Here is a 72,089-nt window from a genome sequence, read left to right on the forward strand (position 1 = left end):
TTTGATTTGACACAAAAAATTTATCATATAAGTAAGTAATTTTTGTCATCATCAAAAAATTTTTATTAAAAACACATTTAAAGTAAATTTAGAGGATCTTTTCAATGTTTTTATACTAATTAAATAGTTTCTTATTTAGAAGTTAGCTATAAGCTAAAAAAAGATTCAAAAATGTGTACTTTTAAAATCCCGGAGGAAATTAGGAAAACCTGGAAAAAAATTAATAAAAATAAATGGCAACCCTGAATTAAAAAAATCTCAATTAATTATTTTCAGATCTGTGAAAAAATTTATTTGAGCCAGTTTCATTTTAATTTTGATTTATTTTTACCAGTTTTAATATACTTAATAACTTATTCTATTTGAAATTATTATGGTAATAAAAAATACTTTGTTCTTAAAACACTTAATACCACAACTTAGTTTACTTATGATAGTTGTTATTAACACTGAAATAATACTTTATTATAAATTCCTAACACACTTTAATTTTTTTCAAAAACTTTAATGATAATTTAAAAGTCACTTTTTATCCATAACTACAAAAGTATGTCTAATTAATTGAACATTATACTGTTTATCAATAATAGCCTGGGTTTTTCAAAGAACCTCAAACTAATCAGATATTTTTTAATGATGTTTTTAAAAAGGACTTAAAACATTAACTTCATCATTCTACAACAACAACCTAAGTGTACTAATGCTAGTTAATGTTCTACCCTGAAAATATGTAAAGTTCCTGGTGATATGATAAAATATAAAAAGAAACTTAACAGTAGTTTAATACACATTCTTGAGCTATAAAATTAAATGAGTCTGAATAATTAGAACTAGTTTAAACTCAGCAATAGAAATTATACCATTTGAATATAGGCTAGTCTAGTTAAATTAATACTCTACTAACTGGTTGTATATTAATCTAAGCTATTGGTATTTATTATAATTTGATGTAAGTTATTCTACCAAGTATCTGAAATATAATTCAGTAAAATAGTAAAAATAGTTCAGTTTTAACCACCAAAATTTACCAGAATTTTAATAAAATAACTCAGCTAACCAAAATTTCAACCATCAATGTTTAAAAGCAGTCTAATAACAAAAAGTACTCAGTTATTTTTTACTAAAAATATTTAAACTTTTAATTTGACCTTTGTCACAATCCAAGTCTACTGATGCCGACAACTTTCTTACACTGAATATTCATTAAGATCATGATGAAATAATACATTTTCAAAGAAACTTTTGTAGTAATTTGATACTTAATTTTGAGCCAAAATGGTATAAATTAGTCTCAGTGGTAGAATTTGTCCTAATAAGATAAAACTTTGTTTAAGCAAATCAATAGAAACATATACAATAGAACATCTGAATATTGAAATTATGTCAACCTTATCCCATACAAAGTGTCAAAAATCTGTCTTGATACTATTCAAAAAACTGCAAGTTTTTCTGAGTTTTTCATTAAAAATTAACTGATATGTCAGCTTAAGTCTAAGATTAATTAGAAAATGTTATGAAGTACTCTAAGCTGTCCTTAGGTATCCTAAGACTTTAAAACTTGAAAATAATCTTATTTATTCTAAGTATCACGAGTTAGTGGTAACTCTGTCATGTGTTACATTATTATAAGAGTGGATAGTTTAAAATATATCTACAGAGTGGCAGTTTAACCTGGAATTGTGGTTGAACTTGAAGTTAAAAAACTTAAACCAAAAATAATCTTAAATTTTGGTTTATGAATGAAATGTAAAACAAGATATCTCAAGTACAACTTACATGAGAATTTAATTTTACACTAAAAAATGTGAAAATTTAAATAATAAGTAAAAGAAAAAAATATATACAGCTAATGGGAGCTTTGAAATTTACACTGGATATTCTTGGTTTTTACTAATGAATGGAATTTTTTTTTAAAGGATGTGACTATAAAAACAATTTGGGTAAGTCTGGTATAAATAAACTGTTTAAGTAATTTTTTAGGGATTAAAGGCTTAACAAACTTTAAAATTTCAGAAAGATATTTTGGCTTTAGAAGAAATGCAAAAAAATATCACATGTACAACTTACCGGAGAATTTAAATTTACACTTTAAAATGTGAAATTTATAGTTATAAAAAGAGAAAAAATATATGTATAACCAATTGGAGCTTTAACATTTCCACTAAATATTCTGGGTTTGTACCGACAAACTGCAATTTTTTTTTGTATTTTAGAAAGATTTGATTGTGAAAAATAATTTGGTATAAATAAATAAACTGTTTAAGCTTTAATATTTACACAAGCTATTTTAAGGTTTGTACTAATGAATTGATTTTTTTTTAAAGGATGTGACTATGAAATTAATTTTGGAATTTCTTATACAAATGAATAAACTTTTTAAGATTTTTTTTTAGGGATTAAAGGCTTTTAAAACTTTAAAACTTAAAAAAGATATTTGAGTAAAAACTTGCTAGAGAGGATAATTACACTAATATAAGTAAGACTAGCCTGACGATAACTCAAAAATCTATTTAACAAGAATTCTCCAAAACTATCAAAAATCAATCAATTCCCAGTTAGTTTTATTAATGTTAATTATGTTTCAACTTTTTAGGTATATGAACATGCATTACTATTACAACCTCATAAACCCTTAACTAAACTATTAATTATTTTTAAAATAACTTATATTATTTATAGTATATCTGAATGTACTGCAACAATGAACCTACAACAAAAACTAACATAAATAGAATGAAATGATGTGGTTTTTATAAAGTTTATGATATATGTTTTTATTTTTTAAATATCTTTTCACCTTCATTCAAATTCGTTTTATTAATGTTGTACTTGGTTAATATATACTAGTTTATTTTAAAACACTTTTATTTGAAAGTTAATAAAAAATGACACACAACTAAACAGGATTACTTAAAATATATATCTTTTTTTAGAATTTTAAAGTTAAAACTTTTTAATAATCCAATTTATTTTGTAATTTTGACAATAAGTTTTGAAAACAGATATTTTAAAAATAACAGTTGTATTTCATTTAGTATAAAACCTACAATTTTATTGCCATGGTATACCTAATTGTTTTTCATCAACCTAAAAAACATTTATTATATTAACTAACACTTTTTTATCTCCAAATTAGTATAATATATAAATATCATAGAATAAATAAGTGTGTTTACTATTAATTAAAAGGTTTTTAAAATTAGAATAAATATTAAGGTTTAACATAGTGTAAAGCAAAAAATGATTATGCAAAATAAATTGAATGCTTAGACATACTTAAATTATTATATTTAAATACAAAACTAAAAACTGAAAAGTGTATGGTTAATCAAGTGACCTATATCTAAATATATTTTTGTAAACGCTAAATTAATATACATTAAGAAAATCATATAGTTTTTTAATGTAAAATTTGAATAATAAAAATAATAGCCTGACAGACCTTTTAACCTGGAAATTTTAGAAGTAAAACTTAAAAAAACCTTAGTCAACCTTAGCATTTCAAATACTATCCTTAAGGTGGCAACACTGTATTAATTATTAAGCTCACTTTTTCCTAATTTTTCACATATGATAAACTTTAAATTAAAAAAGTCTAAGAAATTTAACGATTTTTTTTTTAATTTGTTAATTAAAATTTAAATAAGGGTTTCCTAAACTCATTTACTAAATCGCCCCCTTTTCAGTAACTTGAAAAAAAATCGCCCCCCACGATTTTACAACATAGTTTTTCTTTTGAGTACAAACTTTTGAGCTAAAAAAAGCAGTGTACGAAATGTAATTTAGTCTTGTACTTCTTATGCACGCACTTTTGTGTTCAAAGTAGTTTACAGGGCTTGAGAAAATAATTCACAGTTATTTTCTTAGAAGCCCAGTAAAATGTATCAAAATACTTAATTATTATAAGCCTTGAGTAATCTGTAATCAATTCTGTTTAAATATGATCTGTTTTGAAACTATTGAAACTTTTACGTCAGTGGTGGACAACTTTTGTAGTCAGCAATTCATATTTAATAAAAAATATTTTCTATTTTCAGCTCGATAGAAAATGTAATTGCGGGCTGCATGATTTAGAAAAATTACAAATAAGAAAATTAAAAAACTCGAGCAAAGTTGTAATAAAATGATTTAGTATTATTGTGATCTAGGAAATACTTTTGTGAACTGAAAACGAAATGAAAGCGTATATCAAAATATTAAATATAAAAAAACTAAATTTTATTTATTTTGCACAAGTAGTTTTCAATTTACTTACGGGGTCGAAATTTGACTGGATCTGCGACTGGATCTGAGCCGTACGTTACCCACCAGAAATTTTAACTTAAACCTGACATTTTAATAATATCTTATATAACAAATTTCGGACATTTAGAAGTTAATACTAAGCCGCACAAAATACTTAAATTATTTTATAAATAGGCTTTTTTAAAATATCTATACAAGAGATTAAAAAACTTTAAAAGAATTAACAGTTTATTAAACACATAATGTTATAAATATTAAAACATTATTTCTAATCTATTTAAAGGAAGTTTGACCGACTGGTTGATTATCTCACATGAAAAGTGGTTTCATAAACAGCTTAAGTTAATGCAGTAAATTTACTAATTTTAATGCTAAGATATATTGTAAGCAAGTTAGTTGTAAAGTTAAAAATTTAATTTTTAACTTTTTAAACTATTTTTTCGTAGTAGAATACCATGAAATAGCATTTGACTTGGAATAATCTTTAGGGAACTAAACCTTAATTCTAACAATTTTTTTTCTTTATTTAAATTAAAAAAAAATCCAATCTTTTACAGTTAATTCTGTGAACAGAAAGTGATCAATTAAAAAAAACTTTTAATTAGGTTTAAATTTTGTTTTGTAACTGTAGCAATCTTTTTGATGGCTTATTTAATTCTGTTTAAAAAGTTTTTTTTTCTAGCTATTAGCCTACAATAATTTAACAGAGGAAAATAGTGAAAAACTAAAAGCTAGTGTTGATGTATTAAAATAAACTAAGTATATTCTAATTGCTAATGTATATTGAATTCAGATAAAACAAAAAACAGTTGTATTAATAGTTTAAAACTCCTTTTATTATAATAAACTTTTAAACAATAATAAATCAAGTTAGAAAATAAAATTGTTTTTAAGAAACTTTTAAATGAAAAAGTAGAAGTCATTTCAAATAGAGACCTCAAATTTATACTCTTTTAAAACCAAAAAAATCTTTTTAGAAATAAAAACTTTAATGGTTGTCAAAATCAGATAATAGTTTTATAGTTATATAAGTTGTATACAGATTAAACTAGTAACAACAAAAACCTGTCAAAAAAGGTTTTTCAAACAAATATTTTAATCACTATGCTATAAAAGTTTTTAGCGTAATGTAAAACAACGAATATCAACTACAAAATTAACCAGGTCAAAATAATATTATTAAAATCTTTAAAACATAAACCATTTAATAAATATAGTAGACTTCCGCTTGAGTTCGCACTTTGAAAAAAAAACAAAAAGTGCAAACTCAAAAAACTATTATCATATTTTTTTTACAAAATGATAAATTTAAATGTTATATTTAATAATGTTATGAATAAACATGAAATCCACTAAAAAATAAAACAAACTTTCATCAAAAAAAAAAAGATCTATATAATCTATTAAATATTATATTTATTTTGTTTTATTAATATTTAGTTAGTAATAGACTTTACTTAGTTAAATTTAAGAAAATATAAATTTGCACTTTTTTTTGGGTAAAAAGTGCGAACTCAAGAGGAAGTCTACCGTAAATAATATTTATTAGGCATTATGCAAACCTGTTGTAGAATAAACAGCTTTATAAAGTTGTTATTATAAAAAGACTACTTAAATACAATACAAACCAGGTTAAATAAGAAATACTTCAAAAGATTAAATGAAATAAAAAAAACTTCCATAAAATAATGTCTGCTACTGAAGTCTAATATAATGTGAAGGATGAGGAATATGACTGCTTGCAACGTTTTCTAATCTTATTCTTAATTAGTAAAATAGAGCCTTAAGTCACCTCCTTTATAAATATCTAGATTAGACCTTTTGCTGAAGATGTTGATAACTGAACTTAAAGCTTTCTCAACAACATAGCTAGAAGGAAAAGCTATAAACAACAATCTAAATTCCTCTAAAACGATTAGATACTTTTGCCTTAGTTTTTGTTGAGTCCAAAAGCTTTCATATCGTTCTTTGGAAGAATTTACTTTAAGTTCAAGGTCATTTTGTAAGTCTGAGAAGGTTTCCTGTAAGTCGTTTACTTCAAAAGTATTTGCCTCGAAGGGATCCATACTTTTATCTATATGATAGCTTTTTTGTTTCAAATCTAAATTTTACTACTTAGAATGTTAAAATTGTTAAAAATTCCAGATTTTTTCCAGGAGTTTTTTTGCTTAAATTGTCAAATTCTAGGTTTTTCCAGGTTTCTAGGTAAATTGGCAACCCTGTATAGTTTTATTTCTTAGTCTAACTTAGTGACTTTTCAAAAAGCAACTGGAAATATCATGAGGTGATAGTTAGTAAAAAATAACATAGATTTTTACGAACCATTTATAACCCCAAATATCATATTATCAGGTTATAAAATAGTGAGAGGGATTCCAATCGTCTATGATATATGTAATTGTTAAGTATGGAAATATATAATTGAAAATATAGTATTTACTTGAAATTAGGAATCATAAGCACTAGATATTTTTCTTTTTTTTTCATAAAAAAATAAACTTTTTTGTTTAAGTTTTACCTCAGGGTCAAATAATTAATAGCAATCTAAAAATAGTAAAATAGCAAGAAAAAAAGAAAAATCTTATGACAACCCAAAATTTTAAAATCGCCCCCTTTTCGCCCCCTTACTAGATATCGCCCACCCTTTCGCCCCCTTACTAATTATCGCCCCCCAAAATACTAAAATCGCCCCGAGGGGGGCGATATCGCCCACTTTTGGAAACCCTGATTTAAATAAACACTGCATTAATAAAATTTTAAATTTTTCTAGTTGAAATTAGTTACTTTAAACTGAATAAAACTACAGGGGTTGCAACTCTTGGAGGAAAAAACACTAGCCTGGGTTTTAAACTAAATATTAATCAAAATAATAAAATAGATTTATTTAAATATTTTGGTTAACCTGAAAAAAAATTGATATTTTTTTGAAATACCATTTGTATAAAAATAAATAAATTTTTGACAAAAACTATTATTAAAGAAAAAATTTAGCAATTTTCATTAATCAAGGTAGCCACACACTTAGGATAGCCCTGACTAGTGTAATTTTTTTCTTATTTAGGTTGACTAAGGTTAGCTCGGGTATTGTATTAAAAACTCTAAATAGCTTTAAATTTAAAAAATCTCAGCTCATTTTGTTAAATTAATACTTTACTAATTGGTTTTATATTAATCTAAGCAATTGACATTTATGATAATTGGATGTGAGTTATTCTAACAAGTATCAGAAATATAATTAGAGTAAACATAGTTCAGTCTTAACCAACAAAATTTACCAGAATTTTAATAAAATAAGTCAGCTAACCAAAATTTCAACCATCAAAGTTTGAAAGCAGTCTAATATCAAAAAGTACTCAGTTATTTTTTTACTAAAAATCTTAAAACTTTTAACTTGACTCTTCTTTTTTCACAATCTAAGTCTACTGAAGCCGACAATTTTCTTACACTAAATATTTATTAAAATCATAAAGTAATAGCATATATTTTCAAAGGAATTTTAGTAGTAATTTGATACTTAATTTTGAGCCAAAATGGTATAAGTTAGTCTCAGTGGTAGAATTTATCCCGATAAGATTAAACTTTGTTAAAGCAAAGCAACAGAAACATATACAATAGAACATCTAAATATTGAAACTATGTCAACCTTTTCCCATACAAAGTGTCAAACATCTGTCTTGAGACTATTCAAAAAACTGCAAGTTTTCCTGAGTTTATCATTAAAATATATTTTTTATAAAAATAATATGAATTACTCTAAGCTATCCTAAGGCATCCTGAGACTTTAAAACTTGAAAATAATCTTATTTATTCTAAGTATCATTAGTTAGTGGTAACCCTGTCATGTGTTAAGTTTATTATAAGAGTGGATAATCTGAAATATATCTACAGAGTCGCAGTTTAACCTGGAATTGTGGTTGAACTTGAAGTTAAAAAACTTAAACCTAAAATAATCTTGAAAAACCTTAAATTTTGGCTTAGGAATGAAATGTAAAAATAATATCTCAAGTACAACTTACTGTAGAATTTAAATCTACACTATAAAATGTGAGATTTAAAATAATAAGTAAGGGAAAAAATTAAAAACAACTAATGAGAGCTTTGAAATTTACACTAGAAATATGGGGTTTGTTTTAACGAATGGCAATTTTTTTTAAAAGATATGATTATAAAACTAATTTTGGGAAGTCTGGTATAAGTTAACTATTTAAGTAATTTTTTAGGGAATAAAGGCTTAACAAACTTTAAAATTTCAGAAAGATGTATGAGTAAACACTTGGGAGAGAGGATAACTAAACTACTATAAGTAAGACTAGCCTGACAATAACTAAAGAATCTATCTAACAAGAATTCTCCAAAACTATCAAAAATCAATCAATTCCCAGTTAGTTTTATTAATGTTAATTATATTTTAACTTTAATAGAATATATATGAACAAGCATTACTAATACAACCTCATATACCCTTAACTAAACTTTTAATTATTTTTTAATTATCTTAGATTATTTATAGTATATCTAAATGTAGTGTTACTATAAACCTTCAAAAGAACTAAGACATATATAATGAAATTGTGTGGTTTGTGCAATGCTTATAATGTATGTTTTAATTTTTTTTTAATAAATTTTAACCTTTATTCAAATTCTTTTATTAATACATACTATTTTATTTTAAAAAACTTAAAAATGATACACAACTAATCAGGATAACTGATAATATATCTTTTTTATAATTTTAAAGATAAAACTTTTAAAGTATCCAAATTATTTTTGTATTTTTGACAATAAATTTTGAAAACAAAAGTTGAAAAATAAGAGTTGTATTTCTTTTAGTAAAAAACCTACAATGTCATTGCATGGTGTACTTAACTGTTTTTATTCAACCTAAAAAACATTTATTTTGTTAAGTAACACTTTTTTATCTCCAAATTAGTACAATATATACATATTGTAGAAGAAATAAGTAAGTTTACAATTAATTATAAAGTTTTTAAAATTAAAAAAAAAACATTAAGGCTTAACATACTGTAAAGCAAAAAATGCTTACTCACGATGAATTGAATTCTTAGTCATACTTTAATCATTATAATTAAATACAAAACTACAAACTTGAAAGTGTACGGTTAAACAAGTGACCTATATCTAAATATATTTTGTAAACGCCAAATTAACAAATATTAAGAAAAAAAAAAATTTTTAATACAAAATTTGAAAGATAAAGTTACTAGCCTGACACACCTTTTAACCTGGATATTTTGTAAGTAAAACTTAAAAAAAACCTCGATCAACTTAAAATACTATCCTTAAAGTGGAAAAACTGTATTAATTATTAAAACTCACTTTTTCCTTAATTTTTCACGTATAATAAATTATATATCAAGAAAAATCTAATAAAGTTGAAAAAAAAAAATTTAACTGTTATCTCTTAAAGCAAAACAGAAATTTAGACTTCAATTTAGACTTGTTTTAAATTTTACTATGTTATAGATAAAAGTTGAAGAAGTTGGTTTAAAATAAATTTAAAAAATATCAACAACTACTTAAATTTACATTTAAAATTATATTCAAGGATTTTACAATAGTTCATAATGAATTACATTATTAAAAACATTTTTTTTAATTCTCATATTAAAAATAGTATTTATGCACTATATGTAATATGTTTTTTTTTCAATACTTAAAAAGTATATTATTATGTTAAACAATGAAATTTCAATTTAAATTAGTTACTTTAAACTAAATAAAACTACATGGGTTGCCACTTTTGGAGAAGAAAAATCTAGCCTGGGTTTTAAAATTAAATTTTAATCAAAAAAAATTATTAAGAATTTTACTTAACTGTTTTGTTTAACCTGAATAAAGTTGAACTTATTTACTTGAAAACCACTTAAACCAAAATAAAATAATTTTTAGCAAATAATATTATAAAAGAATCAAAGTACCAATTTTCATTAATCAAGGTTGTCACACACTTATGACAGCCCTGGCTAGTGTAACCTTTTCTTATTTAAGTTGTGTTATGTAAAACATCAGAATTTTGAAACTACGTAAACCTAAAATCGTACAAACATTCCAAAATCTGTCCTGAGATAATTAAAAAACGGGAAGATTTCTTGAGTTTTTCATTAATAACACAATAATGAGTTAGCTTGTGTTTAATATTAGATAAAAAATATTAAGAGCTTCTCTAATCTGTCCTAAGTCAACCTGAGATTTTCAAAAACTTAAAAATATCCTGATTCACCTTTAATATCTTGATAGTGTGGCAACCCTGTTATGTTTGTGTAGACTGGTTTTTAAAATTTTTTATAATCTCAAAAAATATTTGTAGGGTCGCAGTTTAATCTGGAATTGTAGTGGATTTCGGAGTTCAAACCTTAAAGCAAAAAATAACATTGAAAAACCTTAAATATTGGATTTAAAATGAATTGTAAAAAAAACCTTAAGTACAATTTAGCAGGGAATTTAAGTTTACACTATGAAAATTCCTGTAATTTTATTTATACTAGTTTGTTATAAGTTAGTCTAAAAAGTATCTAAAATTTAAACAGAGAAGACATAACTCAGTCTAAATCACTTTAATTTACCAGAACTTAAAAATAAAATATGGCATATGTTATAAAAGAGTACTTTAGAGTAATTTAATACTCAATTTTCAGCCAAAATGGTATAAGTTAGTCTCAATAATAGAATTTATCGTGATAAGATAAAACTTTGTTTAAGCTAAGTAATAGAAGTATTTATTTATTGGTAATAAGATAGTGTTATATCATAAAAATAATAACACTGCCTGAAATACTTGTGTTCTACTTGGCTGATTTTGTGAAGTTTAGTATTCAAACAGCCAACATTTAAACAATGAAGAGCATATGCAAGTTTCACTGCATTACAATTATTTAAAAAATCAATTAGAATAAAATTTACAAATCTATAAAAAGACCAAAAAAAAAGAGCAATAAAACTTATCTATAAAAGTTAGCCAAAAAGAATATACTTAATTTTATCTCAATTAAACTGAAAAATTTTAAATGACTTCCTAAAAATGTAGTTAAAGAAGCATTGCATAAAAAACCTAAAAAGCTTTCAAACTTAAATTGCATATCTCTGAAAAGGTACTTAAACTTAGTTATTAAGCTGCCAGTATTATTTAAAGTTTATTAAAACTTGAATTAAGTTTTGACATAGGTGATCAAAGTATCACAGTTTACAGCAAATTCTTATGGGAAGAGCAAACTATAAAGAGAAAAAAAAAGTTAAACAACAAAAATATGTCTTTTTGTACATTGTTGAGTAATATTTTAAACTAAAATTTAGTCTTAACTTGTATTTTTTTTTGTGACAGAAGGAAAGTTTGAAGTATAACACAAAAACTAAAAAAAAACTTTTTGAAGTATTAAAAAAAAAATGTGGTGGTTAGGTCAGGGTTACAAACTCTTTGAGTAAAAAAAAACTCTTAGAGTAAACAAAAACTGTCATGACTCATTAGTGTCTTCAAATATTCTGAAACATCCTAATTTTATTAATCTATAAAGAAAGTTTTTTAAAACTTTTAACATCAATAAAGACCAAATTTTTTAACAAGATTGGTTATAAAATACTAACATATTTAAACATTGTCAAGTTAATCTCATACAAAGTCTCAAAAATCTGTCCTCAGATCTTTGATGAGCTTTTTATTAAGAACTAAAAAATGAGTCAGCTAGAGTTTAAGATTAAATTAAAATACTATGAGTTACTTTAAGCTGTCCTAAATCATCTTGATATTTTCCAAAACTGATTTACCCTAAATATCCTGGTAGTGGAAACCCTGATATGTTTGTGTAGAAGGTTTTTTTTTAAATGAATAAATCTCAAAAAATATCTGCAGAGTTGCAGTTAAACCTGGAGTCATGGTAGAACTCCAAACTGAAACTTTAGTAAAAAATAATCTTGAAAACCAACATTTTTTGATTTAAAATGATTGTTAAAATAGGGTTGGTGTCACTTTTGCACTAGGGGAGACTTTTACACGAGTGTCAATTTTGCACAAGGGTACACTTTCGCACGTAGTGTCACTATTGCACAAAGGTCGCTTTTGCAAGAAGGGTCACTTTACACGAGGGGACACTTAAGCACTTTGACTAGAAAAGAAAGGTCACTTTTGCACAAAGACACTTTTGCACAAGTTGAAAAGTATTTAAATTTATTTTTACATTAACTTTAAAAAAAAAATTTTCCTGCAAAATACCAACAGTGAATTCTTCTAAAAATGTTCAAACATTGGTGAGATGGGGACCTTCCATTAATCAGCCACAAACAAAAGGGGAATTATAAAACTAATAGGATATCTAAATTGTTAGTTCGTTTTCTTAAATAACTATTCTTGTTCAACTTTTTTATAAATCTTAAATATCGTTACTAATTAACTCTACAACTAATTTTAAACGTATTAAGATATATATAAATAGAAAATATTTAGTGTCTAGTAACACAGGGTTGCAACACACTCATATTATTTAATATGCTGAGGAAAACTCTGTGCAGTATAAAATTTTTCAAATTCTCAGGACAACCCAAAATTTTAAAATTTTGTTTTAATACAGGCCAGCTTGGTTTTTTTACTAAAAACTAAGGTTATTTTTAAGAAATTTTTGAAAATATCGAGCTAGTTTCTTCTTAAATCTTGAATGAGATTTAGTTGTCCCAGTTTCAATATTTTGATATATTATAACCAACTTTGTTCAAAAACTTGGTTTCTGTTGTTTTAAAAAGTTAGTTTATATATTTTCTCTAATCATTGTATAATTTTTTAAAGACTTTAAATAAACTATTGATGGCTTTAGATATTTTAAGGTCATTCAGTCACTTAAAATATTTTTTATTTCTATTAAAAAGTGGCAACCTTGTAACAATTGTATAAAAACAATTTATTGCTATTATGGTAAAGATCAATATCTTAAAACAAAAATAACCAACACTAAACATATCTTTTTGGTATCAAAGCTGAAAACAAATAGTATATTGATATAAATTTTAAGTTATAATTTATAATAAAAATCACTATCTTTATAAGTAAAATAAGTTGTTTAAGAGAGCTTTAAGTTTAATTAGAGCATAGTAAGACTACTTGTAAATATTTACAAAAAAATATTCTTAAGGTTTAAATAATTTTACAATTAGTGTATTTTTCTGATGATTTAAATTTCATCTTTTTAAAAAAATATTAGTAAAAACTATTTTGTTTATATTAGTTTGTCTATTCTTATGTCAACTAGTAAATGAAAAAATTAGAAAAATAGCTTTTCAAATTTATACAAAATTGCCACAACTATAAGCTAATCTTAAGTTTTAAGATTTTTATGAATAATTCAGGTTGGCTAAAATTGTTTTATTTCTTGCCAATCTTTTGCTGGTTTTGTATTTTTTCTCTAATTTAAGGCTTATTTTGGCTTCGCAATGTGTTTTTCTTAAATTTTATTAATAATATCTAGTTTTAAGTATTTTATTTAAACGAATAACATATATTTTTCAAAAACTTGATTGTTTTTATTTTGAAATAAAAATTAACTTATTTGTTAATTTTGAAATTGCCAAAATCCTGGAATCTTAGAAATTGTCAATTTAGGCTTAAAAAATCTGGAATTTAAAATTTAACAAAAAGTCCTAAGATGTGAACAGAATCACTAAAACAACCTGGAACTTTAAAGAATTTTTCCATGTTAAGTAACAAAATTCCAAGTAGACACAAAAAAAAATGTATATTCATTTTTTGTGATCTAATTTTGTTGTATTTAAAGACACTTTTAGAATAACTTTACAGTAATCTTTCAATGCTGTTATACTGATGAAGACAGTTTTTTACCTCAAACTTTATTTTATAGTAAAAATATACAAAAAACATCTCTTGAAAACCTGAATGAAGTTCAAATAAGCTTAAAATTAATTTAAAAGACCTTTGGCAACCTTGTAATTTAAATTATTATTTTTGAATCTTAGGATGACTTAGGATAGTTCAAACTCACTTAAAATAGTTTTTCTGACTCAAAACAAAAACCTGATTTTTCAAAAACTCAGGGAAGTTTTATAAAATTAAGAAATATTTTTTTCTTAACTAGACAATTTAACACATATATTTTAAATGTTTGGCTATTTTTACTTTAATAGCTATTAAAATATTAAAATTATATAATCTTGCAAATTAGTTTAAAAAAGATTCAGTTTGTTACCAAACAGGTCGCCAAACACTCAGTATAATTAATACTAGACTAGCTAGAAAATTTATAAAATCGTACGCTTGTTTTTTATGTAAAACGAAGGATAGTTTTGATAATTATCCTAAATATCCTAAACAGTTTTTAACTGACTATTCTTTGAACTGTTCTGTATCAAGTCCTGTTATATTGTATTAGAAAGCAAAATATATCAGAAAAGACGAAGTTTATATACTTATTGAAATACCTGGATAAAAAATCTAAAATTTTATAATTTATTGATTTTACAAATATATTTTTCCTTTAAAGTACTTAAGTTGTTAAATTAGTTTTATCTTAAAACTTTCACATTAATTAGTAATAACTTGACATTTTTTTAAAAGCAAAAACTAAAACATGTTACGTTTAGGAAACGGAATGAGAAGTATCATACCAGCGCAGCATCGGATATACAAACTAGGACAATGGGCACATAAAAGATGACCAGAAAATACACTTTCAAGACTCAAATTTTTTAATTGCTTTTTTTGTCCATTTTTTCGCTTTTTAGTTTATTAGAAATAAGAATCAACAAAAAAAATTATTAAAGTAAATTAAATGCCAAGTAGTTAGTTAATTATGCATACAAAAATGACCAAGTACCAGTTGAACTGTAGAAATGCTTTTACTAGTTTAATATTTAAGTTAAGAATGTGAAAAGTTTTTATTCAGCGGACCAAATTTAGAGAAATTAAGTTATTGGCCGGCAAGAACATGTAAGATATATTTGATGCACAAAAATAGGAAAATAATTTTTGCTTAAATGCTAATTATGTATGATCTTTTTTAAATATCAATTTTTATTTCCCGTAAGTAAAAATTAAGATATTTTTGTAATAATTTAGTTCCTAGAATATATAATGTAAGTTTTACCTCTCGCTGGCCGAATTCAAATTATACAGTAAGTTTTTTCAGAATGGTCATTTTCTCTGTGGTTTCATAAGTAAAAATTTAGCGATTCAAATAAGCATATTGTTGTGAATTTATGAAATAACAAATAGTATTGGAACCATAAAGCCATGCTTAAATTTTTGGGAATTTTCCATAAATATATAGATAGGTTCTAAAAACAAAGCGCTGAAATTGCTGCAGTAACCTTATATAAAATATTAAAGTCATTTACGTGTTTTTACCACTAGCGGCGTAAATAAAGAATATCAGAAATAATTTACACAGTTTAGTTTGCACAGAGTTTTATCAGCTTGAAGACCACTGTTCTTGTATAACGTGATTTTAATACTGTTAAGATTGATTTTGAACGTTTTATATAAAAAACCAGACTTAATAAACTGATTGCGGTGTGTATTTGAAAAAAAAACTATTTTAAGTTTAAGAACTAAATATCATCTAAAATCATTTTTAAAAGTTGTTTTGTTTTTTTCCGATAAAAATCTTAGTATTTTTTAATTTACTACTTTACTAGTTAGGCACCAAAGCACCGAAGTGCTCTTAAATATGTTAATTAAACGAATATCCAAAGTTTCATCTTAATCGTTTGTTTGTTTTAAAACGGGTCAGCAAGTATTTCAGTTGTTAAGTGAAGGATTATTTAGCAAGCTTTGGCGAAAAGCTTTGTAAAACAAGTCAAGTGTTAACTGCCTTTTAAATCATATAGTTTAAGGGTGGGCAACGTTTTTCAATCAACGGACCGGATCCGGAAAAACTAAGTCTTTAGCGGCCGAAGTATTTCAAATTAATAATTAATTGGATCAAGCATCTGAATCCAGCCGAAGCTTTTTAGATCCGAGTCCGACTGGATACTAATTTTAAGTCAAGATCCGGATTCGGTCGGATTTTAATTCAAAAAAAGTTTTGGATCTGGCCGGATTCTAATTTTATGGATAAAGTTGATCACTTGTTTGAATCCTTCAAACTCATAAAACTATCTCCAGTCTGACAAATTAAGATGTAGATTAAGACGTGTCAGTTGTTTAAATAATGTATATAAATAGAATTGACGTTGTAATTGACAAATATCGTACTTAAAAAACACTTTGCTTCGGGTAATTTGGTATAAGATATTCAAACTAAACTAGAACAACACAAAATATTAGGACAAAATGGTGCATTTATTAGTACACATACATCTAACACAAGTTTTTTTGTAAAACAAAGTCATTTTTTATCATGTTTTTAAAGTCAAATTCTTACAGTTTTGTTTTTTAAATTATTATAATAAAAATTATGAAAATTTTGCAATATTGACCTTTCGCGGGCCTGCAACTCGCGGGCCGGTAATTTTAATTTGCAGGCCGGATCCCATTAAAGTTTAAAAAAAGGTCGGGGGCCGGTCATTTACACTCTGCGGGCCGTACGTTGCCCACCCTTAATATAGTTGCTGAAGTTAAACATATTGAACTATTTATATAATTTTTATCAAACTGTTAAAAATATTTTTCAGTTATAAATTTTTATTGTACAAAGTAAAAAAAATTAAAAAAACAAATAACGTTTTGATTTCTTTTTTCTCTTTTAAGTTTCCATATTTATAGTTCATATGATATTTTCAGTATAACCACACTCTGTACCATAAAACTTAGCCTTAATCACAACAAACCAGGGTTGTAGTTGTTTAAAACCTAAGCTTATAATACTCATAACTCAACATAACGAGTTGTTTTGTTTTCAAATATTCATGCTGAAGTAATTTTGTTGCGATATACTCAAAATTATTTGACAACTTCGTACTTTACTAGCCTAAGTAAGCCTAAGTTTATGATGAAACTGAAAAAAAAATGTTCAAAAGTAAGAAACAAAACTGAAAAAGCATTTATTTTTAATTTCAAAATAACATTAATTACTTATCCTAGACAATACGTTAAAAGATATACATGGTTTGCGACTCAATAACAGATTATTTTGTGTGCTAGACCCTATGACCTAACATTTTGAGCGTTTTTTTTTTGTTTAAAAAATATAATTATCAGTGTAAAATATATAGTATAAAACCTACTAAAAACTCATAGAAAAGTAATTAAACTCTCTTAAAAGACTTAATATGTTTAATAAACTTCATAGGAGAAATTATTAATTTTAGCTTGCATATTTTATTATTAAAACAACATGAAAAAAATTTCTAGTTAAGTTAAAATTGTTTAAATTCTTGTAACCAGTTTCAGTACAAAATATAAATTTAACACCGAGTGTTGCAATTTTAACATAAATACTACAACATTTTAAAATATTAACATCTGTAAGTTTTATATTAAAAATAAAGTTAAGTGCATGTAATAAAAAACAGATGCAATTTTAAAAACTCATAGCTCAAATAACCAGTGATATTAGTATCATCGCGTATTTTTACAATTATCAAGTTTTAGTTTAGGGCGTTACTAGGTAAAAAAAATATTTAAGTTTAACGGTTAGTTGATTGCAAATTGTATTATTAAACTACTTAAAAATGGATGAACTAGCTATTATATAAAACTTCTACAAAGGTTTCCCATTACCATTAATCAAAATTTGTTTTTAAAGTTGATTTTTTTTCAGTTAATTTAATTTATTTTTAAACAATCTGAGCGTTTTATTTAACCTAGTTAATTAACTCTTTTATAATACTTATAAAGTAACACTACTTACACATAGTATTTTAGATAATTAGTAAAGAGTACAAACTAAAATCATCAAAATTTTTTTTGATAATTTAAATTAGATAAACACCTAGATAAGTACCACAACATAGTATGTATAACAATCTGATACTTATTTAAAATGTTTTAATGATTTAGTGAGTAAACTATCTCTAACTGATTTTTAAACTAACTATGTTTATTTGGAACTGAATTTTCAAATTACGCAAAAATATTGAGAGTGAAAAATATAAATAATAATTTTAATAATCGTTTAAACTACCAAACGATATAAGAGTTACCAAATATTAATGTAAATGTTTCAACTCTGGTTTAAAAAGAATTACATAGAAAAAATCAAAGTTTTATTGTAATTTTAAATTTAGTGTTAAATAATAAACTCGTTTTTTTTTATTAAAATTTAGATTATTTTTTTATTTCCATAAAGCTTCAAGTGAAACTCTTTAATTTTTTTTTTACAAAAATAAACAGTTGAAAAATTCAAGTTAAAGTAATTAAATATAGTACAGTTTGTAAAAATCAAATTATAGTTATAAATTAAATAACTAGTTTGTATGTAGCTTAAAAAAGCTTATAATAGTAACAGCTTTTAGTTGTTTTAAACTGGTTGTTTCTAATTTATAGATTGAAAACAAAAAACATACTATTTTAACAAATTGAATAATATTTCACTTTTAATTAGTAATAATATATTCGTTAGTGTAAGTTGTATGTTATAAGTTTTTGCGCTGATTTTTTAGTACTTATTTACACTGATCCTTGAAATAAAAATTAAACTGTATTCACCATTATGTTGCTTAGAAAACTTTAAGCTTCCTTTTATTCCTTTTAAACTATAATGCTTGATATTTAAAAAGTAAAGATTAGCTACGATTTTGCTCACTAAGCACGTTTCTAGTTTTTCTGATACATTTTAAATTTGTTTTAAGTAAAAAACAATACTTGTAATATTATTTACTATATCAGTTTGTGATGAAAACTAAAAGATTTTTTTACAAACTGTATTAAAATATTACTAAAAATATTTTTTAAGAACTTTAAGAAGTCAATAAATTTTTTTCAAATTTTCTAAGGAACACAATGGTGAATATAGTTTAATCTTTATTTCAAGAATCAGTGTAAATAAGTACTAAAAAATCAGCGCAAAAAGTTATAACATACAACTTACACTAACGAATATATTATTACTAATTAAAAGTGAAATATTATTCAATTTGTTAAAATAGTATGTTTTTTGTTTTTGATCTATAAATTACAAACAACTCTTAAAACAACTAAAAGCTGTTACTATTATAAGCTTTTTTAAGCTACATACAAACTAGTTATTTAACTTACAACTATAATTTGATTTTTACGAACCGTTACTATATTTAATAATATTACTTTGAATTTTTCAACTGTTTTATTTTGTAAATAGAAATTTAACAAATTTTATTTGAAGCTTTGATAAAAATAAAAATTTAATTCAAAGCTATGATAAAAAAAAACGAGTTTAAAATTTAACACTAAAATAAAACTGTACAATATTTTTGTTACTTTTACTATGTAACTCTTTTGTACCAGAGGTCAAACGTAATAATTTGTTAACCATTACATCGCTTGGTAGTTTAAACGTTAGAAATTAGTTAGAATTATTATTTACTATTTTTACTCTCAATGTTTTTGCGTAATTTAATAATTCAGTTTCAAATAAACATAGTTAATACTGTATAATCCTTCTTAAAAACAGACTCACTATTAAATTAATTTCAAAGGTAAGTTTTTTAAACAAATTGTTTTAATAAATAATGCAGTTTATTGAAACTAATTATCTGTTTTCTTTTTTAAAATAAAATTTTTCAACAACTAGTAACATCGAAATTAATTAGCTCGTCGAACTTTTGGTTTTGTAAAACTGGAAAATAGTTAAATTATCATACTGAACTTATTAAACTTTTTTAGTTAGCAGTTATAATTTTTATTGATGACAATATTTACTATTTTGATTTATTTTTGAGTTTTTGAAATTTTGATTCAGACCTTGAATAAATTGTGTTTATCAACACGCAGTTGTTTAATGTTTAAATTTCAAAATTAAGTTACTTTTAGCTTTGATTATAAACACAAGTGTTACTGTTAAACAAAAAATAAATTTTTGGTGGAATATTAAATACACATTTAAACTTTGTGCTAACATATACATAGTTTATTAAATAAATAAGAAATACGAAATCAACAAATATTTTAAAACTGTAAAAAGTATTAAGTGAATAACAAGTATAAGGTTAGATTAAAGCTATAATTGAAGGTTTTTAGTATAAAATTAAACTTCACTTTTAGACAGACTAAAGAAGTATACAAATTTAACTTAAAATATGGCATGGTTATTAACTTTTAAAACAGTTATTATAAGTATTTTTAATATAAATAGATTCGTACACTGATATATCTTAAATATTTATGATTAAAAAAACTTTTAGGTAGCAAAATGAAAATATACACTAATTAAACTTATATCTAGCTAAATTATAAATAAGCATACACAACAAAAAAAAAAGAGATTAAAGACTTGATACGTAAAGCACTGTAAGTGCACACTTATTTGAATAACTTAATTTTTCAAGAAACTAACAATGAAAATAAACTGAACAAAATACAAATTTCATCTATTAAAAACTCAATTTTCGTAAATAAACATTTAAATAAACTTAACAAAAATAATAGAAATAAATTATTTTCAACTATCAAAAAGTAGTAACTTGATCATATTGTTGCAAGCTTCCTGTAAATAAATAAAAGATTATTATATTTAAATTTTAAAACATTCATATATCTTTAACACTGTAAGAATCGTAAAATGTTACAAGTTTTTTCTGTGAATTAAACTATTTATATGTTTTATTTAGTTAATATTACAACAAGAAAATTTACAATCTGTAACAATTACCAACGAAAACTTATTAAACATCTAAAAGAAAAAGCCTAAGTTTAAAGCGCTTATACTTTTGATAGTTGTTTTGATAATTTGCTATATTAACTGTTACTCAAAACAAAATATCAAAAACTTAAGCGTTTTAAAAATATAAAGTAAAATGTTATATTACGAGTTATAAACTAGACTGCGTTTTGATAATCTGTAATTTTCATGTTTTGTTATTTTTTTCTTAAATAAAGCTTTTAAAATCAACCAGACTAAAAAATTTTACTTACCTATCAATTTTACTATTTTCACTAAATTCTGCAATGCCCCTTTCCATACCAAAGTCGTTTCAAGTGATACTACAATTAATTCAGCGTTTAAAAATTTAAAGTTTAACGTTAAGTTACGAATTATAAACTAGACTGCATTAAAATTACTTGTGGTTATTTTTTTTACTAAAAGGATTTTGAAATCATAATACTAAAATGTTCTTTACCTATCTAATTGATTATATTTAGCAACTTCTTCAATTTCTTTAATCAGATCAATATCGGCCACAGCGTAGAATTCCTTCTTTTTTCTTATTTTCGATTTTATTTTATTTCCAAACCTGATTAAAAATAAACTACAGCTATGAAATGATTTTTTTAGAATTTAGTTTTTGTAATTCAGTAATACTATTGAAGTAAAAATTACAATACTAACACAAACAAATTATCAAAAAACACAACGTATCAAAATAATAAAAACTTAGTTTTCTTTTAGGTAATTAATTATTTGTGCACTTTTTAAGGTAGCTTTTATTGTTAAGTTTGTTTTTAAAACTATTTAACCATGTATAGCAAAACTAACTTGAAATATGTAAGCAACAAAATACCAATCACTAAGACGGCAGATGAAATTCCAATTATTATTTTATGAGTTTTGGTTAAATTTGGGGTATATGTAAGCATTTAGAGTTACTGTATATTTTCAAATTCAAAAATTATCATTTGAACATATTAACCTACATTACTTTATTTACTGTACATAATCTAACGAACATTTTCTTTATAATTGCAAAAAAACTACAATAAAAGAAAAGAAATAAAAATGTTTTACAATATCAAAAAGTCAAGGTTTTTGAATATAAATGTAAAAAACTATAACATTTAAACAAGCTTTGATGAATTTTATGTTGTAAACGTATACAGCGTGTTTATAATTATATGCATACTCTTAAGTACTTAGTATCTAAAATTATAAACTAAGATAAATGATAAGTATAACTCACCTTTTTGATTGGCCTTTCCAGAGTTTTTACTTTTATCGGACTTCTTTTTATTCATAATAGTCTGAAGTATGCTTGTTGTTGTTCGTTTGTCTAAATTGTAATCAAAGAAAAATATCTTTAAAAAAAATTTAAAGACTTAAACTAAAAATTACAAAAATAATTTATTAACACAAAAAATGTTTTTACTATTTCAAATTTAGGTTACAATTTTAATTTAAACAGAAATAAAACATTTAAATAATTAAAATGACAAAAAATTAACCTTTTACATAGTACGACCTAACTTTATAGTCTTTTACTCTTTAGAAAGCAAAAGAAAAATTACAATTAGCTTCTTAGTTAAAAACTACACTTATAATAAAACATGATAAGAGCAAACAAAGTGAATAACTAAATGTTTGCTGTTTTTATCATAGTTTTGACAGTAGTATCATTCTTATTACTTGTTGAGACAAAATTAGTAGAAACACTAGTTGATTCAGTAGTTTTGTTTATACCAGTTGAAATATGTTGAGTATTTGGTGATAATGTTGTAGTTGGAATGTGTTTAACTTCGGTAGTTTTGTTTATACTAGCTGTAACATGTTGAATAGTTGTTGAAAATACTGTAGTAAGCATAGGAATAATTTTATTAGATTTGGTTGATGGTGACGTTTGTGCCTTAGTGTTTTCATTTAGAAAATTTGTCGAAATATAAGTAGTTCGTAAACTTTCGGCTGTTTAAGTTTCAGGGGGTTGTGTTTCAGTTTCGTTATTTTTATCTGAAGTTGTTTTACTTTATTTTCAAAACATAGTATAACTACTATAAATAATAACTTATTAAAAATTAAATAATAAGTGGTATTTTTAAAGTTTTTTTGATTTTCGTTTTCAATTTACTCAAGTTCTAGTTTAAAACGTTTATAGTTTAGTAAAGTCATTTAATAAGAAGAATTGTTTAAATTTCAACTAAAGTTTAGAAAATATTAAAAAATTTAAATATTGCTTTTTAAGGTTATCAATCCTGCTTGTACTATATTTTGTTTCTTAACTATACTTTGAGTGCGTTTAGCAGAGAAGTGGTATTTATCTAAATTACATGAAAATTCAATTTATTTTTATTAGCTAGTCTAGCAATTAACTTTTAAGTACGGAGTTAGTAGAAAAAATGGTCTTTAAAACTAGATTTATACATTTTGTTGGTCTGTTTCTAAAGAAAAAATAATAATAGCTGTTGATTTTGGTTGTAGCTTATTTTTTGATCAAGATAGTTGTCAAAAATATAAAATTGTTGTTTTAAAGTAATTCTAAGAGATTAGGTATAATTAATCAAGAACAAAATATATTTGCTTCAAAAGCTTAACAATAAAGTAACTATTATATTAGATATTAGTAATCAGTACTTACCAAAATTTATATAAAAGTATAGTACACATAAAAAAATTTCAAATACTCACTTTTTATTGTTTGACTAGTTGTTGTTGTTGCAGTTTTATTTGCATTAAAATTTTGATGTGAAGTTTTCGGTTGCAAAGTAGAATAGCTGCTACTTTCAGATGCATCAAATGAGCTGTTAGCTTTGTTGTCAAATTTAGTTTCGTTTTTAGTAGTAGAGGAAGGAGTGGTTACGTTCATATAAGCCTTAGTTAACACGCCACTAGTTGTAGTAATTGCACCATCGGTATTAGTAGTTAGGTTATCATAACTATGTGTAGTAGTCTTTACGTCATCAACAGTGTATTTAAAGGTTACGTCATCAGCATTATCAAGGTGGCTCGTAGTTTTTGTTTGGTGGACATCTTCCACTTTACTTACCGTTGGGCCAACATCATTTGTTACTACGTCATCAGTGATAGCGGTATCAGAAGTTGTTACGTCATCAATGATGTAAGAAGTTGTTAAATCACCAGCAAAAGTATCGGAAGTTGTTGTATCACTAGCATAAGCAAGAGAACTTGTTATGTCACTAGCAAAAGTATCAGAAGTTGTTTTGTAACTAGCATAAGTATCTGAAGTTTTTACGTCATCAATATCATGAGAAGTTGTTTCGCCATCGACAGTATCAGAAGGTGTTACGTCATCAAAAGTATGAAAAGTCTTTTGAGTAGTTTTTGCTGTTTGTATATCAACAACTGTTTTGTTTCTTTTGTTTAAAGCCACAATGCTACTCAGACCATCAGTAGTTTGAACATCAATTAAATCAGTTGCCATCTTTGGAAGAATAGTTCTATTTGATGGTTGGATAAATTTATTTACTATAAAACCGATAATAGTTGTTACTTCAGAAGTTGTATCAACAAAATTTGGAGTTTGTGAATTAATATTTGCGGAGTGCGTTGTAATTGATGCATTTGTTTTTGCTTGGATAGCTTTTGTAGATACGGTGTTACTTTTCGTATTTTCGTTTTGATTTTTGCCGTTGAAACCCGATGCTTCAGTAAAAGAAAGCTTTGAAGTAATTATGTTATCTTTATTTAAGGAATTAAGCGTTCGAACAATTAATTTTTCATCATATACTTCAGTCGTTTGTAGTAGACTTGAACTAGCTGTCTTATAGTTTTTGTTAGCGTCAGTTTTGTAACTTTCAGGTCTTTCTACATTTTCTGTCGATATCTTTTTACTTCTCGAACTTTTAATTTTACTACTTTGGTTTGAAGTTTTTATTTTTGTCGTGGTTTTTGTAGCTTTAGGAACTTTTAATGTAGTACTTTTCAAAGTATTTTTAGTACTGTTCTGTGTTCCTATTTTCAAGCTTTTTGTTTTACTCTTTTCTGTTGTTGTTCTCATGTTTTTTGTTGTACTTTTCAACGTTTTATATTTAAAAACGTTTGTAGTACTATCTGGTGCTCTTTGACCTATAGCTTCATTCGGAAATTCAGTAGAATTTCCTTTAAAATTACTAGCAACCAAACTTAATTCTTTATTATTTACGTCATTATAACTAGCAGTGTCAGAAGTTGTTATGTCATAAGTAGTTGTATTAGTTACCACGTCACCATCTCTAGTAGTTATTGAGTCATCTTTAGATTTAGCAGTTGTTACATCAGCAGTAAAACTTGTTACATCATCATTATAAGACATAGTAGTTATTAGGTCAAGAGTAGTTTTAGAACTAGAAATCTCATCAATATCAGAAATCTTAGGACGACTTGTAGATATAACTTGTTCACCAACATTAAGTACAGTTGTTGCAAATTCATCGGTTGTAATTACGTCATAAGGATTACTTGTTACGTCATCGTCGCAGTCGTCATCACTCAAAATGACGTCATCAATTCCTACAGCTGATCCTTCTTCATCAGCTTGTGTTTTTGTAGTGATGTCATCGTTTACGTCACCTTGCAAAGTAAATTTTGAAGTCGTGACGTCAGAATTGTCCCCTGTATCTTTAACACATTTACCACAGTAGCTCCAGTCCCCGTTAAGTCCGGTTTGTCCAGGCAACAAGCACCAATATTTTTGATAAAAATAAGACCATTTACAGTCGTTATATTCAACATTGTCGTATGTGAATGGAGTGCAAATTTTGTTTGTTCCTTTAGTGCATTCTGTAAAATTAATTTAATAGTTAGAAACGTACAAAGTGCAGTTGATAAAAAATCAAAAGCGTACGTTAAAGCGCAAGTTAATTGTAAGTTTGCATCTATTATCCATCATTGGTTAAATGTAACTTACAAACAGATTTATAAGTTTACAAGTTTTGGCTGGTTTTATAAAAATTATTTAATTATTTTATTTACTCAGTATGACCTAATTTTTAATAGTAGCTAAAATTTGTTTATTTAAAATTTAAAAAACTTAAATTGATGTGTTGCCCATTACTCTTGTTGAAAGTTTTAAGATTTAAACACGCTTTTTTCAAATACACGTAAAAATGTTCGAATAACTTTAACAGAAAAAATAAGTAAACTCTTTTATTAATATGCTCTAACTAAATCACTTTAAAAACAAAAGAATTACAATATAAAAAACTTACTTTTGACTGTTTGGCTACTTGATTCAATTTTACCAGTTGTAAAACTTTGATGTGTAGTTTTAGTTTGAACAGTGGAAAAATTAATATTTGCAAGCACTTCAAACAAGTTAAATTTCTCGGACCCTTTCTTTACATCACTGACAGAAGCATTGATTGTTAGTTTATCTTTAGCTAAGTCATCATAATCTTCAGTAGTAGTGTTAGTAGTTGCGTCAACAGAAAATGTACTATTTATTACGTCAGAATTAACAGTTGTTCTTACACCAACGACCTTATTGTCAGTGCTGACGTCACTGTAGATAGTAGAAGTTTTCACGTCATCAGTATTAGCATTTTTTGCTACATCATTGTCTTCAATGCTAGTATTTACATCATCATATATCGTTGAAGTTTTTAAGCCATCAATACTAGTAGTTGCTGTTATTTCTTTACTTTTAGCAACAGTTTTTACGTCATCATATACAGTAGAGGTTTTAACTTCATTCTGTAAAGTATTATTCGATCTTACTACATCACCTTTAGTGCTAGCGCTAAATTCGTCTAAGTCAGCTTTAGTTATTACACCATACGTGACAGTTGTTCTTACATTACCATCGTCATCATGGCTATTATTAGCAGTACTAACTTTAGTATTAGGTATTACGTCATCATAAAGTGTAGTAGCAACAGGTGTTATGTTATCAGTAGTAAAAATTATTTTGTCTTTTCTAGAACTAGTTGATGAATCACCAGCGATGTTACTAGATATGTCACTACCACGTGTACTTGTGCTAGTATTAGTAGTAAAAGTTGTTTTGTCATCTTTTGTATTTCTTGATAAGTCTTCATAAGACGTAGTGATCAAAGTTGTTTGGTCTTCAGTAATATAAGTCATTTTGTTGTTTTTTGCACCAGATGTTAAGTCATTTGCAATAGTGTTAGATGTTACATTACCAGCAGTACTGTGATGTGTATTACTATTATTTTTAGTTATAGTATATAGTGCATTAAAACTAGAACCACTCATTGCATCATATGCACCAGTTGTTTTAACGTCATTAGGAGAAGAACTATTAAGCTCTTTATCATGAGTAGTAGTAATGTGTACGTCGTTATATACTGTGGTTTCTTCATATCTTTCAGTGTTACTGATTACGTCTTTATCTGAAGTTTTACTTTTTGTAGATTGTGGGACAACAGTTGAGTGCACTGTATTAGTAGCTGCACTAGGTATATTTTTGGTAGTTGTAGTATGGCTTGTTGTTAGAACTGGTTCTTTCATTTCAGGATTTGAATCGTTAGATTTAGTGGGAAGCTCATGTTCTTTATTAGTTGCTTTTAAAAATTCAGAGTCAAAAACATCTATACTCTTAGTTGCGTTTGTTTCTTTCTTTTTGAGACTTGTTAATAGAGAAGAATCTGTAAATAAAGATATTGTGGTATTTTTAGTAGAGTTTGATGCATTTTCAGAAGATGTTATAATTTTCGAATAGTTTGGTTTCGTAATAACGTTAGAGTTAGTAATTTTATAAGGAAAAACAGTCATAGTTTTTTCTACACTTGTTGTGGTTTGGTTGTAGGTTTTACTTTTGCCTAACTTGTTTGTTTTACTACTTAATAATAAACTTGAACTTTTTATAGTACTTGTTGCATTATTTGAAATTGTACCTTTCTCAGGTTTTGCCAAAGCATTAGTAGTTGTAAACGTATAAGTTAGAAACGAATGAGTTTTGTAATTGTTTTGATATAACGAACTTTGAGACGTAGCACCACTGAAATTCTGTGAGGTACTTGAGTGTATTGTGGAACTAATACCAGTGTAACTTTCTTTTGATTTATCAAGTTTTGACAACTTTTCCTCTTCTTTAACTATTTTTTCAAGCTTAATTATCTGTTTTTCTGCCGCACTTAACGCAGTCGTCTCTAAATATTTTTCATTAACAAGTAGACTTTGACTAAAACCAGAACCTGAATATTCAATGAAATCCGTTTCTGGACTTTTATTTATTCCTGAACGTAATCCTTCATTGATTCCTGATACTTTATTGGTATTCAAACCTGAACGTTTTTTAACATAATTAGCTTTTTGAGTTTCATTAAATCCGAACCCTGATGTTTTATCAACATCATATCCTGATTGTTCAACGGTACCAGAGCCTTCATCGACTCTTGGTAGCTTATTGACTGAGGTTTTACTATTACCAAATTCTAACAATTCATTACCAGATCTTGACTCTTTATTCATACCAAGTCCTGATGAATCATTTATACCAGAAATTTTATTAGCACCATACCATGATTTATCATCCATACCTGATCCTGAACCATAATCATCAGTACTTGAACCTGACTCTTCATTGTAACCAGATCCTTCATCAACATTCAAACCTTGTTCCACGCAATCCCCGCATTCAACGGACTGACTTGTCCCCGGCTCGAAGCACCATTTGTACTCACCGAAGCTCGCGCACGTATCTTTATACTCCACACCTTCGTATTTGAACGGGGTGCATATTCTGTTTGTTCCAATCAGACATTTCGGTGAATCTGTTTCGCAAATTTGATATTTAGGTAAAGCTTTTAACTTGTTTTTGATTATGTAATTTATAACTTAAATGTGTTTAGGTTATAAAACAAAACTAAAATTTCGTGTTTTCTTAAACTTTAAACAAAATATATGTTATTTGAATGTTGAGTAAGTCTAGTTTGTACCAGTGGAGATGCGTGATAACGTCATAGGGAAAAAAACTACTTTGAATACAGTTACCTGTCATATTTAATCGGTTTATTTTTACTTTTTTAGAGTTTTATTAACACAACTGTTGTTTCAACATAAAATGCATCCAGGGAATGTTTTATGTTTTCCTGCACCCCTTATGAAATTATCACGCGTCGCTTTATGACGTCATCACCTTATGACATCATCACGCGTCGCCACTAGTATGTTTAGAAATTGTTTAAAATGATATTCGTTAATTTTCTTGTGAAAAAATAACTTACTTGATTAAAGCTTATAGAGTTATTTTACTCAAAGTGATAACCTTAATTTAACATTTTTTAACCTATTGTTTTTTTATTTTTGAAGCTTTAATGTCTTTACTTCTATGTAATACCTAAGAGCTTAAACTTTACTTAAAAAATAAAAACAGCAGACTTACTATCTTATTACATTACCAAGTTAGACTCGAATATTATCATTTTTTATACCAAAATAAAAACAATTTAAAATACTTACTTTCAACAGCACTGCTTTTGACAATTGCACTAAAGAACAAAAGATTTGTTAGAATTACGAAATAATCTTTCATGATTACAAAATAACAGTCTGTATTTTTGTTATATTGAATTAACTTATAGTCAAAATGGATTAAAAGCTTTATTCAATAAAAAACTTAAAAACTTACACATAACGACTAGTTTTTAAAATAAGTAATTACATATAAATTAGAACTTTAAAAATACTTCGGACATTACTTTTATGTTCATTATAAGGTTTAACTTATTATTACAATATGCTTGTTTTTACTTAATATTAAATTCAATCGTCTTTGTACATTTTTTTATACAATTTTTTCAAACAAAGTTTCTTAAACAATTTTGAGTTACAATACGAGTCGATAGTAGGGTATACTACAGTCAAAAACAAGACCAATTTTAACAAATTTGTTAAGAAATGATTAAAATACTTTTGCTGCTTAACTTATTTAGCTAGCTTGGTTACATTTTAGTTTTTATTGTTATTAATTTAAACTTAATTAGCAAACATGGTTTAAAAGTTTCCTTTTTCCTCTTAAGTTAATTCTGTTTAGTAGTGTCTGTTAGTTTCTAAGCTTTACCGATTCTGTTATAAATATTTAAAGAAAGAATAAACTTTAAAAATGATGTAATTCTAGCATTTATGTATATATACATTAAGCAGAATCTTTTTATAGCATTTTAATAAAATTTAATTTGTCTGTAATATTTTTCTCGAGTGTTTTTGTATACTTTTTTAATCAAATACAGTCTATTGTGTACTAAGATTAAAACATATTTGACAACAACTAATGTTTAATTTGAATTTTGATAGTCTTAAGTTTAATAAGCAGTTTTATACAACTAATTTGTTTTAATGTTGGTAAACTTTTTATTCTACTTATCAATATACTACGAGTCTTTTAAGTATTTTATAATATTTAATAATCAAACAGATTAAACTATTAACAAACTTAATAGTTTATAAAACAAAAGTTTTGTTAAAGCAACTTTGCTCACTTAAGTTTCAAATTTTGTTCTAAATTAGATATACTGATCACTTAAATTTATTTTTACTTTATATCGTACTACATCAAAAGTTTACAACAAATATACTTAAAATACAGCCTTATGTTTCTAAAATATATTTTTTTAAACTAGCTTTAAATAGTTTAAAAACAAATGTTTATATTAAACAAATACAGACTTTTATGATGAAGCTAACATTTTTATAGGCAATTTTTTTCTTAAAATCTAATACTTTTTCTAAACAAAAAATCAAAATCAAATCCTAAATTTAACAAAACGAAACTATCAGTGTAAAGCAACGCCCAAAAAGACATGTTCATAACTATTATAAAAAAACTTAATAATTTTATTTTACAAATAAATACTTAAACACTTTTGTGTTAAAGTTTTTTCCTTATGTTTCAATAGAAAGTTATTGTTTAATTAAAATCTTATCTACGTAATTAAGCGCGAACTTTAGAACAGTAAACTGATTAATTTAATTGAACAATTAGATTTCTGTTTTTTCTAAATTATAAACAACGCACATATGCTGTTATAAAGCTAACATAATGAAGTTTAAATAACATAAAATCACTGTTTCCGCTTAGAAGTAAATTTAAGAGATCTATTTTGTGTTTAATTAAGTTTTATTTTCTTAACCAATTGAAACGGATTATCTTTTAAACATTAAACTATTATTTTGGAGATTTATGCTGTATATGCTTTTTAGATATAAAAAAATTGTACAAAAATTTTCAATTTACTTTTTAAATAATTTTTTTGAACTTATCTTTATTTTTTTAATGAGACTTTTTACAAAATATATAATAGAATAAACTTATTTTTTAGTTTAGCTCATTAACTTATAGTAAAAATCGTTTTTTTATAATTATAAATCTTAGTAAAGCATCCTTAATTAAAATAATTAAAAAACAGCAGTTTACTAAAAAATACCTGGTTTTTAAAAATAATACAATTTCAAGTGATGAAATTTTAATACTATTTCGATTGAATAATTCAAAAAAAAACACTATTAGAGCTTAAGTCATGAATTCTTAATAACTTTATTATTTTAACTTAGAAGTACGATTAAATACTGAGTTTAATAAATTTCAGTTTGTAGTTCAAAAACAATTATTAAACAAAAAAATTGTAAATTACTTTAGGATTAACTGTAAACTCATAAATGTTTAATATTTATAAACTATTTTTATTTTTCGTTTTAATAAGAAAAACTATGCTTCTGTTTTCATAAACTTTATTTTTCAGTTGTATGTAGCTATTATAACTTATTGAAGTAAACAGTGTTTATAATTTTGTAACACTATTATTTATTGGTATTAGTTTTTGAACAGATTAAAGTTCAAGGATTACATGAACTTACATTTTAAAACAATTGCTTTGTCATTTTAAACTGAAAATAAGCAGCAACTTTTAGATATAAACTAAATACAGAAAAACTAATAGATGCTTCTGTACTTTATGTAATTTTTTCATAAAGTGTTATTCTTATTTATTCATAAATTTGAAATAACTTAACTTAGCAAAAGTAAGTATTAAAGAATTAATTTTCGAACATTTATTTTTAAACATTTTTTGTATAAAGACCTTCAAATTTTTTGATATTTTAATTGACTTTTTCTTCGTCCAAAATTTGAACTTATATATTTTACACGTACTGTTTTTTAATTCGATGTTTGCAATAAACTATATTAAAGCCATTCAAGTTAGCTCTACTGAAAAGTTTTAGTTTTAACTTTAAATAATAACAATTAAAAGTTATTCATTAAAGTAGCATTTGCTTAAAAACCAATTTTAGTTGTAACAGTTTAAAACATGAAATTTAAACTTTAATTACTTAAATATAATAACAACTTTTATTTAAAGTATGTCGTTGAAATATAAACATTAAAATATTTTAAAATTAAAATAATTATATTTTTAGAATATTGTATTTGCCACATATATAATACATTTTTGTTGACTTATTCACTATATTAAATAACACTTTTTAATACACAGCTATAAGATAGTTTACTTGTAACATTATACTAAAAACTAGTTAGAAAATAATAAAGTTGATAGAAATTACTATTAATTAGTGCACAAATAAAAAAACCATCATACTTATAAAACATCACGTAAAAAAAAGTGACACCAATGCTACAAGGTTTAATAGTTAAAATTTTTCTTGTAAAAATAGGTTTATATAAGCAAAAATCAACCTATCTCACAAGTCTTCGTGGCGCAATCGGTTAGCGCGTTCGACTGTTAATCGAAAGGTTGGTGATTCGAGCCCACCCGAGGACGTTTTTTAAGAATATATTAACATTGTAGTTAGAGGTCATTTAGTTATTAAAGAAGTAAAAGCTTTTTTTAAATATTACATTAGTATTCTCATGATCTCTTAATATTTTGAGTTCATGTAATATTTTATTTATAATTGAGTAAAATGTAAAAACTTCAAATGTTACTTTTGTTTTTCAACATATTTGAACTAAAAATTAAATTTAACATGTTCAAACTTTTTAGAACTCAAAAAAGTTAATAATTAGAATCGTTTAAACGGTGTACGACATTAAACATTAGTTTTGTAGAATAATAAAACTTTGTCACTTGGAAAACTTGTGGTGTACGACTCAATAACCGAAAAATTCCTTTGTACACCAGGTCCTTAGACCAAACTTTTTGAGTGCTATTTTTATCGTTACATAAACAATATGTAAATATAGTTAAGTGTTTGAAACGCATTTTAACGAGACTTAATACACAAAATCGAATACTAAGGCTTATCATTTTTATGTGTGATTTTTAAATTTGTTTAGAGATCCTTTTATATTTTTGTGTAAATATACATATAACTGTATTTATTCAAACGTATTTAGAGCTTAAAAACGTTCTCAGCTGTTTGTGTTTTTTATAAAATACTAAATTCAAAAATGTACACATGTACAAAAACTTTACAATTAGTTCAGTCAATACGTAATAATGTTTTAGTATTTATACAACGTTTAACAATAGGTTCAAACAAGTTTGTTATATTAGTGTGAATATTCACTCTGAAATCAGTTATTGTTTAATTATTTTCATTTCTACTGTTTAAAAGTTTAAACTTTTTTTGTTGCATAGTTTAAGTCTCCTTTTGAAGTTGTGTATAATTTTTATTTCAGTTTTTAAATGACAATCCTGTTGAACGCAAATATGTTTTATATACTGATCTGTTGTATTTTCAGAATCATCTATTAGTTCATCACTTCGTATTACCCTCGCTTTTTACAGTCAAATATCAAATCAATTAAGTCTTTTATTTATTTCATTGTATATGTGTGTGTGTTAAATTTTTGATTTTATGTATTTTACATATACTATTTTTTTGGATTCAAATGTTCGCATTTAACTACAGTACACTACCGCTTAAGTACGCAAATTGAACCCGACCAAAAATTACGTACTTAGCACGATAGTGCGTACTTTTTGATGACATAGTATAATATGAAATTAAGTTGTTTGTTTTCTTTTTTACAACTAGCCACCAAATAATTAAGCCAAATAAACAAGTCTTTTTATTTTAAATAACATTTAATACATAATTCTAATTTGCAAAATGATTTATTTTAACTATAAAAAGCTTCTACATAATTAATACATACATTTAATATAGAAAGTCAATGTCAGTCAAAGATTAAAAAAAAAATATTAAGCTACATTTTGTTTTGTTAGAGGGAAAGTACCAAACTACATTGTGTTTACCAAACATTTTCAAAACATCAATGTATGTACATTTAAATTAAATTATGACTTAACTATTTTATATTTGTAGGTTTTTTTAACTTTGTCATCTATTTTTATTTATTTTATAGCATTACAACTCAAATGTAATTTTTTTTTTTAATTTTCTGCAACCACTACATCAGTATTTAGTTTTTTAACATTTAATAACAGGACTGTCACAATCTCAGGCCACTTAGACTGCTCAGGATTACTCACCCTAGTTTAAAAGTTGTGAAAATCGCAGGCTAACTCAGCAGGTTGGCCATTCTACCTGGAAACATAAAATAATCCGGAAAAACTTGATGATTGAAAATTTAGGCAAAAAAAACAGGAATTTTTTAGAAGTTCTAGTATAACATCATTTACTTTGTCTTTCTGGATAAGTGCGTACTTAAGGCGTGATGCGTACCAAAAAAAGTGCGTACTTAAGCGGTAGTATACTGTATATAAAAGCCCTTCATGTGGGCTCTACTGAAAGGCTGTTTAGTTTGTCTAACCATATTATTTTCTACACATATATTTTTAACTAAGTTAAAAATAAAATTTGACATGAATTCAAAGTATTAATAAATCCTGAAAATAAAAGCTTTGTTTAAAATTAAATTTTGCCTGTTTTGATAGTTCGATGACGTATTACTAACGCAGACAGAAACAAAGTATTTGTACACTACAACCAGTAAATGTTTCTTATTAAATTAATTACTAATGTTAAAAAAAAATCTAAAAGACTCTAATAAAAATAAGGACAAAGAAGTTAAGCTTTTTAAACATGTATTTATAATATAAGTAACTATGTAAAACTGTACCAATAAACATTAATTGCATTTATTTAAAATTATAAATAATAAATATCAGTACTATTTCATAAAATTCTACATAAAAATACATAAGAGTATGAGGTACAATTTTATGAAAATATACTTTAAAAAAGGTGCTGTAACCAGGATTCGAACCTGGGTTGTCACGGCCACAACGTGAAGTACTAACCACTATACGATTACAGCGAGAAAGTAGCAGAGGATGGTTTCGATCCATCGACCTCTGGGTTATGGGCCCAGCACGCTTCCGCTGCGCCACTCTGCTGTTTGTAAATCTTGCTAATTGCGTTTATATACTCAAAATAGATATGCGTTTAAAATGTGGGCATAAATTTAAGAGTTTTGTATTCTTATTAAAAAAAAAATAAATATAAAAATTAAAGCTTTGATAAAACTTACAATTACTCATAAATATGTATAAATAAACAAATAAGTATATATATGTAAATTTAAAACAAAAAGTGTTAATTCTAAAAGAAGTGTAAATAATTATATGAGATATTAAATAAATACAAATTTACAAATGTTACAATTGTAAATATACTTAAAATATAAGTTAAAAATAATTTACGTAAACTCATATATAACTTAGTTTTTAAGTAAAGTTACTTGTAAAAATTTGATACATAATGTAAAAAGATAATATTCATTTGTAAACTTAAAACCTTAACACATAAAAAAGGAGCAAGTTTAACTAGTTTCTGAAAACAGTGTAGCTAATTTGGTATTAATGTATTTAATTTCAACTTCTATAGAAATTGTGGTTAAAAAACAAACGTGTTTGTTAAAAACTAATAAATCAAAAAATTAAGCTTAGTTTTTTGTTGTACTTCGAAAAAAAAATTTCAACATTGAACTTAACTAAGGTAGAAAAAAGTTTAACTATATTTAATTAAAAGGTTTAAAAAACAAGCTTAGAAATGTATGAATGTTTAAAGTATATTTGCATAATAATTTGTAACATAAACTATGTTTTTTTTAGCTGATTATCAAAATTTTGTATAAAAACAGCTTTTAATAAAACTATAAATAGTTCAAATTATATTAAGTAGAAAATAATAAATTAGCAACAGATTTATTAAAAAGACTTATAAAATTAAAAGCTGAGAATGCTTATGTATGTACATGTATTTGTCAAGTAGATGAATCAAATAATTTATAACAAATTATTGAAAAAATTTCTTTTTATGCTTATGATTTATAACTATTAAAAATATATTTAAATATTAGGAAATATTTAATATTAAGTGAATCAAATTCACTGATCAACTTAAAGGTCTTTTAAATAATCTATTGCAAACTTTAAAAGTGAATGAAACAGTACAGTTGTTTCATATATGCTTTTGCGTATAATCATCAAGGGGTTAAAATAAAAGTAATGTAAATATTACATTCAATTTATTTCGAACTCAAATCGATGGATCAAATAATTTATTACAAACTATTAAAAGAAAAACAGTACAATTGTTTCATATGTGCTTTAGCGTGTAATTATCAGTTTTTTGAATTCGAAATAAATTGAATGTACAATTTACATTACTTTTACATTTAAACACTTGAAGATTAGGTGCAAAAGCATATATGAAACAATTGTACTGTTTCATTCACTTTTAAAGTTTGTAATAGATTGTTTAACAGACCTTTAAGTGGATCAGTGAAGTTGACTTACTTAATATTAAATATTTGCTAATATGTGAATATATTTGTAACAGTTATAAATCAAAAACAAAAAATATTTTTTTTTAAAGTGACAACCTTAAAAAAGTGGTAATTTATTTAAATAAAAACAAGTAAGTAATGCTTTCATGACAGCTGTAAAATTTGAAGCTAAAAAAACACGATAAAATGTTACAAAACTTTAATTTTTAGTCTTGTTACTTAAATATGTTTACTTTTATTAAACACGAAGCTTTAACAAAAATGTACACATTTTTAAAATCTTTGTGATTTAGTTTTGGAATTTAAATTTGGTTTACAGTTCTTGATTAAAAACCAAACATATTTTAATTGAAGATGGTTTAATTGTTAGTAACTAAAATTTAAAATGTTGGTAGAACAGTGTTTTAATTATTTAAACTACATAATAATAGAAATATTATTATATATATATAAATAGGTTCTAAAAGTTCGTTAGGTCTAACAAGTATCAAAAAGAAAGGGCCCGTCCGGGATTTGAACCTGGGACCTCCCGCACCCTAAGCGGAAATCATACCCCTAGACCAACGGGCCACTTGTTGCTAAGCAACTTGTTACGTTTATAAACTTCCATTTCTATGTGACGTAATAATAAGATTTTCGAAATGCATCAGAGATCAAAGCATCTTGCTATGAAATTATTTTCAGTAAACTAGAATATGTTTAAGAATTAAATATTCACTGTGTACCTTAAAAAATTGTAGATTGTAACAGATTAACGCTTCTATTTTAAAAATAAAATTCTTTTGAAAACTTTGAAAAAGGGTTACATTTGTAACTTTGAATAACTTAATAGTTAACACTTTAAGTAATTATGGATACTTTATGAACAGAAAACAAACAATAACAACCAAAAAAACTCAAGTTAAACATAAATTTATTTTCTTTATTTTTATTATAACTTTTAGCTGATTTTCGTTCTAGCATATATTTCAAATAAATACAAGTTAACGTTATATATGTTTTACTTATTATTTATTTTTATATTAACCTTACAATAAAATAAACATCTAGAGCACATTCTACATTACAAGTTTATTATCTTTTATTAATTATTTCTTATAACTTGTTCAAAGTATCAGAAGATGGCTATAAAAGAAAAAAACATTAATATTTGTGTTTTGTACAAATACAATAAATACAAACTGAAATTAAAACTAATTTAAACAAAAAAGTACAACCTAAACTTTAATTACTAACTGCTTTAGTACATAATATTACAGTTTACACTAGTCTTTTAATAAATCGTTTTTGACAGTTATTGTTTTACAATAACTTTTATAGACATACTAGTTTACAAATTGTTTAATTAAATTAAAAACTTATAAAAACACCACAATTTTTAACTAATTTAACTCTATTTGCTATAAGTAGTTTTTAATGTTTAAACTACAAGATTGCTAAAGAGATTAAATGAATTGAATGACTTCAATAATTAGTATATACTATACAATAAAATTTAAATTAGTTTAAACAATAAAAAAAAAAATTAAAGGTAGATTTGCTTTAACTACTTTAATTAAATTTAACTATGTTTCAAAGACAAAACTAGCCATTTGAAACTAAATATTTTTGTATTTTAAACAAAGTTTAAGTTTAGAAAATTGTTTTATTTAAATTTTTGAAGTAATTTTAATTTTACTGTATATTACTAATTATTGAAGTTATTCAATTTATTTTATCTCTTTAGCAATCTTGTAGTTTAAATATTTAAAAACTACTTACAATTTTTACTAAACTTAAATGTTATAACACTTGAAAGAACTTTAGTAGAAGACACCAACATTTTTACATTTACTTAAAATTAAGATATGTTTTTAATTAAGTTGATTACACTTATTTGTGTTTTGTGTTTTTTAACAGCAAATAGAGTTAAATTAGTTATAAATTGTGGTGTTTTTATAAGTTTTTAATTTAATTAAACAATTTGTAAACTAGTATGTCTATAAAAGTTTAAAAGTACTTTTTAAAACAATAACTGTCAAAAACGATTTATTAAAAGACTAGTGTAAACTATAATATTATGTACTAAGGCAGTTAGTAATTAAAGTTTAGGTTGTACTTTTTTGTTTAAACTAGTTTTAATTTCAGTTTGTATTTATTGTATTTGTACAAAACACAAATATTAATGTTTTTTTCTTTTATAGCCATCTTCTGATACTTTGAACAAGTTATAAGAAATAATTAATAAAAGATAATAAACTTGTAATGTAGAATGTGCTCTAGATGTTTATTTTATTGTAAGGTTAATATAAAAATAAATAATAAGTAAAACATATATAACGTTAACTTGTATTTATTTGAAATATATGCTAGAACGAAAATCAGCTAAAAGTTATAATAAAAATAAAGAAAATAAATTTATGTTTAACTTGAGTTTTTTTGGTTGTTATTGTTTGTTTTCTGTTCATAAAGTATCCATAATTACTTAAAGTGTTAACTATTAAGTTATTCAAAGTTACAAATGTAACCCTTTTTCAAAGTTTTCAAAAGAATTTTATTTTTAAAATAGAAGCGTTAATCTGTTACAATCTACAATTTTTTAAGGTACACAGTGAATATTTAATTCTTAAACATATTCTGGTTTACTGAAAATAATTTCATAGCAAGATGCTTTGATCTCTGATGCATTTCGAAAATCTTATTATTACGTCACATAGAAATGGAAGTTTATAAACGTAACAAGTTGCTTAGCAACAAGTGGCCCGTTGGTCTAGGGGTATGATTTCCGCTTAGGGTGCGGGAGGTCCCGGGTTCAAATCCCGGACGGGCCCTTTCTTTTTGATACTTGTTAGACCTAACAAACTTTTAGAACCTATTTATATATATATAATAATATTTCTATTATTATGGAGTTTAAATAATTAAAACACTGTTCTACCAACATTTTAAATTTTAGTTACTAACAATTAAACCATCTTCAATTAAAATATGTTTGGTTTTTAATCAAGAACTGTAAACCAAATTTAAATTCCAAAACTAAATCACAAAGATTTTAAAAATGTGTACATTTTTGTTAAAGCTTCGTGTTTAATAAAAGTAAACATATTTAAGTAACAAGACTAAAAAATTAAAGTTTTGTAACATTTTATCGTGTTTTTTTAGCTTCAAATTTTACAGCTGTCATGAAAGCATTACTTACTTGTTTTTATTTAAATAAATTACCACTTTTTTAAGGTTGTCACTTTAAAAAAAAATATTTTTTGTTTTTGATTTATAACTGTTACAAATATATTCACATATTAGCAAATATTTAATATTAAGTAAGTCAACTTCACTGATCCACTTAAAGGTCTGTTAAACAATCTATTACAAGCTTTAAAAGTGAATGAAACAGTACAATTGTTTCATATATGCTTTTGCACCTAATCTTCAAGTGTTTAAATGTAAAAGTAATGTAAATTGTACATTCAATTTATTTCGAATTCAAAAAACTGATAATTACACGCTAAAGCACATATGAAACAATTGTACTGTTTTTCTTTTAATAGTTTGTTATAAATTTTTTCTATCTATTTGAGTTCGAAATAAATTGAATGTAATATTTACATTACTTTTAATTTAAACACTTGATGATTATACGCAAAAGCATATATGAAACAATTGTACTGTTTCATTCACTTTTAAAGTTTGTAATAGATTATTTAAAAGACCTTTAAGTGGATTAGTGATTTTGATTTACTTAATATTAAATATTTCCTAATATGTAAATATATTTGTAATAGTTTTAAATCAAAAGCATAAAAAGAAATTTTTTCAATAACTTGTTATAAATTATTTGATTCATCTACTTGACAATTACATGTACATATATAAGCATTTTCAGCTTTAAATTTTATAAGTCTTTTAATAAACCTGTTGCTAATTTATTATTTTCTACTTAATATAATTTGAACTATTTATAGTTTTATTAAAAGCTGTTTTTATACAAAATTTTGGTAATCAGCTAAAAAAAACATAGTTTATGTTACAAATTATTATGCAAATATACTTTTAACATTCATACAATTCTAAGCTTGTTTTTTAAACTTTTTAATTAAATATAGTTAAAATTTTTTCTACCTTAGTTAAGTTCAAAGTTGAAATTTTTTTTTCGAAGTACAATAAAAAACTAAGCTTAATTTTTTATTTATTAGTTTTTAACAAACACGTTTGTTTTTTAACCACAATTTCTATAGAAGTTGAAATTAAATACATTAATACCAAATTAGCTACACTGTTTTCAGAAACTAGTTAAATTTGCTCCTTTTTTATGTGTTAAGGTTTTAAGTTTACAAATGAATATTATCTTTTTACATTATGTATCAAATTTTTACAAGTAACTTTACTTAAAAATTAAGTTATATATGAGTTTACGTAAATTATTTTTAACTTATATTTTAAGTATATTTACAATTGTAACATTTGTAAATTTGTGTTTATTTAATATCTCAAATAATTATTTACACTTCTTTTAGAATGAACACTTTTTTTTTTAAATTTACACATATATACTTATTTGTTTATTTATACATATTTATGAGTAATTGTAAGTTTTATCAAAGCTTTAATTTATATATATATTTTTTTTAATAAGAATACAAAACTCTTAAATTTATGCCCACATTTTAAACGTATATCACTTTTGAGTATATAAACGCAATTAGCAAGATTTACAAACAGCAGAGTGGCGCAGCGGAAGCGTGCTGGGCCCATAACCCAGAGGTCGATGGATCGAAACCATCCTCTGCTACTTTCTCGCTGTAATCGTATAGTGGTTAGTACTTCACGTTGTGGCCGTGACAACCCAGGTTCGAATCCTGGTTACAGCACCTTTTTTAAAGTATATTTTCATACAATTGTACCTCATACTCTTATGTATTTTTATGTAGAATTTTATGAAATAGTACTGATATTTATTATTTATAATTTTAAATAAATGCAATTAATGTTTATAGGTACAGTTTTACATAGTTACTTATGTTATAAATACATGTTTAAAAAGCTTAACTTCTTTGTCCTTATTTTTATTAGAGTATTTTAGATTTTTTTAAACATTAGTAATTAATTTAATAAGAAACATTTACTGGTTGTAGTGTGCAAATACTTTGTTTCTGTCTGCGTTAGTAATACGTCATCGAACTATCAAAACAGGGAAAATCTAATTTTAACAAAGCCTTTATTTTCAATATTTATTAATACTTTGAATTCATGTCAAATTTTATTTATAACTTAGTTAAAAATATATGTGTAGAAAATAATATGGTTAGACAAACTAAACAACCTTTCAGTAGAGCCCACATGAAGGGCTTTTATATAGTTAAATGCGAACATCGACCTAAAAAAATAGTATACGTAAAATACATAAAATCAAATATTTAACACACACACATATACAATGAAATAAATAAAAGACTTAATTGATTTGATATTTGACTGTAAAAAGCGAGGGTAATACGAAGTTATGAACTAATAGATGATTCTGAAAATACAACAGATCAGTATATAAAACATATTTGCGTTCAACAGGATTGTCATTTAAAAACTGAAATAAAAATTATACACAACTTCAAAAGGAGACTTAAACTATGCAACAAAAAAAAATTTAAACTTTTAAACAGTAGAAATGAAAATAATTAAACAATAACTGATTTTAGAGTGAATATTCACACTAATATAACAAACTTGTTTGAACCTATTGTTAAACGTTGTATAAATACTAAAACATTATTACGTATTGACTGAACTAATTGTAAAGTTTTTGTACATGTGTACATTTTTGAATTTAGTATTTTATAAAAAACACAAACAGCTGAGAAAGTTTTTAAGCTCTAAACACGTTTAAATAAATAAAAGTTATATGTATATATACACAAAAATATAAAGGGATCTCTAAACAAACTTTAAAACCACACATAAAAATGATAAGCCTCAATATTCAATTTTGTGTAATAAGTTTTGTTAAAATGTGTTTCAAAAACTTAACTATATTCATATATTGTTTATGTAACGATAAAAAAAGCAGTCAAAAAGTTTGGTCTAAGGACCTGGTGTACAAAGGAATCTTTCGGTTATCGAGTCGTACACCACAAGTTTTCCAAGTGACAAAGTTTTACCATTAAACAAAACTAATGTTTAATGTCGTACACAGTTTAAAAGGTTGTAGTTAATAATTTTTTAGAGTTCTAATAAGTTTGAACATGTTAAATTTAATTTTTAGTTCAAATACGTTGAAAAACAAAAGTAACATTTGAAGTTTCTACATTTTACTAAATTATAAATAAAATATTACATGAACTCAAAATATTAAGAGATCATGAGAAAATTAATGTAATATTCAAAAAAAAGCTTATGTTTATTTTAATAACTAAATGACATTTAACTACCTAGATTATATACTTAAAAACGTCCTCGGGTGGGCTCGAACCACCAACCTTTCGATTAACAGTCGAACGCGCTAACCGATTGCGCCACGAAGACTTGTGAGATAAGTTGATTTTTGCTTATATAAACCTATTTTTACAAGTAAAAACTTTAACTATTAAACCTTGTAGCATTGGTGTCACGTTTTTTTTCATGATATTTTATAAGTATGATGGTTTTTTAATTTGTGCACTAATTAATAGTAATTTCTATAATTTTTTATTTTTAAACTATTTTTTAGTATAATGTTACAAGTAAACTATCTTATAGCTGTGTAATAAAAAATGTTATTCAATATAGTGAATAAGTCAACAAAAATGTATTATATATGTGGCAAATACAATATTATAAAAATATAATTATTTTAATTTTAAAAAATTTTAATTTTTTTCGCTCAAATACATACTTTGAATTTAAAGTTATCAATTTTTTTTTAATAATTAAAGTTTCAACCATATGTTTGAAAGTTTTACAACTAAAATTGTTTTTTAAACAATCGCTTCTTGTTTACCAGTCTTAGTTTCATTATTCAAAATTATTTTTTGCTGTAAATATTCTAAAACTGTATAAACTAAAGCAGTTACAAGTTAATTTGTATAGATTTTTTAAGGTTTATAGAAATCTAATTATAAATCCTAAAGATTTTGTTAAGCAAAAAAACATTAGAACAAGTTTTTACTGCTAACTTAAAATTAAATTAAAGTTTTTAATTTTTTAAGTTATGTATAAGTTATGTATAAAGTTTTTTTGACGAAAAAAAGACTGATTTAAATATCTTAATATTTAAAGGTTTCTTAATAGAAAAAATTATTATAAAACGTTTTAAAGTTATTCTTTACATCCTACTTTTGCTAAACAAAGCTATTTTATATATTTATGATAATGAGAATAATACCTGATAGATAAAAATAAACAACAATTTTTTTTTTAAAATATCAGCATCTAACAATTACTGTTTATTAGAATTTTAAGTTATAACTACTATTTATTTTAAGATTAAAATGGCAAAGCAATTGTTTCAAAATGTTAGTTTAGGTAAACTTTCATTCAAAAACTATTAAATTACAATACAAATAAAAAAGCTTTACAAAATTTTTTACACTACTTAAAAACTATTATAATATTTACATAGAACTGAAAAGCAAGTTTTAGGAAAAAGAAATATATTTTTTCTTGTTAAAACAAAAAGTAAAAATAATTTTTAAAACCATAAAAATAAATGTAGGTTTTTAAGTATTAAACATTTATGAGATTATAGTTATGCTTATAGAATTTTTTACAAGTTATTTGTGTAAAGTCTACTTTTGTACTATTAACTGAATTTAATAAAACTCAATATTTATTTACACTTTTAAATTAACACAATTAAGTTGCTATATGTTTAAATTTTTATAAAAAAAAGACCTCAACTATTGGAGAAAAAATAATAGTTTTTATTCTTTTAATACTTTCTTATGCAAACTAAGTTACGAACTGAACTTAGCTTGACAGTGTTTTTTAAGAATTTTATAAAATGTCCAAACTTTAGACCCAGTTATTTTAATTTTATAGCTTATATAGCTTATATATTATAGCTTATATCCTTATCTTAATAGCTAATTTAAACATTTTTTTTCTAGAGAACAGTCCTTTGTCTTTAATTAAATAAATCAATTGGATTGGGGTTTGACTTTTTAAGTGGGGCCCCTTTAAAAATTTTGAGTTGTTTTCAATTTTTTATTTATACAAGCTTTTCTCCAAAACTAACATTAAAAAAAATGTTTTTTTTAAACTTACTGATTAAAATAAGTTTAATAACGTTTTATTTTTTTTTTTCTTTTATGCCATAAGCCTGAATAAATTTTCAGAAAAATTCCAATTTTCGTTTTTTAGATATACAGCTTTTTATGCAAAAATAAAATACTTTTTTAATAACTTTTGTTTTTAACAGACTTGTGTAGTTATTTTTTATGATGTTGTGATATTTTTTCCAGTTTGTTACTGTTTTAAAACATATGACAAATAGAAGTTTTACCTAAACTCTTAGCACTTGATAAATAAATCCCTCATATACCGTTACTAAGAATTTAGGTTGTGGCCGTGACAACCAAGGTTCAAATCCTGGTTACAGCATCTTTTTCGCATACTTTGTCAAGTATTTTTAATAGCTGAATCTAATGGGTTCTATTTTTGTTGTTAACAAAGTTTCAAACACCTTACTTAAACTGTACTAATCTAAATAATAACCAATACCTTTAAAGTTTTGAAATATCTTAAATGCCTAACACTGTGTATCAAATCTAATATGAAAATAGTACTAAGTTTATGAAATATTAAATACTTTGAATGACAACTTTCAGTTCACAATACAACACTATGAACTTTTTTAACTTTAAACTAATTTTTAAAGATATCTAAACTTGTTTTTTTTTACTTAATATAAAAAGACAACAGCTAAAAGTTTTATACAAGTAAAGCCAAGACTTTTTAAAAGTCTTTCAGCTAACTAATTTCTTTCAAATATTTAAGATCGGATCTGTTAATTTATAAACAAAGTAAACTATTCAAAATTATATTAATTTACATTATACGCAATTTCAAATAATATATTTTCACAACTTTTTTAGGGGAGCCGATCATTTCTAACCCGCTATCATTTCTAATCCGATCACTTCTAATCCGATCATTTCCAACCCGATCACTTCTAACCCGATCACTTCTAACCCGATTACTTCTAACACGATAATTTCTAACACGATAATTTCTAACCCAGTTTAGTCCGATCATTTCTAACCCGATCATTTCTAATCCGAGCATTTCTAACCCGATCACTTCTAATCCGATCACTTCTAACTTGATCACTTCTAGCCTGAACGTTTCTAGCTCGATCATTTCTAAGCTATTCTACTTTTTTATTTACGTTTATTTTTTTTTTAGGAATGAATGCAAAATAAACAAATCTTAATAAAGTAATTAGAATAATAGAAAGAATTAAACTTTTAGTTACTTTAAAACATAATAATTTAATGTATTACGTAAAAATTATTTTTTGTATAGTTTTTTATTCAAGTACTTACTTAACATAATATTAATTTACTTGTTTTACTTTATTTTTCGAGTTGTATAAATTAATCTAATAACTTATATTTATAATTCATATATAATGATCGCTAAGTAATCTAAAGTTTTTGTGTTTTTTGAAATCTGCGAAATAATAACTTTTAAAATATATCAAGAAAAATATTAAATAAGTTTTTACTATTAATCGTGTAAAATTGTTTATGTAACTTTACATTTTCAAAACTTTTAAATATTTATTAAAAATGTAAATTTATTTTGCTCTATATACAACATATTTTAAAAGAAATATGAAAAAATCAAAATAATAAGTTTTCCACATTTAACTTTTATATTTAAGCTTATTATGTAATATTTCTTATTTAACCTTTAGGTTTAATTTACCATTGGCTAAAAGAAAGAAAATCTAATATAAATACTAGTAAATAACAGGGTCTATTTATAAAAATAATAAACATTTACCTCTACTTTTTACTTTGTAATAAACAGTATACACTTTCGTTTTAAGAACTAACAATTTAATGATGATAATTTTAAATGAAACCACCATACTAATTACGATTACTTAATTTTATTGACTGTATTATTCTAAGTTTCATATATACTCATACTAATACTCTTAAAAAATGGTATTTCGTATAAATTTGCCCTAAATTTGAATGCTATTCGCCAATCTGGTCTCCATACTTAAAATTTATACTAACCATATAGAACCTCTTCAATAAAAAGTAAAGAAAAGTCTTTAACCGCTGCAATGCTCATTATATTTCTTACATTGACGACTATCAAAACTTAATATTTAATTTTTAAAATACAGAAGACTTATACTCTTCCTAATGCTTTTAAAACTAAAAAGTACAGTTAATTTATAATAAATTTTTGAATCGTATTAAAATAACTAATTACCACGAAAATAAATCAAAAAATGCATGCAGTCATAAGTATCTTTCAGTTTAAATGTGGAGTTAGCTTTAAAGCAAAACTAATCGTTGCATAAAGTTGAACAAACTTGATTAAAGCTTACTTGATTAAAATAAGATACCTTATATTAGAAACTACCAGTAATTTAACAAATTTTAAACTTATGAACCATTGATTTAATATGTAGGATATTGTTCATTCTATATTTTGATTTTATTCGAACTGCCTTTCCTATGTAAACAATGAACCATTTTTCAATGTGTCCGATAAATGTTTATTTAACCTGTATTCTAATAGTTCTTTGGACTTTAGATTTTAAATTTAGTGGTTAGTCAATGCACTTAAATTATTGATTTTTTTGTCTGTACCTTTATTTCAATAACGTTTATTTTGACTGTTTCGATAATGCTTTTGCAAAGCGACAAAAATAATTGTTAAAAAAAACAATGAAATACCAAACGGTTGCACAAATGTAGAACCTAACTCTAAAAGTTAGGATGTGTATATCTGGTAGATGTTTAAACAAGAAGAAGTTTTATTCATAAATTTTTGTAGTTTGTTTAAATTCTGACAATTTAGTATATTCTAAATGAATTTTATAAAAGTAATCCTGAACCTTATTTTAATGTAGAAGTGCGTAATTCAGACTATTTTGTTGATTGCTGAACTAAAATCATAAAAAAAATTTACTAAATTGTCTCAAAATGCATTGCTGAATTTTGCAGAAAAGGTTGTTTGTAAAAAAGAAATTGGAAGTTAATTCTAAAATGAAAGATTTTGCAGCTGTGTTAATTTATTGGAACTCACTGATCGTTGAAAGAGTTGATATTTAAGTTGCTTAGTATAAAATTAAAATCAAGTTTGTTAAAATACTTCTCCTTCGAATCATAAATAAGTTAATTAGTCTTATACTAAGGGATTTTTTTGCTGTTAATCTATAAAAATTAGATAAAACTGTAGTTTTTGATTTTAAGATGTATAAATTATGTCTCTTCGTTATGTGCTATTTATTTTTAGCGGCCAAGATTTTTATGTGTGGGTCTAGCATAGGAAAAAAACTTCCAATAGCAATAAACATCAAAAATTAATTTTTGTTAAAGCTATTTAAACGTTATGGTTTATTTTAAACAAAATAAACTAAATTTCGATAAAAAAAGCAACTATGTTGAGATTATTTTGTTTTTAAAACAAATCCTTACTTTAATACAATAATACATAAACATATTAATACTGATCGGATTAATAATAGTCGAGTTAGAAACGATCGATCTATAAATGATCGGGTTAAAAATGATCGGGTTAGATATGATCGGGTTAGAAATGATCGGGCTAAACTGGGTAAGAAATGATCGGGTTAGAAGTGATCTTGTAAGAAATTATCGGGTTAGAAGTGATCGGGTTAGAAATGATCGTGTTAGAAGTGATCGGGTTAGAAATGATCGTGTTAGAATAAATCGGGTTAGAAGTGATCGGGTTAGAAGTAAACGGGTTGGAAGTGATCGGGTAAGAAATGATCGGGTTAGAAGTGATCGGGTTAGAAGTGATCGGGTTAGAAATGATCGGGTTAGAAATGATCGGGTTAGATGTGATCGGGTTAGAAATAATCGGGTTAGAAATGATCGAGTTAGAAGTGATCGAGTTAGAAATGATCGGGTTAGAAGTGATCGGGTTAGAAATAATCAGATTAGAAATGATAGTAAACCCTCTTTTAGTGCTTGAATTTTATTCAATTATATATATTATAAAACCTACAGTACAAAACATTTAGTTTAAAAGTTAGTAGTCGTATTTAAAAAACTTTATACTTAAAAAAAAATCTTAAAACACATTTCTGAAAAATTTTTTTTATTTAATTTAACTGTATTATAAAGCGATTAACTACAAAAACAAACTTAAAACAAAATAAAAACAGATTTTTACTTAAACAAAAAAAATTACATACGTGTTACTATAAAAAGTTAAATGATTAAATTTATTTTCTGCAAAATAAAATTGTAACGAAACAAAAAAAAGTTTTAAATAAATCATTTTTATCTATCTAACTGACTTGTCTTCTACCTCCAAATGATTGTCCTGACTGTGATGCTAAATGGTTTGATCCTGTTTGAAAATTAAAAAAGCTTTAAAAGTTAAATAATTTTTAAAACTATTGTATTAAAAATTACTTCTTTTTCTTAGTTGATCAATTATTAAGTGGTTTTTAATCTAGCCTTAAATGCTTGACAATAATAAAAAATAGCTTTTTTAACTTAAATCAAATTAAAATAATGAATAATGCAATTATTAGTTGTAAGTTATTCAAATACAGTAATGTGTTGTTTACTTGTTATAAAGGTTTTGAATTCTATTACAACAACTGTTATTGATATTTTTTTTTCTGCAAAAAAATCTGAGTAATCAAGTAAAAAATCCCCTATAATGATACCTTCTTGTTTTCTAATAACTTTCTTTATTTCAGACAGGGTCTTCTCAAAACCAATGATGGGCATGAATAGTGTTTTTGAAGAACATACGTTTTGTAATCAAACATATTAACAAAAAATTTTTTGTATTCAAACTGTTAAAAAGCAAAATTCCCCTAAAATAAAACCTGCTTGTTTTCCGATAACTTTCCTTCCTTCTGCCAGGGTTTCCTCATCAAAAGTCCTCTTGTTTTCGTGAGCTTGCTTCACTCCTAGTCGCGGCCACCCTTTGTACTCCGGACTCGATTCGTCCCATTGTGGTTTGTCAAGGCACTAGAGAAGACTTAAATTATCCTATGTAAAATCCCTTACAATTAATTTAGCATTTTTTATTTTGAAGTAGCATAAAGTTACTTTGTATTTTACTTTAAAAGATAGCAGTTTTTACTTTATTTAAGTTTAATAGTCAAAACAAAACTTTAGTTATTAGTTTAAAAAACTTGCCTTTTTGAATTATTTAAAAAAAAACAATAATTACCCTATCTCAAACTTAGAGTATAACTACAGCAAAAACATGACTGCATAACTTCGTATAGCTTCGTATATAGATTGTATTATAAGAAACAAACTTAGAGCCAATGCAAAACAAAAAAAAAAGGAAATTGTTCTAGTAAAAGCTTTTTAATTTCAACCACTAATCGAACTAACAAGACTAGCAAGTGCCATAATTCCTTGTGTGACAGCCGGTATGTTTGAAGCTTGAAACAAGTCAACTGTTTGAAACAAATCTGTCACTACTACACCATATTTTGTAGCCGACGTCAAAAAATTTGTTATGTTTTCCATCTTTATAAAACAGTTATCCGAATTTGATTTATACTTACTCAGTATTTAGATATAGAAAGGAAAATAAAAGCATAAGTTATAAATTGAGAGTTCACCACCTTACACAATTTATTTTTAATTATGATAAGACTAACTAGGTTTATACTACGAGCGTAAGCATAATGCAAAATGATAGCTAATGCAAACTTTACATTTAAAAGGTAATGTAAAAAGCAGGAGATAAAATTTGATTTATTTTAAGGGTACAGTTATAAAATTTAAAGTTGGAAATATAAAGCTAGTAGTAGACTGATAGTTTAAACTAAGTATAGGCTTTAAGTATTATTAGTTTAAGATGAGAAATTAGGGGGTTTGAGGTTATATAGGCGAAAAGTAAGGTTTGAAATTAATGATACAGCTAAGGGTAAGTTGAAAAAGTTAATATTTGCAAAACTTATAAAAACTGTGCAGCTTGTGCTTATTTTAGCTATTATTTTTTTTATAAGAACAATACATACATAATGTATGTAAAATAAAAATACAGCTTTAATTAATAAGATTTTATATATTTATAATTAAATTGCTACGTAAAAATTTAAAGACTAGAATTGTTTTAATTTAATAATATTTTTAGTGTTTAAACCTTAAATTATATTTAAGTATGTACTATAAAAAAGACTAATAAACAAAACTAACTTGTTTAAAAGGCATGTTGCTTGTAGAAATATTTTTAATAGATTTTGGCTTAATTGCGTTCATTAATCTGCAAAAAAAAGTGTTCTTAAAAAAGTTAAATTACTTTTTAAAATCTTTAAACCAATCTCTACGTTTATAACTACAAAAATTTAAATTAGCTTTTAAAGCTTTAAAAGTCAATAACATTTTAGACTAAGTCATGCTTATACCTATAGATTAGTACTCAATAGAAAAACTACTTGTTAAAACAAAAGTATTTACAATACAATAGTGGTATTAACAATACAATACACCAATTAACAATCAAGCAGTTATACTTACTACAATAGTTTATTGTCAGCTTAGTATCTACGAAGTTACACTAAAATAGCTTTTTATACAAACTTGCATAGAATTACACCATTCTTTAGGTTTTCTTCATAACTTTTTGATGCATCGAACTTTTCATCAATTATTGTTTCAATCCAGTTTACTATTTTTGCTTCTAAGTCTCTATCGCGTTTAGATTCGATCTAATAAAATGATGTATTTTATTATTATGTTTAAATGATTCAATAATATTTAAGTAACTCAAAAGTGATAATTTTAACAGCCTAAAGGTAAATTTAAAAAATTATAATTTAGAAATTTAAGAAAGTACAGTTTGTATTTATAATTATAGTGTTTGTTTTTAATACGTATTTTAATTTTTGTTAGCATTGTAAAAATAAAGATTTTAGAAGGTTTTAAGTTTTATGAAAACTTAAAAAACAGATATTAAAATTTATTATAATTAGCTAAAACGTTTTACCATGGTACAAAAAAGAAATGAAATTTTCATTTGTAAAACAAAAATTTTAAAAAGGTTGTACGAACTTTGGCAGCAACTTTTGCGCTCATTCCGTAAGCAAATCCTTTGTTAGCCATTATATTTTATATTAGTTTTTACTTTTTATAATTGAAATCTGAAAATTTATATTTTAGTTTTCAAAATGGTTAATTTTTAGGTATATATATGTTTAGTTTTGCCTTTGAATTTTGTTTACGTATAACTTTATTAGAGTTAAACATTTCATTATAAATGTATAATTGGTTGGGTATAATATAAACTGTAAAAGTATTTACTTTTGTAGTAAAAATATAGTTATTTTGTTGTTTATATTAATAATTAAAACTAATAAACTGTTTTTACTTAATCTGTACTTAGAAAAGTTATGCTTTCAAATTTATTTTTGTAATAACAATGTTTAAAAAAAAAACTAAAAACTATCCTATCAAAAATCAAACTTCAGCAACTTTTTAACTTAGTTAGTTTCTTTCTTTTTTTTTTTTACTTAATATCAAAACAGCTTATTTATTTTTCATAGCTTGAAAACTTTTAGAAATAAAGCTAAACTGTTGTTTTCGTATGCTACCCATTTGAAACAAAAACATACTTTCTCTACAACAAAAAGTACTTTTTTTTTCTAAAAATGTTTTGAAACAAATCTGAATTTAAAAATATTCTAACCTAGTTAATATTTTTACTGTTGACTAGACTCACAAACACTTAAAAAAATAAAAAGTTACTGTGTCTGAGTTTAAACTCAACCTAACTGTTTTCATATTCACAACTGATTTTATCTAAATACTGAGCCTGTACGACTTATATATTCTTCATGTCGATTTGCATGCAAATTAGAAGCTTCTAGATTTGTTCTCCCAAGCGAACAAAATGTTAATTTTGATTGATTTAAAACAACCGCTCAGATGTCGTAACTCGCTAATAATACAAATCATACGTCGTTAAAAGTTCAACATTCGTAACCGCAGTGTTATCAAAAGATAACACAGAGACTTTTAAGTTCGTCAAGTATCATGGGATTTAGTTTGTACCGCGCTGTTTTAAAGTAGACTATTTAATGTTTAAACCTGTATTATAATTGATTGTTTGACAGACCTTTTTGATGTTATTTCAGTATTTGTAGCTAGGTGTGGGTTTAAGGTCGTATTTTTACGTTTTAACTAAACATTATCTGTAACCATACATTTTTACCTTCAGAAATACATTAACTCAAAGCTGTGTTCTTTAAAAGCGTTTGTGAGAAAATAAACATTTCACCAGTAGAATAATTAAGTCATTAGCTTCCAAAAACTTCAGGTAGCCCAATTTCAACACACTAAAATACTCTAGGGACAATTTTGTCGCGCGGTGAGATATGTCGTTAGTTGCGGAAAGACTTTCTCATATTTAACCACCGTCTGTGACGTCATAACTATTTGCGCTCTCATTACGTATTTGATGAGTGAACTTTGGTTTTTATGTGGAAGAAAAATACTGACAGCTGTGTTTGTACTGACTAACGATGTGAGTTAATTAAAGCTATTTTTAAATTACGTATCTAGTATGAAAATGTTTTAATATAGATTTTTTTTAACAAGTTTTTTAATTAATATCCTTATTCAATTTTAAGTTTTTGGAAATACTCTTTTAACTGTTCAATGTAGGATTAGATATGTTTTTGCTACATAAATAACTTTAATTCTTGAAGCAGAAAATTCTTTTTACATTAAAATTTGTGGTAGCTTTTAATATTTACTTGCACAATTGACTGCTCTTAACACATTTCAAACATTTTTTTTTTGCTTTTAAAATTGTTTATTTCAAATAGTTTTTGTTTTTGCTACTTTAAATTGGATATTTTGATGTTTACCAACTTAGTTTATAAATTCTTTTGAAGTATAAACTATTCAATAATATATAAGATATATTTAGTATACATATTTAAAAGCTACTTCAAAAGAAATAGAGATTTAATCTATATTGAGACGTTTATATTTTGATACCATACAGGTTCCTAAAAACAGATAAAACTACATATTGTTATTGTTCAATCTTTAAACTATTATTATTTGTTTATCTTTGTTTTAAACTATAACATTTAAAAAAAGTTAATACTTTACAAACAAATCAAACTAATCAAATAATACTTTCTAATCTAGATTATAAAATACTTTCTACAATAGTTTATTGAACGACAAAAAAGGTGCTCAAAGTATTTAATCCTTGGACCTAGTGCACAAAACAAAATTCGTTTTGAAAGTTCTAAAATCATTTTATACATTTTATCGAGTCACATACTATGGATACTTTTTAACGTATTGTCCAGGACTATCTGCAATAACAAAAATATGTCAATTAAAACTTTTACTATTCAAACGGTAGATTTCAGATTATATCATCTGCAGTTCTGGTTATAAATAAGTCTTATGTAAGCTTTATAAATGTTTTAAACATTTTTTTTTTACATTTAGAGTACGACAACTTTTGTAGCTTTTCTTATTTTTAGTTGCATAACTTTTTTTTATAATCTAACAAGTTTTATTTAATTCTACTCACGATGTTAAAGTGGTAAGCTAGTTGCTATACTAGTTTCTAATTTGTCAAGTTTTAAAACTATGTTTTTAAAATCAAGTGTATAATACTTGATTTATATATTTAGCTGGAAAAAGACATTACAAAATTTCAAGTTGTAATGTAGATAGTATAAAGTGAAGTTAACAGTTATTAGTCATTGATACTTCTAGTTAAAAAACGATTAACTAAAGTTTATCTTAAACAAGTTCACCAAAAGGTTTTTTTTTTCCAGTCTAATAACATTATAAATTTACTGAACTGTAGTTCTAAATTGAAGTTCCAGTGTTAAGTTACAGTTTTTATTGGTAATGCTACTGTAGAAGTTAAATTTTGTAGACCTACCACAAATATAACTTAAACTGTATTTAAAAGGAAGATTTGTATATTTTTTAGTAAAACAGACAATAATAACGATATCGCTAACTTTTATAAGTGTTTTTTTTTGACTATTTATTATTATTATTATTATATTGTTTATTGTGCAATGTTGGACTCAGGCATCAAAACCTGAGCCACTTAAACAGGACACACAAAAAGAGAAAAAGAAAATAAACTTATATTCAAAACTTTAAGATAAATTATATATATATAAACATAATTTAAATAAAAACACAAATTTAAACACATTATGATATACAAATGAATTAAATTAAAAGTTCAATTTAAAAAATTCAAACTTATATATTACTTAGTACACACAATAAAGAAGTTTGTCTAAACCATCGCTTATAAAACAAATTCATAATTACAAAATAAATAAGTAAACTAAAAGTTTGTAGGGGGGAGGCGTAGGGAAACGAATGTTTCTTCTTTTGTTTATAGTGGAAAATTAGAGAATTTTACTAGTATTCATTTACATTATTATTTTATTTTAGTTAAGCTCCTATGTTTAGGTATTTATTCAAACTTGTAAAAACTGAAAGTTTTAATTAAAAGAATATATTTATTTTATACCTTTCATTTAGTTTAAATAAAAAAAAAACTTTTGTTTTTTTATTGGATACAGTTTTGTTTTGATTTTTTTTTTTGAATTGTGCTTTTTTTTTTTTTTTAACTTTATAGTTCTATTTTATTCTTACTTCTATTGATAGTAAAATCGAATTCTCAAACATACATTTATAATAATTTAACTTCAATTTTGTTGATATAATGTTTTTTTAAACGTTAAGAAAAGGATAAACTTTTTGCTAAATTGTTGACAAATGTTAAAATTAAAAACGTTTCAGGTTAAAACTTTACCTTTTAACGTATATATAGTTCAATATATATTTTGAGCGAGTATAATATTGAATACTATAATATATATTCTTTTTTTTCTGAAAAATATTTAATGATGCAAATTTTAACAGACTCAACTTTCATAGAGTTTTCTTTTTTAGAAGCTAAATTTTGACTGTAGTTTTTTTTTTTATTTCCTAGCTTATTATAATTTTGATTAAAGTTAGGTATGCAACCCGATGACCGAGAGGTCTTTTTATGTTTCCAGGTCCTTGAACCAAAATAGTTTTGAGCAATTTTACGTTTTTGTTCAATAAACCTCTTTTCTCATTAAAACATGCATACATACCTTGTTACTAATTTTATAAGTTTTATCGTTGGTTGTTCTCTATAAACTATGTTTTTGTGTTTTTTCTTTTGTTTTTTTAGGTTTAAGCATATATTTGTATTTCTAGGTATAGCTCTTGTAAACTTTGAATACAAATAAATCAGTTATAAGTATTCTATTTTGAGTCGCACAAACAACTTAGTATATAAAAAATATAAAATTAAAATCAAACTGTTTTAACAGAATACTTTTAACAAATTTAAGTCCTGTAGCTTGTAAAATAGTTTAAACGTTAATTTAACTATTAATAACTTAAATGTATTTAAAAACCTGTCTGCCTCAAAAAAAATGAGCTCCTATAAATTTCTTTTTTGTATACATTAAAACTGAAATGTAAATACAAATTATAATAATAAATTCAAATATATAAAAGTTGAATCTTGAAATATCCTAAAAATATTTATCTTTATATTTTTTAAAAAACGCAGTACAGAAGCTAATTTAACTACCGAAATGCCATTAAAAAAACAAAATCGTTAGAAATCAGCAAACTAGTTAATATATCATAAAAAAGTTGCTATATAACTGATTTATTTTACTAGTGTTCGTACACTCTATAAATAGTACTATAAATTTAATTGTTAGTTCTTTTGAACTACCCTATGGTATCTGTACTCTAAGTACTTTTTATTGTTTGTAGTTAAATTAGTTGTCTTTAAAGGATTTCAATGATAATACTATGACGATTTATAAATTTTACTTGTTCTTGTAATTCCGTAACAACTACAACAGAATTTTGTAAAAAAAATATATTTTTTAGATGTTAAACCAAACCATTTCATATTTATTTTTAAACATGCCTAAATTATATATTACAATTTTAAGTTACAAACAGATTTTTTTGAATTATCAAAAAAAGTCATGTGTGGCAAGGAAAATTGAGTAACAGTAAGTTTTATGTAAATAATAGCTCTAATAAACTAACGTTGTAAATTTATAATATAATCAACAAGAAAAGTATTCATAATTTAAATCTATAACAATTAATGAACTTTACCTATGACCATAAACTACAGCATCCGAGAGAACTTGAAAACCTTGTTCGTCTATGGCGCGAAATATCTTAACTTTGCTGGCGTTAGTCGAAATAAATACTGGTTGAAAAATATTTAAAACTAAACTACAAAAATGATATCTTAAATTTAAAACTACATCTGTTTATTTTTGTATATCTTATTGTAGACTATTTAAAGTTATAAAATGTTATAAAATGAAAATTATTTATGTAATGTTTGCTTTATATAGCTGAGTCACCTATTCATCGAAAAAAAATAAAAGCTTAAAGTACTAAGCAATGTTTCAAATGCCATTGTGATAGTGTGTATATCGGCAGAACATTTAAGAGAAGAGACCAACATGTTTCAAAATCCCTCAGAAGTTGGCTGGACACGGTTTTGAAAAAACCATATAATAGGTCATCGGCGATTGTCGAACACTTATTAAACAATTTTAACTGTGCATAGAATTATAGTGACAGTCACTTTTCAATTATAAGTAATGCACGTAATGGTTATCATCTTAGTCAGTGTTTTAGAATCTTTATTTATAAAAACTTTTAAACCTAGTTTATGCAAGCAACAACACGTCTACAAATCTAACCTTTTTTTAATCTCTAAGTTTTTATGATTTTTCTTTGTCGCTTATTTTATTTTATTTGTTGTTTGTTTTGTTTTTATACGTTTGCATATCTTAGTTAAACTACTAATTAGTTGTTATGTAGTCATGTAATTATAAACTGTTAATCTATCTCTAATAGATTTTGCTTAATTGTGCTAATAAGTGCTAGTTGAATTTTTTTTGATCTCTAAGTGTTTATTTACTCAAAACATTTTTTTAATTAGTTGCCAACAAAAGTAGTTGATAAATGTTAGCTGAAATCGATTTCACTTGTTTGTTTAAATAAAAATGTTTTTAAACGAACCATGTCTTAAGTTTCTGTTTAATATATGTGATACAAAAAAAAAACTTATAACATAGTTTTTTTAAAATTAAGTAACTAAGAAGAATAAGTATATATTTTATTGAATTTATTATTTGTAAATGAAGAACAAGCGTTCATCAAAGTTCAAAAAGCGTAACAATATTTTTGGCATTTTGCGACAAAAGGCGTTTTGCTCATTTTCAAAATTCCCAACAAATCAACATGGCATTTGAAATGCTGCAATGGAAATTTATTTTGGAAATTTCTTGTTTTAAAAGCAAATGATCAATCCATTTATACTTCCTATTGCTTTGTATAAATATAAAATAAATACAAATCGAAAGTATTGTATTAGCATGATAATTTATGTTTTGTTTTTTTGTAGTTTTGTGTTAACCATAAAAAAATTATTGAAACACACATTAATATTTTATTGCTTTTTGCATAATTAAAATGTTTTTTTTATTGCTAAAAAAATGTTTGTAAATTTGTGTTGTTTTTTATAAGTGTTAAAGTTCTAATAATGTTATGTGCACTTATTACTGTTTTCAGATTTAATAACTAATCTTAAAGTATTTTACTATATTTTTTAAAAGTACTTAAAAAAGTACTTCAATAATTTAAATATCTCAAAACAACTTTAACAAGCATGTGCAGCTTAATAGTCTTTATTTCAATATTTTGCAATAGTTGTGTGTTCACTTTTTTTTTGTTTTTATTAGTTTTTTGATTAATTATTTCATCTGTATGCTTGGGTATTCAATTTTTTTTTACTTTTGTCTACTTGAACATACTGTTATTAGTAAATTGAATTCCTCCATAAGTTTGTGTGTACATATGAACATCAGTTTAGTTTTCAAAGATACACTTGATATTATTATTTTTTTTATGGTAGAAAATCATCAGATTTATAATTCCCTATACAACAATAAACATTTTTGGAAAATCAAGCAAGCAATTTGTTATCACCTGTAATTCTACCTCCCCTTTAAAGTTAACACTAAATTAACCAAAAAATAAAAAGTATCTATTTAATTGGAAAGAAATCCCTTGGTGACACAACATTTGGTAGACTTTCACAAGGTTAAAATCTTGACACCAAAATCCACAAAAAGTGAGAGAATCATGAAGATCAAATTCCCAAGCATGTATCCGCTGACATTACAACAAAAAACACCTACAACAATACAATCATGTGATCACTACCACTAGTGTGAACTCACAAACTCAATAAACCTATATATAATTGCAAGTATTTATTCTATATAAAACTAGAATACAGAAATACTGTAAGTAGGAAAAAATAACTGTTTTAAAAATTCATAACACAAAAGACCCATCACAATCTGGTGCCCATAAAACATGATACAAATTTCAACACAAACAAAACATACATGCAGAAGCACTCTAGATCTACTCCTTGTAGTCATTTAACAAAAAAATTATTTAACTAGAATTAAAACAATCTTTTTTCAAGTTTTTAAAAGTTTCAGGGACACTAGACCAAAACTTGGGACTCAAATGCCTAATGCCTAATACTTTAAAGCAGTTTATGTCTCGTTCTAGGTCTTTTAGTTATAAAGTTCATTTTTGTTGAAAACCTTGTGTTGTGTGAGTGAACAGATCTAGCAAGTGTAAATTTATTGTGCTCTACATCAAACCCTGTTATAGTATTACACATTAATTTTTAACTTAATTTCTTAGTTTTAAATGATTTTCTTCATTTGTCTTTGTATTTAATTTTATTTGCATTAACACAAGTAAAAATATTTTCAAAGATTAAAGATATTCTGTTTTTTGTAACATTTCAATAAAGTATAGTGCATATGCTTAAGAACTTTGTCTTCAATAGGTTCTTTTTAAATATTTTTTTGGAGGACAATTAAAGAGTAATTACAAATAAGAACCTTATTTTTAGCAAATTTATTGTGCATGAAATTGTAGAAGCTTGTATGTCTACAGGGTGGCCAAAAAACCTGGAACCTTGGAACAATATAGGCAAAAAAACCTTTAATTTTGAACAAAAATCCTGAAAAAATGTAAAATTTTGAATAATTTTTACATGTTAAGTAATAAAATTTTGTTTTGACACCAAAAATCTATCATAAGATAAAAATCTTTTATCATCATCAATTTTTTTTTTCAAAAATACATATAAAGTAGCTTCTTAATATCTTTTCATTGTTGTTATAGTATTTATAACAATTTTTGATTTAAACTTAATTAAAAACTAAAAATAATGCAAAAAATGTGTACTTTTTAAAACCTGAAAGAAATTTCTCAAAAACATTTGGCCACCTTTTATGTAGTCTTGAAGACATTTAAAACCCCTTTTTTATGTTTAAGTTGATCACATGACTACCACAATCTAAAATTTATTTGCCAAACCAATAATAAGACTAAAAAACTTTTTGTTGTAAATCTTAATTTATCAATAGATTAAAGTTGAGAAACTATTTAATAAGCTCTTAAATAGTCTTTATATAAATTTTATTAACTACATGTGCATTTAGTTATCTAAACAGAAGTTTTGCATTTAGACCTGCACTCTAATTGTCCTCTGAAAAGAATGGTATTTTCTCAAAGTTTTTGTTCAATAATGTAGTCTAACTAAATTAAAATAAGTAAAATAAAATATCAAAGGTTAACATATTATACTTGCCTAGTGAAAAGGTTACCATTAAATCTTGTATATCCTAAGCTTGATACTTTTGAAAATTAAATTAGACTAAAATTAATTGATAAAAACTGAAATAATGTTACATGTAAAATGATGGGTAAATGATTCTGTTAATGACAACTTAATTTCATTAAAAAACAGCATGCCACGTCTAAAAAGTAATAAATATTGTTTAAGTAAAAAATGTACATGTAGGTCTAAGCACTAAAATTATGAAAATTTGAAAATATTTTGTTTTTATAAAAACAGAAAATTAATATTTCAATAAGTTTTAAAGCTTATATTAGCAATATCACAAAGGATATTTAATTTTTGTAATGTTTGTCTAATATAAGAATATGATAGTAAACTATTTTTGTTTTTTAAAATTTATTGATAAAGATAATTATCTTTAAATTAGAATTATTTTAATTTGAATTTTTTTTGAAATGTGAATTGTTAGAATTTGAATTTTCAGGCACCCAAAATGATGAATTTTAGATAAGAAAAGAAAATATTATTGTATAACTTAAGGATTTTTTAATAATTTAACACAGTTTTCAACCTTATTTTTATTTTTTTTGCTAAAAAGAAACAAGTCAGCTTATTTAGTTTGCTACCAAAGACTAAATAAACCAACATAGACAAAACCATGATACATTATTTCTTTTTGCTTTTTTGAAATGAACTAATAAACATCAATATTTTTGCAGATTTTAGTATTTTTATTTTTCCAGTAAAAAAGTTAAACCATCAACATGAATGCTGGTTAGTTTTATGTTTTTTTCTTTTATTTTAATACTACTGCTAGTCTAAAACTTATAAAATTTAAAATCTATTTTTAGGTTATTAGATAATATAAAACTCAAAAAGTATAAAAACTATTATTTATAGAAGTTTGTAACAGACCTTATATTTTTAATGATTAAAATTTGGTAGTTTTAAATGTTAATAAAAATACTTTGAAATAATGAAATTTTAGTTGTTTTAATTTTTTATAACAACTTATTTTAAAAACACTTTTATAAATAAAATTACAACAAAACGTATTTTTGAGTAAAATTAGTCTAACAAAAATTAATTTAAAAATAAAATTGGTCAAACTAATTTAAATAAAAATTTGTCTATCAAATGTTTTTTGATGAAACTAATCCAACAAAATTTATTTGTTTCCTTTATATGAATTAAAATGATCATTGATTTTAACTGTTTGTTTTTTTTTTTCAAAATTTTCTAAAAAGTTTTAAGAGTATAATTTTGCAAGACTTACTTTCAATTTGATGTAAGTTAACAAAATTTATTTTTTTTATTTAATAGGAATGAAAATGATCAAGTACCTCATGTTTGCATTCAACTTCATATTTGTGGTAAGTTAATAAATTTTTTTTTGATAAATTTAAATATTATGTAATACCTGTGGTATGGTTGTTTAACTGTTTAACAAAAATCATCATTGTTACAACAAAATAGAACTTTTTACAAAACTTTTAGAAAATAAACTTCTACTGTCAAAAAACAGACATGTATTGACTCAAAAAGTAGATTTTTCTTAGTAATCTAGCTTTCAAAAATTACAAGTATAAATGAGTTATATTTTTTTACTGGCAAAATTAGGAGCTTATCTTATGTTAATAAATAAAGTTTGTAGTTTCTCCTACTAAAAATGGGGACGAGTCAAATACTCACAAAGACACTATTGCATGGAGCCTAAAATTTGCACCAGAGTAAAAAGTATTCAAGAATAAAAAAGAATAAAAAGATTAATAAAAAATACCAATCAAGGGTAAGGGGTAACAGTGATAGTTAAAAAAAAGAATTATTTTTTTTTACAAAAAAAATAAAACAAATAAAAAGTTACCAACCACGGGTTAGGGGTAACAATGATTGTAAAAAGACTAAAAGTAATTAAATATTAAAATAAATAAAATTTCAACCCATGCAAAATTGACCCCTCATGCAAAAGTATCCCTTTGTTCATATTTGACACCTACCCACTAAAAGTATGTGTAGAAACAAGCTAGTTTAAAAAATATGTTTATAACAGATATTTGGATTTGCCCTGATATTTCTGAATGCTTATGTTGAGATGCAAATATTAAAAATAAAACAAAACTGAAATTTTACTACATATGCTTTCAGCAAATATAATTAACAGATATTCGGCTTTGCACTAATTGGACTGGGCGCTTATGTGGAGATCAAGTACAGAGATGTGGCCGTATTGACCACAAACGCCATTGCAAGCGGTCCGTTGTTGATGGTTGCTGTTGGTGTATTCATGTTGGCGCTTGGTAAGTTGATGTATATATAAAACATTATTATTAATGATTATTATCTATACCTTGTTGTCAAATTGCAAATAGTCCAATGCTGATGTTCTATGCTGTGTTACTATAAACAATTAGAATTAAAATCAATATGTAAAATAACATATAAACTTTTACTTATGTTATAAGTTCTAAAAGGTATGTATTAATTATGATTTTAAACCAGAAGTGGACCATCGCTTATTTGTTAGGTACATTAATTGTTAAATACAGTCATTATAAGTTTATTTATCATGTTAAATTGTAAGTGGTCCACTAATGATGGTTGCTGTATATATAAATATATATATTACGTTAATGGACTAAAAATTAATGAATTATTTATGTTCTTAAATTGTGGGAAATTTTGTATTTTTGCTTTTTTTTGAATGGTTAAAGTATATCAAATAACATATGAGTGAAAATTCATAACTTTTTTTTTTACTTGTGCTTATATGCTACTACTAAATGCAAACAGCTAATTTTGTTTTTTGGTACTGTGAACATGTACAACTTTTTTATTTAATTAACTTGTGTTAAAAATTGAAAATTTAACAATATAATTTTTAGTAAACCGTTTTTTTTTTTATTAGTATTTACATTTATATTTTCCTGATTTTACCAAGTGATAATTTTTTATTTTACTGAAAGTAAAAGAAATTTAACAAATTTTTAAGCTTATACTCATCTATTCGAATAGTAATTTGGAACAAAATAGTAAATTAAAATATGTATAAATAGAAAGAAATATTGCTTTTTTGTTGGTTTTTTTTTTGTAAAACACTTCAATATCTTCAAATGTAACATTAGGCAGCAGTATGAGATGAATGTGTTCTCCAGAGATTGTATATTTATATATCAAACATAAAATCAATAATTGCTGTTAGGTAAAAAGCTTTTAATCTGAAAATTTTACAGATAAGATGTAATCTTTTTTTTTAATCTTAATTTTATTTTTCAAACTAGACCAGAGATTTTAAATGCAGTTTTACTATTTTTAAAGTTTCTTTGATTTTGATTTTTTTATTGGAGCATTATTTAGTTTTTTACAACCTTTTTTTTGCTCAAGTAAAAAATAATAGTTTTAACATTTGCTATTTAAAGCATACCTTTGTCATTATAGTTTTACAAACAAAATTTTCTTTTGTAATTTGTGCTGTTTTTCTTTACTAACCAAACATTTTTTACTGTAAAAGGTTAAAAAAGTACGCAAGTAAAAAACATTAAATTTAAATTTTCTAAAAATAATCTTTTTGTTAAAATTTTAAGCAAACTTACTTTTTATTGCTTTGGAAAAGAAGCAATACAGGACAATTAATTATGGCAATTAAAGTTATTTTCTCATTTTTATTGTATACTTTACTGCAGCTTAATTGAGAAAGAACTGTAATTATGTAAAATTGTATAAGATCAAAAATCACGTAAAACTTTTATGAAAAAATACACAAAAGCATTAAAGAAATTTTTTAATACAGCTGCATTACTTAAATTAAGTCTTAAAAAAACACTATTGCTTTTATGTAATACAAAGTCTGTTGACATACATAAACAATTTTTGTTTTCTAGGAACTCAATACAAAAAAAACTAAACTTAAAATTTTTTTATGTATTTATAAAGGCGCATCAATGTAAACTTCAACAACAAATTTAATAAAGATTTACAAATCAACAAATCGATATACACTTGTATATATTTCTGTATTTGTATATTTTTCTGTGTACAGAGGTCATAGGCTAAAACTGTTATGAAACATTTTTGTAGTACGTGTTATATCTTATAAAAAATTGTTTAAAAACCAGCTTTATCACAGCATTTTTATATATTCAAAAGTTTTACTCTTTTGTTTAAATAAATTATAAATATTTTTTGCACTAAAACTTAACATTTAAAATATGTTATACATGAATAATTCATAAATTTTAAGATTATCTTTGTTTAAACAGTTTTCGTGTATATATTTAATACAAAAATTCTAGTATGTAGTAAAGTTTAAAGTTAAGTTTCTAACTTCTTCCTTTATTAACAAAAAACAAACAAGGTAACTATATAAATGTAAATAAAATTATAAATAATTAAACAACAATTTATTTTTCAGCATTCTTCGGTTGTTGTGGAGCATACAAGGAATCTTACTGTATGATTACTTGTGTTAGTTTGTTTAAAATAAATATTTTAAATTAATTACTTGTGTTAGTTTGTTTATATTATATAAAATAAAATAGTTTAAACTGCTTGATTACATGTGTTAGTTTGTTTAAAATAAATAGATTAAATAGTACAAATTGTATGATTTATGTACAAACATAAAGTTACAAACATATGTGAGTTTATTTGAAATATTTCAAAATAAATAAAAATTAATAAAATTATGTTGTATACAGCCTTTATAAGTTTGTTTGTCTATATTTTAAGTGGTATATGAAAAAATTATATCGAAAATAATTGTGTTTTGTTTTTATATACTAAAATATATGTTAACGTAAAAATTTCTTGTGCTTTTTTATAACATTTTTATTTATTTTAAACTCTATTACATTGACAAAATATAACTAACAAAACTTTTTTATATTTTTTAAAATGCTTACTAAATATGATTTTTTTTCATTTTACAAAACTTTATAATTGAAACTAAACTTAATTTTAAAAGTTGTTTTTAAACCGTTACAACCAAGTTATGTTTTATTTTTGTTCTAAACTCGTGATATTTGTGACGTTTTAAAACTGATAACGTTCTTACCACTTCCTAAACTGTTTGAAGGTAAAAGTCAGTTTTATCTACTTTAACAAATTTATCTTTTTTGTTTAATCTAACAATAAAAGTTCTCAACTTAATATTAAAGAGATAATTTACCTGATTTACCTGATAATTTACCTGTCCATAAAAAAACTGTAAAAATGGTTTTAACCTAAAACGGATCATCAGTTTCAATACAACTATTATCCAAAAACAAGTTTTTTTTTTAATTAACATGAAAATTAAAGAGGATTGTTTTAATTTTGATGATTCTTTTTTGTGAAACCCGATTTTACAATCTTTTGTACCAATTAAGGTTATAATTACTTTTGTACAATTACTTACCAATTAAAACTCAGACCAACTAAGGTTTTTCCTATCGTTTTTAAAACTCAGGCTGAATCTCTCTAAATTTCAGACTATTTTCTCAAAATTCAAAAGAAACTATTTTTCTTAATACTTATGTATTTTCTTCATGATAATAAGTCTTATTTTTATTATAATGAATATTTTAACAATCTAGATTTTTTTTCTCTTACTACTTTTATAAAATAGTAATTTATCTTTAGTCTATTGATGTAACTCAGAAATTTTTCTTTTGTAGGTAGTATTTTAACTTTTAATTTAAAATCACTATTGCATTATTTTTTTTTGAACTAGTTTAGATTTCTATGCAGAATAGTTTAATAATATCTTTGCTTGCTTATAAGTTAATGATAAAGTGTTTAAAATATTATTTTATTTTTAATATCTATTAAGTACATATAACAGGGTTGCCACTTTACGTTACCTGGAAAAACCTGGAATTTGACAATTTAGGCAAAAAAACCTGGAGTTTGAGAAATTTTGAAAAAAACCTGGAATTTTGAACAAAATCGATTAAAAAATCTTAAAAAAAACCTGGAATTTTTAACATGTTAAGTCATAAATTTTCGATTTGACTCTAAAAATCTATCATATAGACAAAAAAAAATTCATCCTTAAAAAAAAAATTAATAAAATCACATTTAAAATAGCTTTAGAGTATCTTTTCAATGTTTTTGTACTTTTTAAAACAGTTTTTACCCTTAAACTCACTTAAAACTTATGTTAGATTCAAAAATCTGTAATTATAAAAACCTGGAAATTTTTGAAAAAACGAGTGGCAACCCTGATATAAGCATACCAAACACGTGTAAACATTTTTAAATTTAAGTTTGACCTATTCAATTAAATATATAAAGTAATTCATTTGCATTACTTTATTTTTTAATTAAACAAAAAACAAGTTTTCATACAAAGGTCATGCCATCAATATTTTAAACTACACAGAGCATTTTTATAAGTAGAAATTAAATATTTATTTTATGCCTACTTAATTTTTTTATATTAATTAATAATAACATTAGAGTTTTAGTTATAAGAGTGTTTTCAACTAACAAATTATTTTTTTTACAGTTCGCAGTGTTTATGTCTTTCGTATTTCTAAATTGAAAAAAAAAGTTTACGGTTATAATAAGTGTTATATGTTACACTACTGTTTTTAACTATTGTTTTTATTTTTACAGTTCGCAGTGTTTATGTCATTCATATTCATTTTGGAATTGGCTGGAACATTGACTGCTTACATATTGAAAGCTAAGGTTAGTAAGTTTTAACTTTTATTAGAAATTTATTGTATATTTTTTAATATTGTTGTATATATTTATAATATAGCTTATTAAGTATTGTGTAATAAGCATGTTACAATTCATATTAACTATAACTGCTTACATCTTGATAACTAAGGTTAGTATATTTTAACTTTTCAAGTAATATGTTGTTTTATGTAAATTTATTAAATATATATTTTAGTGCACTCATAAATATATACAAACATATAACTAGTACAGTGACTGCTTATATTTTGAAAGCTAATATTAGAATACTTATTTTTATATTAACAAGTTTTTACAATAATAATATACTCAGGTATATACTGATTAATACAAAAATATTCTACATATCTTTAAAAAACAATAATTAGATATTATTTTAAGTTTACCTTATGTGTGAAAAAAAGTCAAAACAAAAGGTCCTTACATACCCAATTAATAATTTATAAGAAAATTGTTTTTATCTTTGTCAATTCCTAAAACCTTTTGCACATCTATATATTCTATAGTGTAAATTTGTAAAAACAAAAGCTGTTTAGAAAACTTATAAACATATAAAAAAATATATATAAAATTAAAGTTTTTGTTTATGTAAAAGTTGGTTATTTAAATATTAGTAATAATCTGAATTTAAATTTTGAACTAACTTAACTTAAACATCAAAATACTAATAAAAAATAAAAGTTTACTTTTTTTTAATACTAAATAATAACATCTGTAAAGTACATCAAAAATGTTGAATTATTTTTGTCTCTATGTATACACAAAATTTCTAAAAACAATTAAAATTAACAAAAAAAATAAATATTGTTTCTACAAATTTTATTACATTGTACAACTATTAAAGTTTAAACTTTATACAGTGTTTACTCTAACTTCTTATTAATTACAACTGATTAATTTCTATGTACAAAAGTTGTTTTTTACAAAGTTTGAATTCGAAATTTTATGTAAAGCAGCAGATTATTTTGGCAAAATTATTAATCAAGTCTACTAAGAAAAGTTTAGTCCTTTTTGCTAAAAACTTGTGTTTATTCTGCATAAAACACTTTTTATCATGTAAGTATATTAACTTCTGAGAGTCATAGTTTATTTATGTTGTTTATTTGTAGTACAAACATATACACGTGTCGATAGTGTTTTAATTAGATAATACTGCGTGATTTATATTAATATTTTTAACACATTCATACAGTATGTTTTATTTTTAGTTTACACACATTTATGAAAGTCTTACATTTATGATTAAGCTACATAATTTGTACTACATAGTTTATTAAATTTATAAGCTTTTTTTTCAGATTGTAACAAAGTTAGCTTATTTAGATAGTTTTGAAACAAAAGTTCATATTCATTTAAAAATTCTAATGAACCTAAGCTAGTAGTTTTTTTTATAAACTTCTTGTCTAAATCATTAAATATTATATTAGTTATTAAATTTATCTTATAAATTTTTGTTGAAGCAAACAAAAGGTAGATTTAAGATTAATAACATATTGAAATAAACATGTTAGCAATACCTATTTTGTCTTTTTAAGTTTACTATAAACAAAAAACTTAAACTTTTTTAATGTTATTTGTTTTAATAATAAGCTTTGATGATTTTGTATTTCTTTTTTTTTTTTTTTGTTTTATGCCTGATTTTTAATTTCAGTGTTATTACTTTTTTTTTGAAGCTGACTAAAAGTAATTAATTGTATGTTGTTGTTGAATAATTCAAATAATAGCATTATTTACAAGCATATGTTTACGTTCTTTAACTTTATAAAAAAAAATTAACAAACAATGGTTTTTGTCTTAATTTATAAAAATTTAACTAAAGGTTGTTTTCAACTTTTTCAAGTTCAATTTCGGTTTAACGCTTCAATAAAAACAATGATTTGTATGCTAAATTCAATTAGTGCAGTGTAGCAAATTCAATTAGTAAATTGTAAGGTTAACAGATTTAAGCTTTATTTTACGGGGAAAAATTATGTACAAAAATAAAATTAAGAATGTATTTATATTTAATAAAAAAAAAATTTAAGTAAATTTCAAAAACTGAAAAATTTCTAGTTTAGTTTTTTGGTCTCATTGTTTTGTAATTTTAGAACATTTTTAGTTGTATTTCATAATTTTTATTATTATAAGAAAATAAAAGCTTAAAAGTAAAACATTGTTAATACATAGGCTTTATTACGTTTATTTGTTTTATTATTATTTGTAATTGTCTTTTTTACATTAGAATTAAAAGTAAAGTTTATAAACTTAATAAAGTTTAATTTTGTTTGGTATAGTACAAACTGATTTTACATCTAATGTTTTTATCAAACTGCTTTAACTTAAGCAGTAAAAGGTTAAAAGCTAGTCATATTGATATTTTAAGTAAAATGTTTTTATAGTACAATTTTATGTTAACATTTATAGCTTAATATATGTTTAAAGTTTATAAAGTATTTTCCTTTAAATTCTAAAAATAAGGCTATAAAAGTTTTTCCGTAAAAAAAAATTATATGTAAAGTTCCATAAAAAATCGCTCATGTAAAGTAAAAATATATATAATTAATCTTCCTCATAAAAATATCAACGTGTTTATAAACTAGTCTGACTTGTTTTATAGCTTCATAGTACAGATAAGTTTTTTCAATTATTATCTTGTATAAACCGCGGTTTTGATGTCGTTTGGTGTAAATATTATGTGTTTTTTATAATAAAATTACATTTATGTTACCTGTAAAAAATATAAAACTTATTTAAAAATGAAAAAATGCTGGTTTAGAAATAAATGTGTGTTAAAATAGCTAGAATTATGATGTTTTCTGTTCATTTTTTTTGTCTGTAACAGTGGTTTTTGGTATTTGTAAAACTTAGTAAGGTTTTATATAAGATATTTTTTGAATTTTTATGTTTAAATTTTTCTAATAAATCTACTTTAGGTAAAAAATAGTTTTTTTGTTTTTTAATGATTTATAACATCCACAAAGTCTTTAAAACCCAGGTTATTTTAAATAAGTTATTTACAAACAAATTAGTAAAATTGAAAATAATATAATCATGAGTGTATAATCACACACTAATTATTTTAAGTTTTATATTTTTTGTATACCATGCTCAAAAGCAATGTAGCAAAACTAAAAATAATTTTAACCTACTTTAATGTTTTAAACGTTCAAAAATAAAAACAACTTATATTTCTAATAAATCATTCATAAGCTTAATTTAAAAGTTCTTCCATGCCACTTGAGTTTGAAACCACATAGTAATTTAAAACTTTCTTTCCTTTTCTGTGTTGTTTCAGTAAACAAACTGAAAGATTAGATTTTCATTTTAAGTTTGAAATGAGTTTGTTTTTGAACTTCTTGGAGTATGGGTTGTTCGTATACAATTGTATCTCACAAAACTTTTGAAAAATTTTGAGGTGATTTTTTTTTTATGACGCTTGTTTTCTCTATCAATATGGGAAAAAGCTAATTCAATCAAAAGAAATTAGTTCGTATGCAGTTATATCTCACAAAACTTTTTTTATTTATTTTGATACAAAAGTACAAATGTAATAAAACTTATAAACGTATAGCATAGGATATAAATATACAACGCTCCTGCTTTTAAACATTAAATGTTAAATTCACCTTAGTTATTTATTTTAAGTGAATACGTTTTTTTAGTTTATTTTAAACTAATGTGTTTTATATACTAATCATAACCTTTTTATACAAATGTTTTGTTTTTGATGTTTGAATTTAATTTTAAAACTCTTAATGTTCTATCTTTTGAACTATAAAAGTATTTTATTAACATCTAATATTTAAAAGTTGAAAACTGTTTTCATTAAGTTGCTAAAATAATTTATATGAAAATACTTCTCTAGATGAAATATTTTAAATTGATTAAAAGAATAATCAAACTGTTTTATATTTTTTTCTATATTTAATTTAACTTCATATTTTAGGTAGAAACTTGGATGACCAATTCTTTTAACCAGTCTGTTTCCGATTATTCAAGGAGTGAATCAGAAAGTAAGCTGGATATTGTTCAGCAAAATGTAAGTTTATTTTGTTTATTATATATTTGATTATTTCTAATTATGCTAGAAGTTAGAGTAAAAATAAACTTAATATTTTACCTTAGAATTTATGTTTTTTTACTGTTTGTGTACTAGAATTAGTTTTAAAACAATAAAAGAATAATAATAATAACGTAGTTTTACAACAAACAACATTCGTAAAGTTATACTTAATTGTTTCAATTGTATTTTATGTTTAATATTGTTAGCATACGGAAACTTAGAGAAAAAAAAGTTTATTAAAGTTCCAAGAGTATGCATCAAAAAAAAAACATATACAGGCACATATGTAAAAGTAAAACATAAAGTACAGACAAAATACAGTTTTAATTTAATTTCCATGAGTCATTTATACAGTAAAATTTAATTATTTTTATTTGTAAGTGATATCCGATTAACTTTTATCATTTTTTTTGTTTTTGTTTCCCACAAGAATATAATTATTTGGTAATTTATTTTCATCATTTATACATTAAAGCAATTGCTTGAAAGTATACAAATTTAATTTTATTGGTACGTTAAATAGTCTTTTATTGTTAAACTTTTCCTTATAACTAAGGGTATGTTTTTTTGTTACAAATACTCAATTTGAACATAAACAACGTAAATATCAAAGTTTTTTAGTTACATATAACTTTTTTAGTTGGCTGATATACAATTTTTAATAACAGATATTCTCGATTTAAAATTAAACATATTTTAAAGTAAACGATAACTTTTTATATTGTTGTTTATTAAGTTATACTTAAAATTAAATAGCAAAAATTTAATTTTAATATGGATTTATTTTGTGTTTATTAATTTGGATTCA

General features: G+C 24.2%; 2 protein-coding genes and 7 non-coding genes across 9 annotated transcripts in view; 4 read left to right on the forward strand and 5 right to left on the reverse strand.

Moving 5' to 3' along the window:
- Positions 1-35,115: 35,115 nt before the first annotated feature.
- Positions 35,116-35,187, reverse strand: Trnah-gug (transfer RNA histidin (anticodon GUG)). The gene has a single exon. It is a non-coding gene; the product is annotated as a tRNA-His (tRNA).
- Positions 35,188-35,194: 7 nt separating this feature from the next.
- Positions 35,195-35,266, reverse strand: Trnam-cau (transfer RNA methionine (anticodon CAU)). The gene has a single exon. It is a non-coding gene; the product is annotated as a tRNA-Met (tRNA).
- Positions 35,267-37,158: 1,892 nt separating this feature from the next.
- Positions 37,159-37,230, reverse strand: Trnap-agg (transfer RNA proline (anticodon AGG)). Its single transcript has one exon. It is a non-coding gene; the product is annotated as a tRNA-Pro (tRNA).
- Positions 37,231-39,398: 2,168 nt separating this feature from the next.
- Positions 39,399-39,470, forward strand: Trnap-agg (transfer RNA proline (anticodon AGG)). The gene has a single exon. It is a non-coding gene; the product is annotated as a tRNA-Pro (tRNA).
- A 1,886-nt stretch (positions 39,471-41,356) lies between these two features.
- On the forward strand, positions 41,357-41,428 carry Trnam-cau (transfer RNA methionine (anticodon CAU)). The gene has a single exon. It is a non-coding gene; the product is annotated as a tRNA-Met (tRNA).
- A 7-nt stretch (positions 41,429-41,435) lies between these two features.
- Positions 41,436-41,507, forward strand: Trnah-gug (transfer RNA histidin (anticodon GUG)). Its single transcript has one exon. It is a non-coding gene; the product is annotated as a tRNA-His (tRNA).
- Positions 41,508-43,081: 1,574 nt separating this feature from the next.
- Positions 43,082-43,155, reverse strand: Trnan-guu (transfer RNA asparagine (anticodon GUU)). The gene has a single exon. It is a non-coding gene; the product is annotated as a tRNA-Asn (tRNA).
- Positions 43,156-48,904: 5,749 nt separating this feature from the next.
- On the reverse strand, positions 48,905-51,945 carry LOC145849750 (myophilin-like). The gene is made up of 6 exons (XM_082954797.1): positions 51,855-51,945; positions 51,384-51,511; positions 51,000-51,066; positions 50,187-50,324; positions 49,667-49,811; positions 48,905-49,176 (listed from the first exon to the last, which is right to left on the reverse strand). The coding sequence occupies exons 1-6, from the start codon at positions 51,903-51,905 to the stop codon at positions 49,115-49,117; spliced, it is 591 nt and encodes a 196-aa protein (XP_082810923.1). The 5' UTR covers positions 51,906-51,945; the 3' UTR covers positions 48,905-49,114.
- A 9,327-nt stretch (positions 51,946-61,272) lies between these two features.
- Positions 61,273-72,089, forward strand: part of LOC145829599 (CD63 antigen-like) — a 20,171-nt gene continuing 9,354 nt past the window's right edge. Inside the window, exons 1-6 of the mRNA XM_082937440.1 lie at positions 61,273-61,329; positions 61,879-61,928; positions 62,717-62,852; positions 64,964-65,016; positions 67,150-67,224; positions 71,165-71,257. Coding sequence (XP_082793566.1) covers positions 61,320-61,329; positions 61,879-61,928; positions 62,717-62,852; positions 64,964-65,016; positions 67,150-67,224; positions 71,165-71,257 — 417 coding nt within the window. The 5' untranslated portion in view covers positions 61,273-61,319. The remainder of the gene's footprint in view (positions 61,330-61,878; positions 61,929-62,716; positions 62,853-64,963; positions 65,017-67,149; positions 67,225-71,164; positions 71,258-72,089) is intronic.

Source organism: Thalia democratica, chromosome 2 (assembly GCF_965202585.1).
Source record: "Thalia democratica chromosome 2, ktThaDemo2.hap1.1, whole genome shotgun sequence".
NCBI lineage: Eukaryota > Metazoa > Chordata > Thaliacea > Salpida > Salpidae > Thalia > Thalia democratica.

Bases quoted from the DNA above. Each gene is read 5' to 3' on its own strand.
- LOC145849750 (XM_082954797.1), bottom strand. From the start codon at position 51,905: ATGGCTAACAAAGGATTTGCTTACGGAATGAGCGCAAAAGTTGCTGCC. The intron at 50,325-50,999 runs GTTAGTTTTGTT...TGTTTTATAAAG, and splicing joins GCAACATGCCTTTTAAACAA to ATGGAAAACATAACAAATTT. The intron at 49,177-49,666 runs GTTTTATTTTAG...ATTTTCAAACAG, and splicing joins AGTTATCGGAAAACAAGCAG to GATCAAACCATTTAGCATCA.